Source organism: Apium graveolens, chromosome 1, assembly GCF_009905375.1.
Source record: "Apium graveolens cultivar Ventura chromosome 1, ASM990537v1, whole genome shotgun sequence".
Lineage (NCBI taxonomy): Eukaryota > Viridiplantae > Streptophyta > Magnoliopsida > Apiales > Apiaceae > Apium > Apium graveolens.
This window is the reverse complement of record NC_133647.1, coordinates 183,040,063-183,112,151: the sequence shown is the minus strand read 5'-3', so window position 1 is coordinate 183,112,151 and position 72,089 is coordinate 183,040,063. Positions and strand designations below refer to the sequence as shown.

The following is a 72,089-nucleotide window of genomic DNA, read 5'->3' as shown; positions in this document are numbered from 1 at the left end:
CACAGCTGAGAAGTTGTCATTCAACTTCATAAGAAACTGTAAAACTCGTTGTTCTTGCTACATCTTTTGGATTCGACCTGTTAGATTACAAGAGCATCTTTCACAAGTACAGGTTGGCAATGGGTATGCATCATCCGGACTATCCCATATAGTTTTGAGTTTTGTGTAGAATTCTGAAACATTAAGCTGCTCTTGATGAAGATCGGCTAATTTTTGTTCCAAAGAAGAAATTTGAGGCATTGACGCATATCCAAATCTTTCCTCCAGATCTCTCCATATAGCCCTAGCAGTTTTAAGAAATAGTACACTCCTGACTATATTTTCATCCAGATTAAACAAAAGCCAAGAAATCACTAGATCATTGCAGCGTTCTCAGGCTTTATATTCAACAGAAGTAACATCATCAGGCATACTAATTGTGTCATTCACAAAGCCTAATTTGTTTTTAGCAGACAAAGTCAACATCATACTGCGTTTCTAGTTATTAAAACCTTCACCGTTGAATTTAACAGAAACAAGTTGATTAGTACGAGAATCTGAAGGGTGAATGTAGTATATACTCGAAGGATCTTGATTAGTTTGAACATAATTTGTTTGTGTAGAATCTGAAGCCATAATTTTCAACAGATTTTGTCTCAATACAATTCAATCTTAGAAATTACTCAGAAACAGTTTTCAAGAAGTCAAGAAATAGCAACAACAAGAAGATTTCAGATCGACAAAATTATCTTCCACAAATCAACGAATTCAGAATAAAGAAATCTTCATCATAGATCGATGAATCAACAGATAAAGAAATGATTAACTGAACGTTTTGAGCAAGATTAGAAATATCAATGACCAACAAAACAAATCGATAACCAGAGATTGAATCAAGAAACACCTGTTTTAGATGCTCGTTCAGTTCAACTACTATAGAGATCAACAAATCTTCAACGATTATTGCAAAAAATTCTCCGACGATCACTCCGGCGTAGAAATCAGCGATAAACGATCAATTACGCTCTGATACCATGTAAGTTTCATCTATCTAACCAGCAGATAAGATGAACATTAAGACTTTCATCATCAACAATCAGTAATCAAGAAGAAAAAACTAAAGCTGTATTACTAAAAAGAAGAAGTAATGTTTACAGAGAATGTGTATCTATCTACAATATGTTTTCTTACTCTACAAGTTATGACTACTACTATATACAGCTAACTCTCTATGTGCAGGTTCTAATTTTGTTATGACAACGTGTCATTCTGTTAAATACACAGCTGGTGGTGCTGAGCGTGGTGCTGAGCTCATCATGTAATGCTGAGCTGAAATGATATTGTATTGTGTATTAACCAATAGGTTTTAGGCTAGTAAATCTAATATTTATTTATTTTATTTATATAAGTATATTAACTGTCAATATAGAATTTTCTTACACATTTGTTTTGTTTCTTTATTTTCTACTATAAAATAAATTAATAGATTTACTATTATTTTAGATTTATAACTTTTATTATTATCTCTTAGTAATTTTGCTGAAGGTCTCATTTAATTTTCAAATTCAATTTTCACGGTTACTATCCATTCCGAAATTTTGAACTTTATTCCACCCAACTTTTAATGCTTCTTACTATTTGCTACAGTAATTTTTACTATTTTTCAGGCTTGCTACTATTTACTATAGTTATGTTTTTGCTGTTCTAGCTCTCATATGCTAAATGTAATTTTCTTACCAGAAACTCATTATAAGGTTAAGATTATTACTGAATACGCTAAATATATTTTTCTTAACCAGAAAACTCATAATAAGATTAAGATTATTACATGTAAATGTAGTGAAATATGATGTTGGTAACCTATTTTGTGTTCAAGAAATGCTCATTTTGTCAGATCATTAAAAATAAAATGCGACAACCTATCACAGATGGAATGGAGACATGTTGGTTATTAGTTCTTGGAAAGTATCAGCACCCTTGTTAGCGAAAAAAGAATAAGCAAAGGAATCACCATCCACAGGAAGCAAGTCTTTTACTAGATTGTTGAGCAAGAACACATTTGAAAGCTACTTTTTCTGTAGCTTTCAGTTCTAACACGAGTTCATAGTACTATACATCAATTCAATATTTCATATTCCACAGGCGTTTTAATCAGAGGATATGAGAACAACACATTGTGGTAAAGGGAAAACAAGTTGCTAATCTCGAAAGTGCCTTAATGTTCATGCATAATCTATATTTACTCACACATTGTGCTACCAAGCATGAAAATCCATACCTTAGGAATTTGTTTAACCAAGACAGCAGTCAAATGTTAAAACACCAAATAGGTAATGAAGACTTGCCGAGACAGGAGAAAATGAGTGGAAAGATAACTATGCCAAATCATCATATTACAAATAAATGCAAATTATCAAAACAAACTGTAAACATGAATAAGTTATGTGTAGAACAAGTATTTTGTAACAAATACCATGACTAACAGAGGAAACAAATTATACGCAAATATGAAGGGTGATAATCTTGCTGTTTACTCCTTGCATAATATGATCAAGGAATAATCATGCTGCTCAGAGCAAAGCGGAATAATAAGAAATGAAGTGAAGCAAATAGCAGAACCAAGAACAGATGAAACATGTTGAGGCTTAAAGCCATGTGAGATCACCCTCCTCCATCGTGGCAATCTTGACACGATCGATTGCCTACTCTTTCTTATCCTCCAATATAATAAAGAGAACACCCGGTACAAAAATTTCAAGCAAACAGGTCTACTTAGAGTCAACTCTTTGCCTAAAAGTTTATTGGAACAGGAAGCTTAAATATATAGAACTTGGTTTAATTGTATGAAAGAGAGACAAAGGTTAAAAACTAAATCCAGCTAAATAGCAAGGCACTGAAGGCAGCAACTAAACTACAAAATCAAATGCTGTTGCACAAGACCAAATATCTACATCTATATCACACGAATTATTGAAAAAAATGAACTCGAAAAAAGTGAAATGGTGCAACAACCCCGACCAAAGTTAAATCTTTAGCAGGGAGTTGATTGATCATTGCCCTCCACATGAGGTCAACACAGCACCATTGCATAAACCTAAAATTTATATAGGTTTTGTATTATGTTACTCTACTTGTATAACATTTATAAATGCCAGTATTTCAAGGATCTGTTCTACAGGCTCGTACCTCTGTATCCTTGATTTCTAAACAATTAGCAAAAACAAAAAGATAATATTTCATTGTCTTGATTAATTGGTTCACCCATAGATTGCGTGTTATTACCTAATAAGAGGCTTTATGGAGGGCGCTCCATGTTTTCAAAATAAAAAAACCATTTGCATTTTACGTACGCGCCACACTTTTTCAAAAATAGCAAGCCCAAGTCGTAACATATGAACAGAAAAAGGGAGTGATAAGATAAGTACAATGGTATACAACTAAAAACTCAGCCAATATCGACTGTGATGAAGTATGAGTGGTACAAGTAACTTTGCTGTTTACCTTTTGAAGAAGCAAGATGGCAACTTACTTTTGCCTTTTAAATACAGCCATTAAACATGAGTATGCCGCTACCTCCCGATTTTCAAGATTCGCGTCACTATTTCTTATTATAGCAGTCTTGGTTACTAAAATACGTTAAAGTGGTGCATATTATACGCAAAAGGAGAGAAAAATGCGGGGCAGTTAACTTGAAAGGAAGAAAAAACCAAGTTTTAAACAAAGAGCTCCAACCTATAATTTTACATTCCCAAGTACATGAATATGCAGAAAAAACTTTACATGTTTATATTATATCCCAGTTGCAACATCTTTTTTAAGCTGCAAATAATAACGCACAATCCCCCCAAGATACGGCCTCACTAGCAATAAACAAGTAAAATAGTAAGAGAAAATAGATGATGGTTATTTCACAGTCAGTCATAACAACTATAATGATAAATTTTCTTATGTTTATGGAGATTAAAGATGCAACTAATACAAGGTAAATGACATGAAAGAATTACACAAATTACAAGTAAACAGAAACTCAAGAGAAAGCATACAAGTGAACATAATGAGAAAATACAAGCATCATAATTCAAGCAACAAGAATGAATGAAGTACAATCTTTTTTACTTTTCACATGTCCAACAATATAATGGATAAATTAACTATGAAAGTAAATCCTTTTTGTATTTATTAGTAAAAGCTTCTGCAAAACTAGGGCCAGGAAACAACAATGTATTGTCCTAACAAGTTACAATAACTTCCTATCTCAATTGTATCTCACGCCTACCATTCACAACATTTAGGTCAATGAGAATAGGTATGCTGGAAATCCAGTGAAAGATAACATGTATTAAATTTAATTAACTCAAGAACTTTTTTGGGAAAAAAACGTTCTGTCAAATCTTGAGTAAATCTGATATTCTTCTCATTCTCCACTCGAAAAGACAACAATAAGTCAAAGAAAGAAAGACTAAGATACAAGAAAAACGATATGGGTTTAATTACCGATTAGCAAGAATCTCGTGCTTATGTAGAAAGCAACCTTGCAGAGCCCACTCAGCAGAATGCAGCAGAAGGTGCAAATGTTTCCACTGATATCGATAAGATTCAACATCCCATCACCGCACAATTGTATACAAAACTACCAGACTGCTGACGCCCAAGCAAGTTCCACTGAGGGGGTCCATCCCTTGGTGCCCATGCATTGATTTCTATGAATCCCTCACCAGCTGCTCTAGGGCCCCCAATAACAATAAGGCGATCACCACATGCCTTAAATGCCAAGCCCCAGCCATTCATGGAATCTGCTCTTTCAGGCAACCTTCCAACAGTTTCCCAGATTCTTCTATCCTTATCATACTTTCTGACTTCCATCTCTGCATAATCCGCTGCATACAACTCATTGCCTACTACTGCCACAAGAGGGGGAGCCACAGCTGTAACAGGCATCCCAATGTCGCCATCCGGACCCGTCCTCACAGGAGACATATTAGGTATTTCGGTCCAAGTTCTAGTTTGTAAATTATACTCCTCTCCGCATGTAAGAAGTCTCAGGTCACTGCCTCCAATTCCCCCAATCACATAGAATTTCCCATCCATAAATACAGCTGAACACATTTTCCGTGTTTTACTCATGTTTGGAAGTGTCTCCCAGGCACCTAGCTCAGAATTATACAGCTCCGCAACACTCATGGCATTTCCAGATAAATCACAACCACCGGCTAAAATAGCAATCTCCCCGACACTAGCTGACCCAAACAAGCATCTTGGAAAATTCATATTCATTCCAGATGACCAGGTATTAGTCAAAACACTGTATCGAAATATGAAAAGGGACGAAAATATTTTGCCAAACACGAGAAGCTCGGTGCCAACGGCTAAAGATTCCTTATCTGAGAACATAAAACATTCATCCGAAGTCATTGTTGGTAATCGCATCCAACGACGACTTGTAGGATCAAAGGCTTCCCACCCAAGCAGTTGACAAGAAAAATAAACCCAGTGTTCAATCACACCATTCTGTCGTCTCAGTCTATAAAGCTCGCCACTACGAATCAGCTCGCGGAAGCTTCTATTCAACGATGCTAGAGAGCCATAATCAGATCTGGAGGACCGAATAAGTGCACTGATTGAGTTGTCTCGGCCGATGGCATGAATAAGAGAACTTGAATCTGAATGATCGCCAGCATGACGTTGATTACCCGACTGGTCAGTGGGGATCACAGCAATTTCTTCCGATGTTGGAGCTAAATCTAAGTCTTCACAAGCAGCCAGTTGCTTAGGCAATTTTCTAGCTCCAACTTCTTCATCTCCATCAGATTCTAAAAGTCGCTTCCCCTGCTGAATCTCAATCTTTTCTATCCGGTAGTTCATACAAGCCCAACTAGTTTCCCTGTCACAGTTTCTTGTAAACCTCCTCGAAACCAGACAAGACCTTTCTTCCAACATATTTCCTTGATAGAAGTCAGATACTGCCAATATTCCAATCTCAAAAACTTTCTTCTGGATCCTTTTTACTATCGCCGCCAAAATAAACCGCAAAAGATCATAAAAGGAAACCTCAAAAGCCACAAAATCCTGTCAAACTTCCAAAATCGATATCGTGATAGTCAATTAACTAGATGTATTAATGAGAACACAATGTAAGCATATCAAAAATGCCCCTTTTCTGTCACAACAAATCCTCTCAATAAATTACGCAGACCCCATTACTCCCAGATGCAAAAAAAGACCTGCAACATAAACCCAAGTTTAAGTATACCCAAAAAATTGACCTTTATGAATCTTTTTCATAACAATCCAGATCAACAGTGTATCCAATAAAAATTCAATCTTTTTTCAAATCATCCCACATCAAACTCAAAAATATAAACATACAGCAACAAGTCAATGGGCAAGATTAATAAAACAAATCAAATTCAAACTGTTATATAGCTCAAATCATTGATCCACAAAACTAATAACTACCCAAATCAGATCTCACTAATTCAGATCAAGAACTTTAATTATTAATCCAAAACACAAAAATCCATAAACTTTTTCACTTAATCCAATCACATAAATCATAAAATAATAAAATCTAAACACACCAATCACAGCGAAGTAGATAAAATTAAAAAAAACAACATAAAAGATATTAAAAACCAACAAAACACAAACTTTAGCTGAAAATAATAAAAAAGATGCAAACTTACTGATTGGATAAGAAGAAAGATTGAAACTTGATTGGAATTAATGAGAAATGCAACTTGTTGCTCTCTTTTAACATGTAAATTGTATAAGTGTGTGTATTTGTGTGTGTTTTTTTCTAGCCTAAGACTAAATATAAGTGTGTGTAATGTGGGTATTTTGTGTTATAAGCATTTGAAGTGAAAGAAAGAAGGAAAAGGCCTTCTGGTTTTTTAATGTTTGTTACAAAATTCTTGGGAAGAAGAAGCAGAGGTGCAAGAGGGCTCCTTTATTTCTTTCTCCCTTTCTTTTATTTTAAAATAACATATCTAATCATTTCAATATACATACATATTATATCAAACACTATTGTTATAATTATTGAGAGGTTTTATTTATTTTAAAAGTTTTGATGATTTATGATTTCACAAACAAATGGTCAAACTTACAAAATGAGTTAAATGGGTAACAAGCTGAACCGCGAGATCTTTATTGAATCGTAAATAATAATTATTATTTGTTAAATATATATCCAGCCAGATATGAAAATATAAAGTTCTAATTACTGATTTTAAAAATATAGAATATTATTTTCTTATTTATTTTCTTTACTGTTTTGAAATTAGAAATAAATGTGTAAGGTGAACGGACAATGTGTAGTGAGACTTTATTAAATATTTTATTTAACTTTTATTATTATTTTTAGAAATTAATAGTATATTTCCCTTTTATGGGTTGAAGACTATGGGGGTAAATTGTTCTTGGGAGTATATTGATAGAGGAGGGTGGGTGGTGGGACCTACAGGGGGCGGCGATTACGGGTGACCCGGTTACCGGAGGTAGACGGTGGTGGACACGTGTTTCCGCGTGTAAAAGGAGTACATAAATATTCTAAAGCCGTTAGGCAAAACAAACAAACTACAAGTAGTTACTTGTACAATCTTTTAACCTATACTCCTATCTATATTTCCTGTAATGACATCAGGTAATCCAAATCGAGACTGTTATATAAACTAAATCATGTAATAAGTTTCTAAAATATTGTTTCAGAAAAAAAAATGTTTCCAAAAATAAATATTATTAGAATACGAAAAATTCGAAGATTAAATTGAAACTGTTGTTGTTTTATTAAAACGGAGACTAGTCAAAAATCATTTAAAATTATTTTTCCGGTAAATGTTTTGTTAATTGATTTTTAATATTATGAGAGAGTATATATTAAAAAAATTATATATTGTTTCGTCAATGACAATAAGAAAAACTGTTTTTACATTCATATTTAAGACACAAATATTAATAGTATTTTTTGGTGATATCGGAGATGAAGTCTTTATACGGTTAATATATTCTTTAGAATAAAATATCTCCAAGTTACGATAAAGGTTGGAACTCGAACAAGTAACGAGGGCATATAACTTTACATAACAAATAATTATCACTTCAAATCTACTGAAAATTTAAATTACAAAATTTCTAAAAAATAGTAACATAATATTCGCTTTGGGCTATGCCTATGAGTTATGAAAGATGTTGGTGTTGGTAGTTGGATTGAGATTTGGTGCTAATGTGTTAATTGTCCTAGTCAATTTGAAGACTACGTCTTAAAGATAATGCGAAAAATAAACATTTGGAGCTAAGTTACAAATTCGGCCAAAGAGAATATGTTAAGTGTAAAACTAAATATGTAAAAAGAGACAACTCTCGTTGAAGACCAAAGCAAGGTAGTATAAGTACACCACACCACACATACATCTCTGCACGCCAAAAAGGAAACTCGTCGCCCTTTGATTTCATATTACCGCACTTGTATCAACTTTTGCTCCTTTACCCCTTTGCTTGTAAATCATGTACCTTTTCGGAGAAAAATGCCCCTCCATATGTGTTAAGAGTATTTTAAATAAAATTAGATAATATTATTGGTTAAAATAATATAAAATATCGATTATTTAAATTTTACTGAACCTGTAACGACAGTGACTATAACGATTGACTATATTTTAAAAAAATTATGTTAATATTAATTCAAGTTATTATAAATAAAATATTTAATTTCAGTATGGTAATAAATGATATATAGTTATGTTACTGGCCTCCAGTGGTTCAATAAATCCGGTCAATATTATGAGCTTGGCTAAAATTTTAACTAAAGGGAACGTGAATAATTTATTTTTACACAATCTCTATAATAGAAATGCTCTAAGGGAGTTACAAGGGTATATCATTTATTTTTAATAGGTATTTAGGGGGTTACATGATATAACATATATTTTTTTATAATTTTAATTTTCTTTAATCAAATTATATAATTATAGATATATATATCTCGTGTATTTAAATAATTTTTTTATATTCATATACATATTGGGTAATATCAAATTCAATGAATTAAAATATTAATATTGTTACCCGTAAGGATTGGCTCAGTTAGTTAAACAGTGGATAATTATTTTCTTAGTTACACGTTCGAATTACCTCTCGAGTCAGAGTATATTACTTAAATGCGATTTAACTTGATTCACGTGATTTATAAGTTATTACGTTAACCCGTAAATTTTACTCAATACACAGCTGATAGGGGCTACCTACGCAAAAAGAATTGAATATCGTAATAAATTTAACAAAGTCCAAGGTAGAAGAGGTTAGACTTAATGGTCAAATAATCCAACCATGAATGAGTCAATTACAAAAGCAAAACCCCTTGGATATTGGTCATCTTTCGTTGTTTTGATTGGACCATAACTTGATTTGTGATAACGTGGTTCTTGTTGTATTAGGCGCGTCTTTTTGTAATTACAACTTTATCCTAGTAGATTAAGGTTAATTACCAGCAGGGTGTCAATTGTCAATGTTCATGGGTAGGGGTAGAGTTGTCTTTGACATTGCCAATAAGAGCACAAACCGACCATGCTTATGATAATGGTTTTTAATGTTATTAAAATTATTTTTCAAATTTTTGTTTATTATTGTTGAGAAGGTGGATTTATGTTTATAACTTTAGTTGGTGTTGAAACTTTTTATTACTATTAGAGCTTAAAACATCATATATTTTGTTATATATCGTTCTCCCATAAAATTTAATATCATAGAAAATGTGTATATATATTAATGTAAATGAATATTGTAGAATTTTTTAATCCCAAATGCAAAAATTTACTGAATCTTTTAGAAAAATCCTGGCTTCGAACATGAATCTATCGTAAATACGACTTTAGTTTTCATCAATAAACTAAAATTTTATTAACTCGAATATTTTATCTGCATCCTTATTTGTTTATTTTGTTCGCTAAATATGCGCGTCATTCCTTTTATTAATAAACTTTATTGATGAATCATAAAAATTAATTTTATTTGAAAATCGATTATGATTTATTTGACTTTGACAATAGCATATGCTCTTTAATAGGTCCGCCGTTCGCCAATGGAACCCTCTTCAAATCCATTTCGAGCAAAAAAAAAGATTCTCAGATTATGTATCGGACACAAAATATGTACCATGTTCATTAATTTCCGATAATCCCTACATGTAATCATACTTATCGATGAAACATAGAAAGATAAAGATAGACTATTCTTTTTTTCCTGTGTAGCAGTTGCCCTAGAATAAAATTTTACTAGTATGATTTAAATAGTTAAAGACATGCACAAACACACGTGCCGGTGTTGGAGTTTGGAAGCTAGGACATTGCTCTAGGTTTGTGGTTCACTTGTCGGCGCACGTGCGTACGTTCTTGGGTGAAATGGTAAAAACAAAAATTTATATATCAAACGAATTCTTTTTATCCCCTTCCTATAAAATATTATCAAAATCATGATCAAATTTTTGTTTTGGTAAGAACAAATATGCTAGTTGTATTCCTATTTATTGTAGTTTGACTTAAAAATTTATTATATATTAGTTAATATAGTTATATTTTTGGTAAATATCAAATATAAAACGTTGATAGGTATTTAGGGAGTTTTTGTATTTCAACATAAATTACTATATGTGTATATTATTCTATTTTATATACTACATTTATTTATTTATTTTGATGCGCGCTCTTATCCTCTTGTGGGAGAATATTCAATTCTTGCATATTCGTGCGGGTATTTATTAGCAAAAAAAAATCATGTTAAAGATAAATACAACAACAAGAATTAGAATAATTTAACCTTTTTTGTTAGTTAAGTATTATATATATTTTAAGTTTTTTTTAAAAAAGGAAAGTATTATAGTTTAATTTTCATACAATAATAATTTGTATTCTTAGCGAATAAGTAAATACAATAAAAAAGTCTTGGCAAAAGAAAATAAAAAAAAAATCAAAGTCAACACGGAGCAGTGGCTAAATTGGACAAAAGAAATGAGAAAAGATGGATGAAACATGAATGATGAAGTGTCACTTTTAAGTTGAAAACGGCAGCTCTTTCAACTGCGATCAGCTGACAGATCGAAGTACATCAATTATCGAAGTGGCAAATTCGTACAAGTATGTAAGAGTATACTATGGACTTGACCTAACTTTCGGTGCTAAACTCCGTAATTAGCTACTCTAGATTTTAATGAACCTGCAGCAACATGCACATGCCCTTTTTATACAACTTCTTTGTACTCGTTATCGAATTAATGAGGTTCTTCTTCACAATATTCATTAACTGACGCTTTTCTCTGGTTCATGTGTTGAACCGTGTACTCTCAACTTACTCTTAATATTCTCTCCATTTCATTTTATATAATATACTTATATTTTTTTTTATTTGTCGCTTTGACTTTTGCATGTATTTTAATGTGATTTAACTGGCTAGTTAGAAATATCATTTTAAAAATTTTCTTTTTGTGAATTAAAATATAAGTTGTCTACTTTTATTTAAAAAAAAAATTATAAATGATAATTTTAACTAGTCACTCAAACGACATTAAAATATGTGCAAAAATCAAAGCGACAAATAAAAAAAACAGAGGGAGTATACTTCTATTTAAATGTATTAAAAATGAATTTTTCATTTATAATATCTATATCTAACCTATTAAAACAATATGGATTTCTGATGACTTTAGACATGAGCACTACACCAAAATCTCATTCACACAACTGTCATGAGACAACGGTTCAAAATATACCCGTTGTCCCAAAAAATCAAACCACGGGGTTTTCTTCGCTATGAAAAAACAGTTGTCTTGCTTTCCATCCAACAACGTTTATAGAGGTTTTTGCACACTATTGTCTAAGCTTTTCGATTTGACTTATTTAGACAACTGTGATTTCATGGACTGTTGTTTATGACTATTTTAAACAAGCGTGAACCAATGTTGTATGTCCAAAAACTCATTCTATCTTAAGACAACTGTTATTTTACGAGCTGTTGTTTGTAACCCTTTTACATAATGTTGCATGCATGTTGTATGTACAAAAATTCATTCCATCTTAAGACAACAGTTTTTGACAAGTCCGTTGTCTAATTTAGACAATGGTTTACTAAAACTGATATCTTAGACTCTATCAAACAATGGATTTAAAATACCATTGTAGAAAGCAAAGTTCATAGACAATGGTTATTAACATTATGGGATAATAGAGGTTCATACAACAGTTTACTGATTAGCAAAAGAAACCGTTGTCTATACAGCAAAGATGGAAAAAAAAATTGACTTGCACATATTACATATCCCAACCCTGCTGTACACAAACCAACAATAAGATGTCCAATCTGAATAAACCCAAACCAACAGATATAATACCATAAATCAGCCAAAGGTCCAACCAACAACAAACTAGAGATCCTCAATCAAAATTGTAAGCCATTCCTCAAAATTGGCAAACCATACACTTTCAATTAAACAAGACAGAGATTTCAAATTACATTGTTCCATATATACAAGACAGAGTTGTTTAGTAGTGAATATTACAATGAAAATGGAAACACAATCCTTGTTTACTGCCTTTGGTAACATGCATGCTGCTTAGCCATAATTTTGCACGCCTTGACAACCGCCGTATGCTGGTAATTCTGCATAAACACAAAAACAAGTGATCAACATTAATTTGCACAAGTTTGATGTGGAAAATTTTATAATTTATCCTCTGCAGTAGATAACATATCTCCAAGCCCTGTTTCTGCAGTAGAAGCTAGCCATACTTGTATGTCCGCCGAATGATTATTTTTGCTATGATAAAATCATCATCTATTATAAGAAGAACATCAACCAGCAGCATTCACAAATTGAAAACTCAGTCAACTAGATGATGATTTTATCACGGCAAAAGTAATCTCATCAAGGGGTTCACGAGCAGTACACATGGATAATGGGAGCTTCACCTACAAAAAGAATAAAGTGAGCGGTACATGGACTCAAGTATCTATAAATAATTATATATATTACCACTATGGAAGTTGAATCCATTCTTCTTCCTCTCGCATATAGCTAGTATTTTCATCGTCTAGTTCATCAACATTCGGGAACACGGGCAACTGCAGCTCATTCTCAAGTTCTATTTCTACAGAGACTTCATTTTCATCATCACAGTGGTCATAAAAGTTCTTTTTCGGGACTTTCAACACCACAGACCAAAATTTTTCAAGAGTATCATCAATGTAGCAAACTTGCTTAACATGTTTCCCTAGAACAAAAGGATCATTTGAAAATCCTAATTTATTTAAATTAACCAATGTATATCCCAACTCATCAACCTTAACCCCTTTGTTCATATCTACCCAATTGCAACGAAATATAGGGACTCTAAAATTATTATAGTCTAGCTCCCATATACTTGTTATAACTCCATAATAGGTATGTGAAGTATGTTCAACAGATTTAAATTTTTCGGAAAGCATTAATGTATCTGCAACAACACAAACACCACTACACTGTACTTGTCTATTATTATCACGCTCCTTGGTGCTATAAATAACCCCGCTGATTTTATAACCACTAAACGTAGGAACATTCTTGTTAGGCCCTTCTGCCATCCACCTTATATCATCACCTATGCTATTATGGTCATGGAGCAATTCCGTCTCAATCTGTACAATAAAAAAAAAATTAAACAATTTTTTTAGGTCTGTGTTTTTATTTTTTATTGGATGTCTTCGACTTCTTATATTACTTGTCTGTATTGTTTTTAATCAGGACTACGTAACAAGGTAATAAACACATAAATAAAACTTACCTTTTTCCTGAACCATTCGGGGAATTGTTCATTCTGCTTGGTTTTTAGCCACACCTCGTCATTTTCATGCTGCTGGTATCTTAGCATTAAAGATGCCATATGTTCACTACAAGTAAAATCAATTGCTTCAATATATTTACCGAATTGCAGATAATGAGAAAATAACAAAATGCACACACACACACATATGTTAGTAACTTACTCAAAATATTGCCTCATGTGATTGCTATTTTGCAGAACACATAAGTGTGCTAGATGCAATTCCTCTTTGCTTGGCTTGATCATTGTCGCACCAGATAAAGGTTTGCTTATTGCATTTTGCTCATGCCTATCATTTTTTGGCAAACCTATGGTAGCTTCTTCAAAATTGACCAAACGTTCAACGGCCTCTTCGGCAACATATGCCTCGGCAATACAACCTTCGGGATGAGCAGCATTTCGAACATATACTTTAAACGCCTTCATATATCTCTCAAAAGGATACATCCAACGTAGAAAGATTGGCCGGCAAAGCTTAACCTCTCTCACAAGATGAATTGAGAGATGGATCATGACATCGAAGAACGAAGGGGGAAAGTGTTTTTCCAGCTGGCATAATGTTTCCACCAACTGAGATTGCATATTTTCCAATTTATCTACATCGATGACTTTGCTGCAAATTGCCTTGAAGAAAAGGCAAAACCTTATTATTGTGCACCTGACTTTTTTGTGCAGTACCGACCGAATCGCAATTGGAAGCAAATGATGCAATATTGTGTGGCAATCATGAGATTTCATTCCAACAAGCCGAAGTTTTTCCATATTTACAAGATTCTTGATATTTGAACAAAATCCATCCGGTAACTTCATTTGAAGAAATGATGAGCAAACTACCTTCTTTTCAGCATTTGATAAGTTCCATGCAGCCAAAGGTACCTTCTCTTTCTTTCCGGGAGTTTTTGGCCTTAGCTCCATTCTTATTCCCATTTCTGCCATATCGAGACGGACTGACTCCCTATCTTTTGTCTTTCCGGGAATATTTAGCAAAGTTCCAAGTAAAGCCTCACATATATTTTTCTCGATGTGCATCACATCGAGAACATGCCTAACTGGCAAAAATTTCCAATACTCAAGTTGAAAGAAGATAGATAACTTCTTCCAAACTGGTCTAGCATCACCTTTCTTCCGTTTATGTTGGCGTTGTGTCTTACCAAAGACATGGTCCCTTAGATGTTGTACTCTTTCAAAAACCTGCTCACCAGTTAATGGAATAGGACCAGCACCTGTCTCAACGCTATTATCAAAAGCTGCCTTTTGCTTTCTATACGGATGATGACGAGGCAACCACCTCCTATGCCTCATAACTACCGTCTTCCGATAGTGAACCAGCCTAGTAGCCTCTGTTTTATCAACACAAACAATACAAGCATTATATCCTTTAACTACATGTCCCGACAAGTTCCCCAAGGCCGGATAGTCACTTATTGTCCATAATAATATGCCCCTAAGTACGAAAGACTCTTGTCTATATGCGTCGTACACTTGTTTCCCGCGCCACAACTCCTGCAGATCTTCAATAAGTGGTTGAAGGAACACATCTATATCATTTCCAGGCTCGGTCGGTCCTGATATTAACAAGCAAAGCATAATGTACCTTCTTTTCATACAGAGCCAAGGTGGAAGGTTGTAAACCGATAGCAAAACTGGCCAACTTGAGTGATCAGTACGGTTTCCACGAAAAGGATTGAAACCGTCGGCGGATAAAGCTAACCGGAGGTTTCTACTCTCCGATGCAAAATCAGGCCACTTTTGATCGACATCCTTCCATGTTTGCGAGTCTGCTGGATGCCTCATTTTACCATCTTGTTGTCGTTCGGTCTCATGCCAAGTCATGTCCTTCGCAATCGCTGGTGTATTGAACAAATTTCTTATTCTTGGTATCAAGGGGAAATACCATAAGACCTTAGCAGGGACTCCTTCTTGTTCTTCTCCTTTCTTATTCAGTTTCCATCTAGAGGCCTTACATATGCGACAAGTAGTCTCATCTTCATCTTGTGGCCCACGATATAGTAGACAATTATTCGGGCATGCGTGTATCTTATCATAACCCATTCCTAATGCACATAAGGTTTTCTTCGCTTCATTGAAAGAAGAAGGGACATTGTTGCCTTCTGGTAGCAAAGACCCAATCAATAATAGAACATCAGAAAAACATGAATCAGACATACCATGCTTCACTTTCAAGTTGAATAACTTAACCAAAGCTTTCATCTTAGTGTAATTCTCACAACCAGGATAAAGAGGTTCATGCTCACCTTTCACATGGTTGATGAAATCTGAAGAATCTGAAGAAAGAACATCATCATCGTCAGCTTCACCCATTCTTGTGCAGAATTGGTAATTAGAAGATACCGAGTTGTCACTTTCATCCAATACAGGACTTTCTACAATATTTGGCTCCCCGTGCCATATCCAGCGAGTATACGTTTCATCAATACCATTTTGAAACAGATGGTTTTTAACAATCCGAGCTTTCCAAGATTTGCTATGTGCGCACTTTAAGCATGGACAACTTATTTTGTCTTCGTTATATCCATTCTCAAAGGCAAACATAAGTAAATCGTCCACTCCATTCTCAAACTCTCTTGTTCTTCTATCAGCTTTTAACCATGACCTATCCATATTTTGATATAAAACAAGCTGCAAAAAGAAAGTGACATGATGGTCAAAAACAGAGCATATACTATTAAGCTTATGACTAACTACCAAAACAATTACAAACCCAAATTCCCAAATAACCAAAACTATTAAGCTTATGACTAACTACCAAACCAAAACAATCAGCAACAACTACATAATCTATTAGCAATTAGTAACTAATTAAGCTTATCACAAACCCAAATTCCCAATGTGCATCACTTCAAACAATTAATTGCAGAGGTGACTAATTAAGATTATGACTAACTAATTAAACAATTAACTAATTAAGATTATGACTAACTAATTAAACAATTAACTAATTAAGATTATGACTAACTAATTAAACAATTAACTATTAAGCTTATCACTTCAAACAATTAATTGCAGAGGTGAGCTTGTGTTAGAGCTTAAACCACTGAAACAATGGAGGAACCCTAAAACACTAAAAAGATAATTTAGGTTACGGATTTACCTAAAATGGAGGTCTCTGCGATGGAGGTCGAGGTTCGATGGGGGAGGTTGAGCTTGAGGTCGAGGTGCGATGGAGGAGGTGCGAAGCAGCTTGAGGTCGAGGTCGAGCTTGAGGTCGAGGTCGATGGAGGTTCGAGGAGGTCGAGGTGCGATGGAGCCGCCACGAATCACGATGGAGAGTACAGGAGGGGATAAGATGAGGAGTAATGAATGACCTAATTTTGACTTCAATTATTATGTTCTCATTCAGACATAACAAAGCTCAATGATTGGGTTGTTAAAATTTTAAATAATCCTTAAATTATGTCCAAGAATGTCAAAATCAATTAAATCCAAATAAAAATCGACTTATGGATAGTCATTTACAAATTTTATCGATGTTAATATCGACTTATTGTAGTCATGTACAAATTTTATCGGAAAATAATCAACTCTTCTTGTTCGTCTTTTTAACAGAAATCCGGTAAAAGCTGTAGTCCCTGACACGGGTACTACTACCCAGTTGACTTAATTAATTTCTGAAATGGATTTGTCAACGATCCAACCGTACGGATGTTAATATCGACTTATTGTAGTCATGTACAAATTTTATCGGAAAATAATCAACTCTTCTTGTTCGTCTTTTTAACAGAAATCCGGTAAAAGCTGTAGTCCCTGACACGGGTACTACTACCCAGTTGACTTAATTAATTTCTGAAATGGATTTGTCAACGATCCAACCGTACGGATGTTAATATCGACTTATTGTAGTCATGTACAAATTTTATCGGAAAATAATCAACTCTTCTTGTTCGTCTTTTTAACAGAAATCCGGTAAAAGCTGTAGTCCCTGACACGGGTACTACTACCCAGTTGACTTAATTAATTTCTGAAATGGATTTGTCAACGATCCAACCGTACGGATGTTAATATCGACTTAGTGTAGTCATGTACAGATTTTATCGGAAAATAATCAACTCTTCTTGTTCGTCTTTTTAACAGAAATCCGGTAAAAGCTGTAGTCCCTGACACGGGTACTACTACCCAGTTGACTTAATTAATTTCTGAAATGGATTTGTCAACGATCCAACCGTACGGATGTTAATATCGACTTAGTGTAGTCATGTACAGATTTTATCGGAAAATAATCAACTCTTCTTGTTCGTCTTTTTAACAGAAATCCGGTAAAAGCTGTAGTCCCTGACACGGGTACTACTACCCAGTTGACTTAATTAATTTATAAAATGGATTTGTCAACGATCCAACCGTACGGATGTTAATATCGACTTAGTGTAGTCATGTACAGATTTTATCGGAAAATAATCAACTCTTCTTGTTCGTCTTTTTAACAGAAATCCGGTAAAAGCTGTAGTCCCTGACACGGGTACTACTACCCAGTTGACTTAATTAATTTATAAAATGGATTTGTCAACGATCCAACCGTACGGATGTTAATATCGACTTAGTGTAGTCATGTACATATTTTATCGGAAAATAATCAACTCTTCTTGTTCGTCTTTTTAACAGAAATCCGGTAAAAGCTGTAGTCCCTGACACGGGTACTACTACCCAGTTGACTTAATTAATTTCTGAAATGGATTTGTCAACGATCCAACCGTACGGATGTTAATATCGACTTATTGTAGTCATGTACAAATTTTATCGGAAAATAATCAACTCTTCTTGTTCGTCTTTTTAATAGAAATCCGGTAAAAGCTGTAGTCCCTGACACGGGTACTACTACCCAGTTGACTTAATTAATTTATAAAATGGATTTGTCAACGATCCAACCGTACGGATGTTAATATCGACTTAGTGTAGTCATGTACAGATTTTATCGGAAAATATAAGATGTTTAAAATAAAGTCATCTTTTTAACGAAACACTGAACCGAATAAAAATCTTCTAATCGAAATTATTAACTAAACAATTGTAACAAAGTATGTCTAACAACAGTTTTTCAGACAAGATAATTTAATTTTTAAAAATTAAAATATATTAAAAGACATTACATACCGTTAGATTGAGGTACTATCTCAAATCAGCACCGTTCATTTGATTTTTCATTTCCCCCCAATCAAAAATTGTCTCCCACCTTGGCTTCGCGGTGTTTACTTTACCAGTTTACATTCACAATTTCATTTTTCATTTTCATTTTATCACACGCGACAACGGCGATCACAGGCGACAACGGCGATCACAGGCGACAACGGCGATTACTCAACCTAGCATCACACGCGACAAGGGCGATTACTCAACCGTTTAATCACTGGTATGGGCTTAAACCCTAGAACCCTAGCGTCCCTGATTTTATCTTTTGTATTTGGGGTTTTTTCATCTTATGTATTTAGGGGTTGTAGAGTATATGATATTTTGGGTATCTTCATTCCGATTATATGCGTCCTTTGCATGCATTTTGTCACTCACTCTTGATTTTGAGTCCCTGATTTTATGTATTTAGGGGTTTTGGGTTTCTATTTTGAATATATGATGGTTGTGGGTTTCGATTTTGAGTCCCCGATTTCATGTATTTAGGGGTTGTGGGTTTCGATTTTGAGAAATGCATTTTGTGGATTTTGAATATATGATGCTGCTTGTGGGTGTTGATTTTGTGGGTTTTCACTATGCTTGTGGGGTTTTGAATATATGATGCTGCTTGTGGGTGTTGATTTTGTTGATTTTTTGGGTTTTCACTATGCTTGTGGGGTGTTCTATGCTTGTGGGGTGTTCTATTTTGTTGATTTTGTGGTTTTCACTATGCTTGTGGGTGTTGATTTTGTATTTTCACTATGCTTGTGAGTCCCTGATTTCATGTGTTCTATGTTTCACTCTAGATTTTAGTGTTCCTCTAAATACACTCTGCATATACACTCAGCATCCCTGATTTTAGTGTTTCACTATGCTTGATTTTAATGTTTCACTTAAGATTTTGTGGATTTTGATCCACATTGCCTCTGTTTGATTCACGGAACACATAAACACATTGCCTCTGTTTGAGTATATATGTTTCGTGCATATATGCGAAGTCCTTTTAGATATATGACAGCTCATTTTACATGTTCTATATTATGTGACTCTGAAATTTGGTTTTTCTTCCATATACATTTGATACATGTGTTTTAAACTTTAGTTTTTGTTTGGTGTATAGATAATGGCCACTCCGAAAAAGAAAAGTGAGTCAAAGAAGACAGAATTGAACACAAGAAAGTCACCGAGAACAGGGCCAAAGAAGAAAGAGCTTAAAAGGTCCAGGTCTTCATCCCACCCAACTACCATGAATGTGATCAGGGCTTTACGAAAGACCAGGTCCTTAAACAACCAGACCCCTGCTATGACCCCCACCCCATCCACTTCTTCCCCAAAGTCTGTGAAGAAGAAGCCTATATCTGAAATCTTACAGAAAAAAAATTTCCAAAAATAAGAAGAAAAAAGTGAAACCTGTTACCACCCCGAACAACAATGAAGGACTAAAACTACTCAAGCGAGGTTGTGTAACGATGCATAGAATTGTGAGACGAAAGATCCAGGGGAATAAACTTAATGTGTCTTTTAATGGAAAGGGAGAGCCGTATGGTCCTGAAGCGGCAGAAATGCAATCCTATATTGGGGTTTTGGCAAGAACCAAAGCACCAATCTGGCATGATAGTTGGAAATGTGTTCCCGATGAGACAAAGAACAAGCTTTGGGAGTGTGTTCTGGTAAAACAAACTCAAATAATTATGTATCTTTCATTATATGTTCATTACTTATGTATCTGATATCTTTTTAATTTCTTATGTATGTAGCTGGGTTTCATTTTACCTCCGTCTGCGAAAAAGTTGGTTTTACGTTCCGCTGGTCAGAAATGGAGGGAGTTCAAAAGTCGACTGACCACAAATTACATTCTCCCTTATCGAGATCAACCTGAAGTGTTGGCCTATCCTCCTGCAGATTTCTCTTTCATAGAAAAATCGCATTGGGATATATTTGTTGCTGATCGCACGTCACCTGAGTTTTTGGTATGTTTCCAGTTAGCATTATGACATACTTATTTCTAGTTAGCATTAAAACATACTTGTTGTTTCTAGTTTTTGGTATTTAATTAATATTGATTTCATAACCACATTCGTGCTTCTTATGCAGAAATGTCATGATGATGCTATACAAAGAAGGATGCTGAGTGTATATCCACATCGGATGTCTCGAAAAGGTTATGCTAACCTCGAGAATGAATGGGTGCGTAATAGTGAAATGACATAGTTATTATTCTAATACAAACTAATTTGTCTAACATATTTATACTATTATACTTTCCTGATCATATACATGTGAATGCAGTATCAATCTCATCCAGATGAAGAGGAAGTTGATCGGTCGTCAACCTGGGTCCTAGCAAGGAAGGACAAAGATGGTAAATTTTTAGGAAAAATTGTTGAAGATAAAGCAACGGAAATTGTAAGTTATATATTAATTTTTGTCTTAATTAATTGAAAGTATATGGTACTTAATTATGTTAGTCTTTTACATGGAAATAGCTCAGACTGTGATAATATGGTACACTTAATATTTTAGGAAAAATTGAAAAAGGAGGTTAAGGAAGGGAAACTAATAGCTGAAGGTGTTGATGATGTTTTAACACTCGCGCTCGGTAAGCCTGAGCATGGTGGACGGGTCCGTGGACAAGGTGTTCATGTAAAGCAGTCGGTTTATTTTGATCTTCCAAGGCAAAAAAAAGCTAGAACAATGGATGAAAAGATACAGGAAAGAGTTCAGAGGTACTTGACAGAGGAGACTCCAAAAATAATTAAAGCGAGAGATGATTTTTGGGCTGCTGAAATGGAAAAGCTGAGGGCAGAGATCTTGAAAAGGCCCGTACAACAAGAATGTACTCCAACGCATCCTTCCCAACAAGCAAGCTGTCACTCTAACGGCGGGGTTGATGTTGATGCAGCTGTAAACCATCCTGCTACACCTACAACTGCAAAGAATTTATTTCCTGTTCAACAGGAGGGAGGTGGTCTGAAAATTCAAAAGATTGAAAGTTTGTTTGTTGATTTAGGGGTGGATCCTGAGGATGCTCAGAGGTTGGATGGCAAGGATGAAAGTTGTAGAATTGTTTTTGAGGAAGACAGATGTGAAGAAGTTAAAGCGAATGCTCCGGATAATTCTGTTTGTAAATTGGCTCTTGGATCGCTCAGCAACATTGTAGCTTGTGCGAAGATTGATGAAGTTGTTGTTGTTGAAGGAGAGGAGACAATCCATGGAGTCAGACTTGGGGAAGAGAATGCAAGAGTGTCAATCACTCAAGTCATTCAAGGAGATGCTAAGATTCCATATCCCATCGGTGACGAGATTTTGACCGTGGAACAAGCCATGGGAACTTTTATTGCATGGCCAAGAAACTTGATAACAATGAGGAACAATAGCACTTCCAATGTTTTGTCAGCTCCGAAGGTAAAAATATTTAGAATAGCACTATATAGCTAGAATGTTTTTATTTAGTATTTTCTTTCTTACTATTTTCATGTGTATTTTCTGCAGAAAGCCAAGAAAAAGGGAAAAAAGAAGACTTATAAATTAGTCGCTGATGTTGAACCAGAGCTTGTTGTTGAGATGGGTGCAAATTACCCATCTGCATTAAATCGTTTGTGGACATGGGCAAAGGGTGCCTTAGCTGATGAACGAACGGTTTCTTTTCAACTATCCCAAGAAGCCTTTGGCTCTACAAAAAAGATGGCCATTTACTTATCAGATATATATTCGGTGTGCTCTGGAGGTGAAATGTCGGGGTCTGTGATCGTCCTTTTTATTCAGTAAGTTTCTCCACAATTTTTTTTTTAATATCTCATAGTTAGTCTGTGGCTCCAGAAACGATTTTTTTTAATCTCTCATATTTTTATATGTAGCTCCATAAACGAATACGTCAAAAAAAATAAGATGACCAACATGATCAAGTTCGTAGATCCCACCACAATTGGTGCCATTGGCTGTGGTAATGCAGGGCAGAGGTCGCGTGCACTCGCTGCACGATTTAAGAATGCTAAGAAAGGGCAATACTTTCTTATGCCTTACAATGACGTGTAAGTTTTAATCCAAGAGCTAGCTAGTTAGACATTCTCATATAATGTTTTAGCTAAAAAGGATCACATGCCTTTTTAAATTGATTTTTTTTGGAGCTTCTAAGTTTCAATTTTTATGACAAGGCTTCAATTCATTCATGTTTGTGTAGGAACCATTGGAATTTAACTGTTGCAAATCCTGAGGCAGAGGTTGTCTACCACATGGACCCTCTAAAACGTCGAATCGCTAATGTGGAATGGCTGGATGTTGTCGACAAGTAAGATTCAGCTTCTAAAATATCTGTATGGAGTCTTGAACTTTGATAGACCACGCATTTTTCAGTTGCTTAATGGTTTTGCTGGTATTATTTTGGTTGTAGTGCCATTAAAATTTACAAAGAGGATCTCAACAAGGTTGTCAAGAAGAAAATTTTGTGGGAGAACATGGCGGTAATAATCAATTCTCATCATATTTTTTCTATGCTATTAAGGATATTGTAATTAAATAATTATTTCTTACATCTCAGTTAGTTGATATTGTAATTAAATAATTATTTGTTACATCTCAGTTAGTTGTTAAGGATAGAAGTTAGTTAGATTAATGCTTGTATATAAACACTACTGCACTCATAGTTTAGAGACTTATTTTTTACATTCACCAAATCTGTTTTGTATAGTTATCTCTCTGCAATATACATACAAGAGCTTCTTTCTCTCCAATTCACAGCTTTTGTAATGCATTTTTAATTAATCCAGGGAGTTCCAGTGCAGTCAGGAACCAAGGATTGTGGCCTGTTTGTGATGCGCTATATGAAGGAGATTGTTCAGGACAAAGAACTTGAGTTTGCTGCTAAGGTGAGATTTTCACTTTGGGTTTTCCCATTGACTTATACTCTTACTCGTACAGTACTTAATTGTATGACTTATGTAAAATTTTGGGTTATTTTTCAGTGGATGCGCAGATCAAACTTGGTTTACACTGATGATGACATTAACGAGATCCGCTGTGATTTTGCAAAATATTTCATGAAACGCCATGCAATCTAGGTTCCAAATTTGTGGTCTTTTGTTTGAACTAGTAGTCGGATTTGAACTTTAAATTATGCAGTTGGTCATGGTGATGCACTTTTTGGTCCAATCCAAACAGAATTGTCGGTAGATTGATAGATTTGTCTCAATCTATTAGTAGATTGCATGGTCAATCTATATATATTGTGCTCAATCTATATATATTGCCCGGTTCTTGTTCTAGTGTTGTAGGATTGTTGGATTGGTTGTGTTTGGTGGATTTATATTAGATGTTTGGTGGATATATATATATATTGGCTTGTTCTAGGATTGTTGGATTGATATGTGTTTGGTGGATTTATATATATTGGCTTGTTCTTGTTCTAGCTAGTTCTAAGTTTGTTGGTTTGGTGAATTTATATATATTGGCTTGTTCTTGTTCTAGCTAGTTCTAGGTTTGTTGGTTTGGTGGATTTTGATTTTTTTGTGATTGGTAGTTAGTTCTCGGTTTGTTCGTTTGGTGGATTCATTTTTGGTGGATTCATTTTTGGGATTTAGTTTTTAGAAAACAGGTGGTTTGGATGAAATCAGGATTTTATATGCAAAATTTTATATACAACAGATGATTGTGTTCTCAATCAAAAACAGCCATTGTACCAAACTAATTGGAACAACACTGTAACATTGTTTTAACAGTTGACTAAAGCTCTATTCACAACACTTTATAACATGGTAATATTGTGTCTATCATGTTCACATAACGACAAAATATACGATGGTGTTATCTCAAGGATAACACTACAATATGCTTTAAACAAAAAATGTGGTCTAAAGAGCATTAAGATGGCAGTTAACATAACTTAGTATTAAAATACTATCACAAACCATTGTTTGAAATAGCTCCTTACAATATTTACCTAAAACTGTTGTATAAGACAGTATAAAATAACAGTATTGACCTAAAACTGTTGTGGTTAGCCTTTCAAACAACATTATATACGACGCTGTTGTCTCAAGGGGTGCACTACAATAGGAGTTAAACAAAAAATGTGGTCTAAAGAGCTTTAAAATGGCCGTTAACCACAACTCATTATTGGAAATACATTTCACAAACCGATGTTTGAAAGACTTCCTTACAATACTCTGGCTCAAGGTGTTGTCTAAGACATCATAACATAACTGTATTGTCCTAAACCTATTGTGGTTAGCCTTTCAAACAACAATCAACAAACTACCCGTTGTTTGACAAATAATATATAGAAATTTTGCACTCTTAGTTGACAGTAATACACCGTTGTCTTCTTGAGGAAAACCGTTGCAGGTAAACTGTTCCAACAATACAGTCTTTTATACAACCTGTTGTTGAATGACAGTTTCGGTAACAGTTATGAACCTGTTGTGTCTGTAGCTTCTAGTAATGGTTCGATGCACTGTTGTCTGATCGAAATCACACGGCTCCTCAATAGACGACCAAAAATTTTGACATCAAACAACGGTGAAAAACGGTTGTAGGATCATGTTTTTCTTGTAGTGGAGACAGTTGTTTCTATCATCAAAAATGGCGAAACAAGGGGCGAAAATTCGTGATTTTCACGATCATACATTTACATAGAACACTTGGGTCGGAATAAAATTTGAAAAGGAAAAGGAATGAAAAGAAAAATAATGACCTTGTATTACCTATTTGATCTGTATTCGAAAATGTAATGATAGTTACATTATTATTTTGAACTCTTTTTTTTAATTATCAAATCTTGAGTTATATATACTCTTATTTTGAAAATATATTTTATTTGCATTTTAATAAATTTAGTAAACTTATTATTTAGTAATATCATATATTCTTTTAGATAAATCAAAAAAAATATTTTTTTTCAAAATTGTATTTATTGAATCAGATTAATTTTTAATTATTTTTTATTTTTGAAAATATAATTGAATTAATTTTTTTAATACGTAAATTTAAATTATAGTTGAAGATGAAAAATGTATAATGAAAGAGAAACAAAATATCAGAGTAGGGGCGGTGAATGGTGAACCTTAAATTACATAAGGGAAAAAGGATAGGTATTTCTCATAAAATAAACAACAACAAAGGAAATGAGTCATGTCAATTACTTTTCCTTTGTTGAATACCCCAAATTAAGGTCCCTTAACTTTTCATTAACTATTTTATTTTTTTGATTTAGATCAAAATTAAGTATTAATTTCTTAAAAACGTACTAGTTAAATCAAGTTTGTCCGTAACAGTTGACTCAGTTGTTAAAGAGTGGATAGTTATACTCTTTGTCACATGCTCGAATTACATAAGAGGAAAATTTATGATCATGCCTACTGAAGCAGAGTATGTCGCTTAAATACGATTTATCTTGGTTACCCAGTGTGCATCCAAAGTAGCCGTTGCGAGCTCTTTACGATAAAAGAAATAAAAAAATAAAAAGATCAAGTTCTATTAAATAGGATGATAGTATTTTAATTAGTACGTACTCCCTCCGGCTCTTAATAATAATTTCAACTTTTTTGTTGATACCTATATTTTGATTTAAAATTATATAATTATATTTAATAAAGTTTATCCACATTTATATCGAATGGAAAGTTAGAATTTAAGTTTTATTTATTTAAATTTTAACATTGAAAACATTTTGTACTTTTACTCCTAAACACATGTGTCAAACAAAAAAAGGAGATTTTATTTATAATGTAATAAAATATTAAATTTTATGATCATGATTATTAATATCGTTAAAAAACGCGAAATTAAAAATTAACTCAAATATAAAAATGATGGTATGACAACAAGCAAAAGAAACACATGAAATCACGTATGATCTCATATTCTAGAAGGAAAAAGTAAAATAGCTGGCCAGTTTGGCCGTGTTTTCACCTTTCAAACTCATAACACATCAGGAACAGGAAGTAACAAATAAGGTTAATTATCGAGTACAAACATGTAATTATTTCCACACGCTATCATAACATATACGCACTTACAAAAAGTTAAAGCTAGTAACCCTAGATTAATTCCTAATAAAAAGTCTAATACTACTGCGCCTCTAATCTTCTGACATGTGACTGCAATTTACAATAGAATCTGGTAAATATAAAAATTAAAGGCTAAATGGGAACAATTCTTGTCAGGTACGGCAAAGCAATTAAGAGAAAAAGTTAAGATGAGCTTCCAAAAATTAATAAAAAAATATAATTTATTTGTATAAATAAATTATACTCTCCCACTAGCTCCAATCCTACTCAGAAAAAGATTCTGGCGTGCACTAACTAATTAAAATAATGAGAGCTTATTGGATCGAGGTCTCAAATCTCCACCATTTATACAAAGACGTGTGGTCATGTGAAGCATTATTGGATGGTGAGAAAGTTGTTAATCACAAAACTTTGCAATTTAATTACAACTTTTAATACAACCTGATGAACAACCCAAAATATAGATTTAATCCTCTAAAGAAAAAGGGATAGCAACTTGATACATCATGAAATTAAAAAAATTTGCAACCACATTTAGTTCACTAATATTAACCTATTATCTTTGAAAATATATTCTCCTACAATTTTACAAGGATATCGTGAGAATATGCTAGAAGAAAAGGCTAAAAATGTGAATGTGAATGTTATTTTTTGTGGCATATTTGATGTATGCTGTAGGCATATACTCAAGAGTCCATATATATTAAACTTCAAACTAACTTAAACCAAAGGATATATGTATATTGATCCGTGAACTAATTAAGGTGTGTTTGGTATTGCTGTTGTTGCTGACAGCAATACCAAACAATTTAAGAGAAAACAAGTCCCCACGCTTTTTAAAAAAACTACTTTTTAGATTTTGTGGAGAGTGGATGCTGGTTTCACTATCAAAACTTACCAAAAATATTATTATTTTTAATTTTTTGCATCAAAACATATACATATTAAAAAAATTACCAAACAGTCATTTGATTTTTACAACAGCACTTTTTCTAACAGTACAACAATTTTTAATAACAATTCCAAAGAGAGCCTAAGTTAATGCACCTTTTTTTCCTCCTGGGAAATGAAAAGTTTTGAACAATTTAAGCTGATACTGTAATGTATTACTTCCTAAAATACATGTTCATTAATATTTGACGAGTTAAATACTGAAATTTATATGTATCATATAATTGAAAAAGTCAACACAATTTATATTATTTAAAATTATATTTAATATATTTTAAAATATAACTTTTAAGTTTTCTAAAACAATAAATAGATGACTTTTAATCCATACTCAAATTAAAATTGGGTAATATGACTCAAAGAAAAATAAAATAAATATGTAACTAGAAAAAGTATATATGTAAAAGAATAATATATGTAATAGTGTTAATTAAATTGGAAAAGATGATTGTATGGATCTGGGAATTGGCGTTTGCAGGTGGTTGCGAAAGTACTTTGGGGGGATAAGCATGTGAGTTGTATGGTTATAAATATGGACAATGCTAATTTGTTTGTTTTTTTTATCTGGCAAAGGGCCCGTTCCAGCATCATCACTCTGTAACCTCTTCCAATCATTCCACAGTTTACATCTTTTATATGTGCTTAACAATTTGCTGATTTTATTGTATTTTATTTTTTGGATATATTTATATTGTTGTTATATGTTGGCATTCGTATAACACAATTATATCATTGCTTGGCTTGCAGCTTCTGCCTTCCTGTATCTACATATACATTGTCAACATAATTTTTTGGAAAAATTAATATATCCTTCAAAAAAGGGTTAATTATCCAAAATTTTGATTGACGGAAATGATATATTTTTTCGTGTTATTATAAATAGTGAATACGCAGGCTATAAACACCGTATTATTTACAAAATTTTAAAAATTAAAATACGCGTATTAGGTATTTTGGCGACCTGTCTCGTCGATGGGCATTGTGAACAATTGAAATTGAAATTTAATATATTGCAACATTTTTTCAGAAACATGTGCCATTTTCGAAAAATCGATGAAAAAACCAAAAATATAAATTAACATATAAATATATGCACAACAAATAGTCTACAAGTATCAATACAAGTTAAACAGAAAGGAATAAATAGAAAAAAAACATGAATTTATACATATAGAATTTTTTGATTTATTTATGACCCTGTCAAAATCAATCAATAAACAGAAGATAGAAAACGACAAGCATAGATGTTTACATTTTATTTTTACAAACTTGGAAAATATCAATGATTAAACATACATGTACCTACAAATGCACAAGTAAAACTAGAATCAGGTTCTGTAATAATGAAGTAGAGCATATTAAAATGCAAAATATACCCTCTCTATTGTTGTAACTTGTAAGCTGTAAATCAATTACTTATATTCTGATTCATTTTTAACAGAAAAAAGAATAAAATGTTGTGGCTATTTGTGAGACGTAGAAATTAAATAATTAGCATGCATGCACTAAATCAAAAACATGAAAAGTTATATATTAATTATACCCACAGACCTACAGTATTTTATGATGTTTAAGTTGTTTTTACATGTAAAAAATATAGCATTTGTTTAAATGTCAACCAAAACGCAAGAACAGTGCGGTTACATAATTGAACAGAGTTCGTATCAATAATTATTTGCGACTTTTGCTTTCACTTACATTTATTAATTTATAATTTTGTGGTGCATAAGGTTTTCAAATGCACAAATTATCTTGCCGTGTCAACTAATCATACTATACAGCTCATACCTCATTGCTTATTTAAGTTGAACAAGACCTGTCACTTTCAATATCACAAAATTTTATTTAAACCAAAGTACCATAATTTAGAAATTTAATTGCTTAATTAAGTACTGCATATATCTAATTTTCACAATGATAATTAACTTTCTTAAACGCATGGTAAAAAGATAATGATTATAATTTAACATAAAACTTTTATTTTTTTTATGAAATGTAAATTTAAATTCTATTTTTTATGTGATAATTGATATAGATATAGAAATGATAATTTTGTGAAAATAGTTCTTTTAGTAGCTAGACATATTAAAAATGGTTCTAAAATATGCATTAATTTAAATTAGAAAATTAGAAATCCTTGTCCCGACACAACAAAAATGTATATATTCATGGCATCACCATCAAATTATTTGTTTATAAAATATTTCAAATCATGATTCTGAAATCATGATTCTGAGTTCGATGAGATTGTGTTAAGAATTTATTTCTTGTTTGTCCATACCATATAAGTCGAATTAATCAAAAAATAATCATGATTTTGTTTAAATTGATATGTCTGATCTAAGATAAACTTTTGTATCAAAATGAGAAAAGGACGAAAATAGTTTTCCCAAAGTTAAAAATGGGCATTTCTTTAAAAAAAAGAAGTTACAAATGGGCATTCATATTGGGCCATAAAAGCCCAATCCACAAATTTATGGGCCGCCTATTAATTTACCCAATTCTTTTAACTTTGTAATATCAAGCCCAGTTCAGCAAAAGTCTTCATTTCTCAACTAAACATAGTACACAGTACACACAATAACAGTCTAAAGAGCTCGAATCAAGAAGATGCAGGGTGAAAATTGTAATGGGGTTTTATCAATTTTGATGATTTTAACTTTTTCAAACTTTTTATGTACTGCACTGGGTCAAAGCCCACAACTTGGATCTGCTCGTGTTGTGTTTCAGGTCCATTTCTTGATTTACCCTTTTTCATTTTTCATTTTCTTGTTTTTTCTTGCTTTAAGCTTGATTATGTATGTATATATGTTTTATGGAATGCTAGTGTTAGTTGTGTAGACTGTGTTATTGTTTTTATGGTTTTGTTAGATGTAATGTAGTTGATCATGATGTTACTTTGCTGCTACTTTTGGTTGATTTTTCGATTTTACGGGATGGTTTTAGATTAGAATTTAGCAAGATTAATGAATTTTAATACTCGGGAAAGGGGGATAGGTGAAAGTTGTTAATTTTAGTTGTTTTAAGGAATGTTTTGAAATGAAATCAAATTTAATAGTGTGAAAAAGGTTGAAGGAGGATTAAGAGGGGATTTGTAGGAGACAATGTGATGTTTTTAGGTTTGAGATATAGCAAGAATAATGAATTTCGATACTTTTGATAGGGGGTTGATAAAAGTTGTTAACTTTCTTCATTTTAAAGAAAGTCTTGAAATCAAATTTTATAGTGGGAAAACCCGAAAAGGCTGGAGGAGGATTAAAAGAGGATTTGAATGAGACAATTTTGATATTAAGAAAAAGAAAGAAGAAGATGAGAAGAGGATTTTACGGTGTTTTATAGTATTAGCATTATGACTAGTGAATTGCGTATGTGTAGTTATCTTATACGTATAGCACTCACTTTGTCACTCACATAATCACTTCATACATGACACTATATAACTAGCAGTCAAACCAACTAACAAAAAAAAATAAACTACATATTTTAGTCTTTGAGTAATTGGGTGTGATTGCCATGTTGTTCAGAACTTGCTGACGTGTATTAGTATAAGTAGTATCAGTAATATTACTGTCCCTCGTGGAGGTAATATTGTTGACTCCTAATTTGGATAGGAAATGAGAAAACGTGCAAGTTGAGATAGTATACTAGCACTCAATAAAATCAAATAGCAGATTTAATTTTATAAAAAAACACAGCAAGGTGTGCACTCCAATGTGCCAAACTCTCGGTCTTACAAGGATTTATAACAAACTACAATGAACAAGGATAGTAAACAGATAACATGAGTGTTCGAGAGGCTCAGACTCTCCCAATAACTAAATAAAGCCAAACATTCGATAACCCTAAATTGCCAGCCTCCTGTCCCTTTTGTTCCTCTTCTTCTGTTCTGTTTTTACTCTTTTACCCTTGCTCACTGCTTTGACCCATTTGTCCTTCTCTGTTAGTTGTTCTTCCACTTTTGCCCCTGCTATTACGTCTTGTATACACGTGGACAATTGGGTGTGTTACATTACCCCTCTCCCAGAGACTCACCTTGTCCTCAAGGTGAAATTCTGGGAACCTCTGAGTGATTAACTCGCTATCCTCCCATGAATGCAGGAAGTCCGTGCCACTGAATCAGCACTTCTTTCTTCACATCAGTCCCTTGTCCTTGACCCTCTCTAATCCCCAAGAGCAATTCTGGTTCCATTATAAACTCCAAATCAGGAGATAATTGTGGGGGAATTATTGTCGTCACAGCAGCAGCGCCAACATGCCTTTTGAGCTGTGACACGTGAAAAACAGGATGGAGTCTGCTAGTAGAGGGCAACTGTAGTTCATAAGCCACCTTGCCAATTTTCTTAATAATCGAATACGGCCCAAAGAATCTGGGAGATAATTTCTCATTTGGGCGTGTGGCCAAAGTTGACGGTATGGCTGGAGCTTTAGATAGACATTATCCCCCACCTCAAAGGTCTCCTCTCTTCGATGAATATCAGCCATTTGTTTCATCCGCTGTTTGGAGTTCATCGAGGGTTGCATCCCTTTCCTGGAGCCATTCATCCAAGCTATCCACCTGTGTTTGTCCACGACTGCCTCTAGTTATATGCGGAGGTTCCCTCCCATACAAGACTTGGAATGGACTCATTTTTGTGGATGTATGGGGTGCAGTATTATAAGAAATTATGCCCAATGAAGCCAGTGTGCCCATGTCTTGGGTTTCCCAGCTACAAAACAACGCAAGAAGGTCTCGACCCACTTATTAACAATTTCTGATTGCCCATCCGTTTGCGGGTGATACGCCGTACTTCGTTTTAGCTCCGTTCCTTGTAACCTAAATAACTCACACCAAAAATGGCTCAAGAAAATTTTGTCCCTATCTGACACAATCGACTTTGGGAACCCATGGAGTTTAACTACCTGTTGTATATATATTTCAGCTACTGACGTGGCAGTGAACGGATGACGAAGCCCAATAAAGTGCCCATACTTAGATAGTCTATCTACTACAACAAGGATTACGTTAAATCCCTTCGAAACTAGCAAGCCCTCTATAAAGTCCATTGTTACATCCTGCCACACCTAATCTGGAGAGGTAAGGGTTGCAATAACCCGGAAGGTGAACGCTGGGACTGTTTGTTTTGTTGGCAGACTTGATAACATTGCACGTGTTGCTGCACATTTTTCCGCATTCCTCCCCAAAACCAATCCTTGGCGATGCGTAAATATGTTTTTAACTCTCCGCCATGCCCCCCAACCACCGAATCATGGTATTGTCTCAGTAGTATGTCCAAGTTTCGTGTACAGGAAGACAGACTAATGTACAATGACAGGTTAGTAATTCCTCGTCGATCTAAGTCTGTCTTCCTGTACACGAAACTTGGACTTTTCCTGAGTAACATTTTCCACATGGCTCCGGATTTTTTGTAACTCTTCACTAGCAGCAATTTCCTTATACAATTCACCCCAATCAATAAGATTTGTGGAGATCAAAGCCCGTAACTTTCCTTCGCCATCTTGTTTTCTGGAAAGAGCGTCTGCTACCCGATTTGCCACCCCAGGCTTAAATTGGACCTCAAAGTTAAAACCCAGTAATTTTCGCACCCACTTCTGATAATCTGGGTTAATCTCTCTCTGCTGCAACAAGTATTTTAGGCTCTGTTGGTCCGTTCTAACCACAAATTTCCTGCCCAACAAGTAATGCTTCCACTTCACTATTGCGAGGCATATTGCCATCAATTCTTTCTCGTATATGGATTTTTGCTTTGCCAAGATGCCCAACAATTTACTAAAGAATGCTATAGGCCTATTTGATTGCATCAAGACGGCCCCCAACCCATAGCCTGAAGCATCCGCCTCCACAATAAAATCTTGCGTAAAATCTGGAAGAATGAGCACGGGTGGGTTTATCATAGCATTTTTGAGACGCTGGAACGCCTCTGTAGCTTGCTGTGTCCATCCAAAATTATCTTTTTTCAACTGGTCTATCAAGGGTTATGCGATTTGTGCATAATTCGCAATAAATTTCCGGTAATAGCCGGTCAACCCCAGAAATCCACGGAGTTCTTTCAGGTTTATTGGTTGCTGCCAATCTACCATGGCCTGTACTTTTGACATGTCCACTACTACTCCCTCCCGGGATATCATATGCCCTAAATAAGATATGGTAGACTTACCAAATTCACATTTCTTTAAGTTTGCATACAACCGCTGCTCCTGTAGTTTGCTCAAAACCAATTCCAGATGCTCCCTATGCTCTCCTTCAGATTTACTATAAATTAAGATGTCATCGAAGAAGACCAATACAAACTTTCGCAAAAAAGGTCTAAACACATCGTTCATAAGAGATTGGAAGGTGGCGGGGGCGTTCGTGAGACCGAACGACATCACCAAAAACTCGTAGTGTCCATCATGCGTTCTAAATGCGGTTTTATGCACATCCTCCTTCTTTACCAAAATTTGATGGTATCCCGCCTTCAAATCCAGCTTGGTAAACACCCTAGACCCGTGCAATTCGTCCAATAACTCATCTATAACCGGAATAGGATACTTGTCCGGAATAGTCTCCTTGTTTAAAACCCGATAATCCACACAAAATCTCCACGAGCCGTCCTTCTTCTTTACTAATAAAACCGGGCTTGAAAATGCACTTTTGGATGGTTGAATAATCCCTGCCTCAAGCATCTCCTTGATTAACCTTTCAATCTCATCTTTCTGAATTTGGGGATATCTATACGGCCTGACCCCGACTGGGTTGCTGTCCATTTTTAATGTAATATGGTGCTCGTGTCCTCTTGATGGTGGCAAGCCTTTGGGTTCTGCAAAAACGCCCTGATAGTGCTTGATTACTGGCTGCAAACCCACTGGAATTTGTTCCATTCTCTCATTGACAGCTCCTAGTTGCCTTTCCACTACCTCCACCTTGTTACTTTCTATCAAAAAACCATGTCCTTCCTTCCGTAAACATTTGATCATCGCCTTTAATGTTATTTTTGATCGAACCAGCGAAGGGTCACCCACTAGAGTGACCTTACTGCCCCCCATTTCAAACTTCATGACTTGAGTTTGCCAATTTGTAACCACCGGGCCTAATGTCTCCAACCACTGAATACCGAGTATAACATCCGTAGACCCCAACTCTAGAGGCAAGAAATCATCACATACTACTATACAATCAGCCAAATGCACACTCAATTTTCTACAAACTCCGGTACCCTTAACCATCTCGCCGTTTCCCAGGGCTACCCCAAAACAATCGGTTGAATCAGTGGGAATATCAAGCAATTTAACCAACGAAAGGGATATAAAATTATGTGTCGCTCCCGGGTCAATTAAGACTACCACCTCCTTATTATCAATTCTGCCCCGGAGCTTCATTATTTTAGGATTAGATAAACCTATGACCGAGTTTAGAGATACCTCTGTGGTGGTTTCCTCGGTTGGTGACATTGGTGGGTCTGAGCTGCCTCCATCAGTAGCATCCCCGTCCTCTTCATCCACCAAAATCACACTTAACTCCTTTCTCCTGCACCTATGCCCCAGTGACCATTTTTCATCACATCGGAAACAAATGCCTTTAGCACGCTTCTCTTGTAATTCTTTATCTGTTAGCCTTCGAAATTCAGACCCCGTTTTAGCATGGCTGGTAGGATTAATGGATTTAGAAAAAAACTCACAAACGCTTGAGACTCCGAGACATTCGAGCTCCAACTCCTGGTCGTGGTTGGGCTGATCACAGACCCCTGAGTCGACCCCGCACCTCCACGACTATATCCATTTGAATACCCTGTTTTGATCGATCCCAAGGAATGTCTCCTGCCAATGGACACCTTATTTCTTTCCTCGATTTTGAGAGCCATTTCCATTGCCTGTTCGAGATTAATCGGATTCAAGACCCTCACCTCCCCTTATATCTTCTTTCAGTCCATTATGAAATTGCCCCAACAGTATTTGTTCCGATAAGTGGTCCAAGGGAGCTACAGTTACAATAAAACGACGCCTATATTCATTCACCGTACCCAACTGAGTCGTTGCAAGCCATTGCTCGTAGAGTGAACCTCCTTCGGTAGGCCTAAACTGCCTTAGAATAAATGTTTTCAGATCTGACCACAAGCGGATAGGGCGGCGTTTTTGCTCCCATTGATACCATCGTAATGCATCACCTTCTAGTGCCACCGCTACTGACTCCAACATTTCATCTTCAGTTAGGTGGTAAAAGGAAAAATAGCACTCTACCCTTAGGATCCATCCATCTGGATCATTACCGTCGAAAATAGGCATGTCTAATTTCCGGTATCTCCAGTTGCCCGGACCTCCTCCTGACCCCCCACCTCCATAACCAGTGAAGCTACCAAACCCTCCCGAGCCACCTGGTTGTACATCCTTATTAACTCCTTGGTCCACTCTCCCACCTCCTAATCCACTTCCTCCCCCAATTAGTGTCGCCGATGAAGAACCCCCATTCACCACACTCCCCTCTCCTTTATCCCTCGTTAGGCTGTTTTGATTGGCTATCCCTATCATAGCAGATCTGATTTCAAAGTGAAATTTGAGCTGGTCAGTACGGATCATGTTAATCAATTGCTCATTATGTTCACGAGATCGATTAATTCTCCCCTCGAGTTTCTCCGATAACGCCTCTATCTCCTCCCCTTGCCTTCGACTCGCCGCTTCCTCCCCTTTCAACAACTCCGTTAGTGATTGCTTCATCGCTGTCATCGCTGCTTCAACTGCTTTTGCTACCATCTCAACCATTTTCTCCTAAACCGCGGCTGCCTTCTCTTCAATTAGATCTAGTCGATGTGTTGTAGTCGGTGGTCCCATCGGAGCGAAGGGCTCTGATACCACTTGAGATAGAATACTAGCACTCAATAAAATCAAATAGCAGATTTAATTTTATAAAAAAACACAGCAAGGTGTGCACTCCAATGTGCCAAACTCTCGGTCTTACAAGGATTTATAACAAACTACAATGAACAAGGATAGTAAACAGATAACATTAGCGTTCGAGAGGCTCAGACTCTCCCAATAACTAAATAAAGCCAAACATTCGATAACCCTAAATTGCCAGCCTCCTGTCCCTTTTGTTCCTCTTCTTCTGTTCTGTTTTTACTCTTTTACCCTTGCTCACTGCTTTGACCCATTTGTCCTTCTCTGTTAGTTGTTCTTCCTCTTTTGCCCCTGCTGTTACGTCTTGTATACACGTGGACAATTGGGTGTGTTACACAAGTCAGATAGGGGCATAGGGTTTTAATAAACTAGAGTAGTTAGCAGGATGATGAGTAAACACAAGCACAGGAATAATGAGCCCTATCTGTACTTTTTCCATAGTGAAGTGACTGTAAATTTCAATATGCTTGATTCTCTCGCGAAAAAGCAGGGTGGATGCAACGTAAAGTGCTGATATTTTGTCACAAGTGTTGAACTGGAGTAAATTTAGACATCCTGATTCTAGATAAGAGATTAACAAGCCAAGTTACTTCATATGACACATTAGCCAAGGCCCTGTATTCTTCATCGGCAGAAAACCTGGAGACAGTGACGTGTTTCTTGGATTTCCAAGAAATGGCTGAATCTCCCAGACTTACACAGTAACTAGTTAATGATTGTCTGATAATATGGCATCCTTCCCAATCAGCATCAACATGAACAGTAAAAGTAAAAGGAGCATCAGAGGAGAAGAAGTCTCCTTGACAGAGAGTATGCTTCAAGTACTTGACACTTGAAAGCCTTACGGACTGCTGCATCAACATGACACTGGCAAAAAGCAGCCAAAAATTGTGACCGTGCATGAACTTGATAGGCCGAATTAGGTCGTGTTATTGTAAGTTAATCAACCTTCCCACAAGTCTTTTATAGGCAAAAATGTTGTGAATGAAGGTAGAGGAATTAGTGGCAACTGTAAGGTAAGAAAGCCAGGGTTGTGTGGGAAAACCCATGTTAAGCAATGAGGTCGAGGGTATACTTTGTTTTAAGTTACCTTCTACGCCCTCCACCCCAAGAAGTACCTAAGTGGGTCTTTAAATTTTAATATGTATGGCTAAGTGTGCTTTCACATTGATCGAGCGCTCTTGCGCCGAAGATGATCATTGAAGCCACCAGAATGTCAGCTACATGCACTAGGATAAAGTATAATAGTTGTGTCCAGATGCTGATAGGCAAAGAAACTATGTTTGAAGTCATAAGCAAGCAGAATTATAGAAAAGTTAATAAACCAAGCTCCTGGGCCTGTGTTGAGGCCATAAAGTAATTGATCAACTTGCACACAAAGTTTAAAAGGAAGCCAGAAGAGGATGTGAAGAACCACGAGGGATGGTCATATAAACATTTTGAGAAATGTCACCATGTGAAGAATAGCATTATTGGCATCCATTTGAGTTGGGGACCAATTCAAAGCAGCAGACAAGATTATTAAAATTCTGACAATTGATGTTTTTGCAACTGATGCAAAGTTCTCCAAGTAATCAAGACCTGCAGTTTGAGTATAACCCCAGGCTACAAGCCTTGTTTTATGTTTCTCAATTGTTCCACCAGAGTAATACTTCACTTTGTGAACCCATTTACACTTAACAAGCTTATTCCCCGGTGGAAATGGAACTAAGTTTCAAGTGTAATTAGCTTCTAAGGTATCTATTCAGTAGCCATTGCCTCGTACCAGATTGGATACTTTGAAGCTTGATAATATGAGGTAGGTTTTGCTGAAGTAAAAGTATTGGCAAGAAATTGTTGATAAGATGGTTAGAATGACTGATACGATACAGTTAATAAACTAGTAGTTGCTAAATGTGGATTAAGCCAGTATAATACTGGAAATTTGCAGGAAACATTTTGTTTCTTGATGGTCTTGATTCTGGTAGAATGGACATGTTGAGAGGGTTTGATAGAGTGCACAGTCTGTTGTAGAGAATGCTTTGATATTGAGCAAAAACAAAAGGAAGATAAGAAAAAAAATAAAATCTTTATGTTATACTCCTCACTTTTAAGTTAGGTAGAAAATGAGAGATGGGGCCGGCAGATATGGCTGTTAGTCAAGGTCTGTGGTTTGAGTAAAACCCCTTGCTACAACCCTCGCCTTAGTGCCAGACTGCCAGCAAAGAAACAATTAGCGTCAGCAACAAATTTCCTCCTCTTAAGTCAAAAGTCAAAAGGGGGGAAGGGGAGGGGCTAATAATATTACTGATACTAAAACAGCTAAGCAAGTCCTCCAGAAAAAGGAAATCACAGCCAAAAACTTAAAGTATCTAGAAGATTCTATTTGTTAGTTGGTTAGATCACAGTCACAAGGAACGCAGTACGTGCAGAGAATCTTGAACCAGATTGTTCGTTCCGGAACGCGGTTCGGTTTTGACCCAAATCGTTATAGATCTGATGTATGAGCTATAAATGTGAGGGAGCTGGGTGTTATATAAGATAACTACACTTATAAAACTATGAAGATTGTATAATTCTCTTCTTTCTTTTGCTCAAATATTAAAGTTGTCATAAACAAATCCTTTTCTAATCTGAAGCCCACTTTTTAAAAATTAGCAAACCACCCTCTTCAGACCTTTTTCCACAATTAAATTTGAGTTTTGGGTCCAAAAAACATAAGCTAGTTGTTATTAATAGTCCTTGCTACTTTTTGGTTTGGTATTCCAACTTTATAAATAGCAAAATTATTGAGTATGATGCTCTTAGTGCGGGATGAATAAAATTTGATTTTCTCTATTATAAGAAGTCTCTACACGAAGTGACAAGTGATGACAGCCAAGCTATTAGTAATTACATTTATAATTTTGTGTAAGAGTAAGAAAATGCCGTGCTCAATTATTTCTTCTGCAAATATTCCATTGTCGTTCAGTCTTTATTTTTCATGGCCACAAAATCTATAGACAGTAGTAATGTAGCTCACAATGGAATTGTATGTGAGATCATGTATCCATACTTCTATAATATACTAATAAAGATGAAATAGAGATCTTTGGTCATTGGTCATAACTCTGGGCTTTTGGCCGATTAAAGTAATTGTTTTAGATTATATTATTAGGTAAAATAAATATTGGGATTTTTAAATTATGATCCTATATATGATCCTAATTGTTTTATTGTTGGGATCTCTAATAGTATGTAAATAGTATATAATATAATAGGATCCCCTTGTGTTATAATAGTATGTAAATATTTGATTTTCTCTATTATAAGGAGTCTCTACACGAAGTGACTAGTGATGACAGCCAACCTATTAGTAATTACATTTATAAATTTTGTGTAAGAGTAAGAAAATGCCGTGCTCAATTATTTCTTCTGCAAATATTCCATTGTCGTTCAGTCTTTATTTTTCATGGCCACAAAATCTATAGACAGTAGTAATGTAGCTCACAATGGAATTGTATGTGAGATCATGTATCCATACTTCTATAATATACTAATAAAGATGAAATAGAGATCTTTGGTCATTGGTCATAACTCTGGGCTATTGGCCGATTAAAGTAATTGTTTTAGATTATATTTTTAGGTAAAATAAATATTGGGATTTTTAAATTATGATCCTATATATGATCCTAATTGTTTTATTTTTGGGATCTCTAATAGTATGTAAGTAGTATATAATATAATAGGATCCCCTTGTGTTATAATAGTATCTACCTACGAGATCTCACAACAATGTTTTCATTGTAATCTTATTATCAGGGTGACAAATTTGTTAAAGTGATATCATGAGGTTGAACGGTGTAAAGGAAGTAGTTCATGTGTTGTACGAAAGTTCAAAGTGAGACTATTCTTATAGAATCGGTGAAATATTAAATATGGGGAGTTCGAGAATCATTTTAGTTGGTAAATTCAAGTTGGTTGCTCAAGTTTTCGCAATGTCTACTATTGTTCGCTTAGTGCTCCTAATTTTGTCATTGAATGTTGAATGCGGAGTTTTAGATATGACATTGTAAATGACGAAATCTGTCTACACAGAATGCCGAATATTAGTAGTTCTTTAGACTGTTCCCATTTAAATGATTAAAGTGCTTTAATTTAATATTTTACTTGTGTTTTTTTCCATGGTAACATCCAATGCAGACCAACTATGGAGATATAGAATTTGGTTTCTATCCCAGTGTTGCACCAAAGACTGTTGAACATATTTACAAACTTGTTCGTTTGGGATGCTATAATACCAACCATTTCTTCCGGGTATATCACTCGGACATAAATAATATATTTTCTTGTAGGTTTTTAGATATTTGTTCTGTTTTGAAAATTGAATTGAATTGGTATAGGTAGATCATGGCTTTGTTGCTCAAGTTGCTGATGTAGGCAATGGACGATCAGCTCCTATGAATGAAGTGCAAAAGGAGGAAGCTTACAAAACTGTTGTTGGTGAATTTAGTAGTGTGAAACATGTAAGAGGAATTCTTTCAATGGGGAGGTAAGGCTTTTTAGAAACTACATTTTGGCATATTGTCATGGTGCAACCTTATGTATAACACTTGCAGATACATATTTACAAACTAAAGCTGCCATATCAGTTCATTAAAAGCGGAGAGGTACATGTCTGTGATTTGAATTGTAGACACATTTCAGAACACCGACCACAAAGAAAAAAATCTAAGTTTTAACGCTTTAAAAGGTGGTTAAGTTTATCATTGGATGTAGGGACCTGCATAATATATGCTCAGTACCTTTTTTTTAAATGAGTATGCTCAGTACTTAAACACATTAAAAAAAAGCTTTGCAGGGGTGTAACTGGGGGTTCCTCATGACTTACCGCAAAAAGTTAAATAATATTAGTTGAGCGTAATATACATACGAATTAGTCTCCACAGGCTTTGGTTTAAAACCAAAGATCTACATTCTTCTGAGAACCTTATAAATATGATGAATGATCTATAGGCAGGACAGATTCACAAGAAAGATTTAGTAGATCTGATTAGATCTTCCGAATTATATTCTTAACACATTAGGGTCTATTAAAATCATACATTAAAAAATAGAGTACCTTTTCCCTTATAATATCTGATGTATAGGCAGTTCAGGTTTACAATTGAGCCGATTTAATCTTTCAAGTGAATCTTTTAACAGATTAGACCTTGAGTTCTAATCATACCTTTAACATATTAATTTTAAAGTTCCACGGAACCAAATCTGAACCTATGCATGAAAATCAGGATTAGATCAAGGTCATTTACTTTAGGTTGATTTTCTTCAGCATGTTGCTTTTCCAGGATCTCATTCCTTCACTTGGTATAAGCTTAATTTATTTATGGATTGAGGTCATGATTGCTTCGGTTAATGTCCATATAATATGGCATAATATGATATATTACAGTACTATCTGCAACTACTCATGGATAATGTAGAGCTTAAACTCTATTGAAGTTTCCTAGTGGTTTAGCTGTACATGCAAAATCTGATTATGGAGGAAGCTTATGATCTTGAGAATTCTTGACATTTCTACTTCATGTTTTTTATGTCTTTCTTATTTTCACATTGCAATTTGGCTTCAAAGATGTAGTACATTGTGTAGGCATTCTGATCCAAACAGTGGTGGATCCTCATTTTCGATACTTCTTGGAGATGCACCACACCTTGATGGTCAGGTGCGCTATTTTTGCTACATGATGGTTTTTGACAATGATCATTAAGAGCATGCCTAACTTTATATTTGCATTTTCTTTAAAACCTATAACCAGTATGCTATATTTGGAATGGTCACTAAAGGCGATGAAACACTTAAAAAGTTTGAGCAACTCCCTACTCGACGCGAAGGGATCTTTGTCATGGTACACTTTCCTTTATCTATCTGTTGCTACTGTCATTAGATTCGGAGATATATACTGCTTATAGCCCTTCGGGCATCTGAATTTTACCCACAAAAAAATGAAGGATAGAATGTGGATAAATTTCTTGAAAATTACAGTTAACTGAGAGTTAAGTTGTTTACTTTGGCTTCCTTCCTGGATAATTTTGGGAGGCAAACAGTCATCACTGGTAGAACACACTTTTCATCTATATATGTTATGACTCCACATTGCATACCTGAATGTGTTGCATCTTAAACCAGCTGTGTGGTGACATTCTCATTTACTGGCATAATTTGCATTATTGTTTTCCCTAGACTGACTGACTGTTTTGTTTATTTCCGCAGCCAACCGAACGCATTAGTATTCTGTCGTCCTATTATTATGGTAATTATTTGAAACTCACGCTCTTTTTCCTACTAATTGTAGCCAGACTCGAAACACTGGAACCCTGAAACTAGAGTCTAAGAAGACTAAAAATGGACAAATGTACAACAAGAGTGCAAGACCAATGCTACCACAATCTTTAAACTTTCCCCGTTATAAGACTTGATTCAACATGCCATCGGCCATGACTATAATATTGATAAAAGTGTGTGTATTCTGTTGCACTTCATCTTACCACAATGCCAACTTAATAAATTATTGTATTATAGAAGTTGTTAATTGAGTAAGAGTCATGAGATTTTTGATGTTCAATAAACATTGAATTTTGTGTTGGTCAGAATGAATTGTACCACTGACCCCTTTTCTCAAAACATCAAACATAAATGTTCCAGTAATAGTTTACATGTAAAATATCATGCACTATTAAGAGCATGACTAATATTGAACAAAAATTAAATAAACTGTCACTCTCTTTTTGAAGATGGTAGTCAGATTTCTAGTATGCCATTAGGTGAGTAATGCTTGCGGACTTCTTATAATTTAAAATCTGCTACCCTGAGTTTCATGCTAGATTCGGAGATGGAAACCTGTGAACAGGACAAGTCATTGTTGAGAAGAAGGCTTGAGGCATCCGCTTTTGAAATTGAAAGACAGGTATGATTTTCTGAAAATACAGAATCTTGGGGCAATATATTCGATTAGACTTAAGCTTGTAATAAAGTTATGAACTTTTGCAGAGAATGAAATGCTTCCCGTGACAAACCGTAGCTGGAAGAATGTCTGTTCTAATTCTGTCAGGTATATAGCTCTTACCTATTTCATAGCGACTAAAAAAAATCAATCAGGAGAATATTTAGTATAAGTTGATCAACCTCAAAAAACTTGGCTTTCTTCTTTTTTGTTAAACTCAGTATTTATTGCACAGATCAAAGTCTCTATATGAAAAGGAAAAAATAGCATCACAGGCTCATGAAGTTGCAAGCATACTGGATCCAGTCATGAAGTTCGGCAAAGGAACAGTTATTGGTATTCCACGCTAATGAGAATCCACTTACTACCTGTGAGGTCTTGTCTTCTTAATAACCTAGCTGACATTACCCATGTGATGCACATGCTTTTAGATATTTACTAAAGATTGATCATAAATGCTTAAATATATGTTACGTTGATTGGATCCTATTAACATGAATATTGCTTACCGAAATGTTGTGGTCTTTGACACATTTATTGATGGATAGGATGTTCTAGGTTTTCCATGATACTAGTAGTAAGACAGAGACTAGTAATTTTGTCCTGATATCTTCCTAAAACGGGTATTTATTAATTTTGTAATTTTTGTTGATGTATGTAGTTGTATTCTTTTGTGATGTTTTTAGTTGGCAACTTGCTACTGTTAGACGATTAATATTTATGCTCCCCGGGAATACTGTTGTTTTCTTAAACAATTATGGGGAAGAGGTGTTTTTAACCCAAGGCTGGGTTTGTAAATCATGTAGTTACGGTTGTATTTCCAAGAGAGATTTTTGAAATGCATTGCCAGGAGCATAGACCGGGCTGTTACAAGGCACCATAATTCCAACTCTTCCAAGTTCCAACCCCAAAATAATAAATTACAGGGCATTGTAGAAAAAGAACCTAAAAGAGAAATTGTACCTGAAGAAACTTAGTCACACAGATAATCAATAGGGGCAATCTTCCACCAGGCTTTTTTTTAGAATGGAGAGTTGGAGACTAAGACAAATAGACAATTGCCATGGCCTAGGAATTGTTGGGCTGTCCGTTCACACTCTGGGCTATTTACAGTTTGGATCTATTAGTATAAGCATTTGTTTAGGATATGCTTATATGTATTATTGTTTCATGTCTGATCACATATAAATTTTAACAATGCATAGAGAGTGTAAAACCGCAACCTTGTTAGTTGCATTTGGACATGGTGGTATTACCCTTCAGATTTTATACTTATTCAACCATTTAACATTTTAGTTCTAAAGTGCTTCAACCGATTGTACTGGGACATTTGACAATTGTCGTTTACTTTGAACAAGTAAATGTGACAACCGAACAGGAAAAAGAAAATACTTAACATACTAGTAGTCGTGACAGGACAAATGAAAATGGTGGTCTAGGTTTTTACTCCTTAATGTGTTGTCCATGTCCAAAGCAAATAGACTTTAATTTGTTTCTAACCTTTGACTTGGAAATATGTCCTCTCTTGTTAAATAAGTGACTACCAATCACATGCCCGGTTCAGTGTTTCTACACTGCTTTGTTGTGGAAAACCAGGCCAAACACCTGAATTGTTTGCTGAACCTTATGTCTCGAAATCCTTTAATAGTATTGCACATGTGCTTCTGAATTCTTTATATGCATGATACATGGCTTGTGGTGCTTGATGTTGGAGACACAGAGCTTTCTTTTGACTTCTTGTAGGAAATACATTATTATTCTTGGATAAGCTCGATTTACCCCCAATATTTACACCTTTCATTGTTGAAGTGCTGCATGATTTCACATGACATGTTATGGAAAAAGCCAAAGCTTGGTAAATAGGTCGTTTGTATCGACAATGACCTAAAGAAAAAGAATGACTCAAAGGAGTCTTTTGAAAGCGATTCTGTTAAGTATATTGGGTTGCAATTTGAGCTGAATTCATTTTTTCCTATGAAAATTGCTGTTATAAAATTAACAAAAATCATCCAGTGGCACATCACTCGTAGCGGTTGTGGGATTAAGTGATTAGGGGTCTGTCGGGTGATGGCCGGGGTCATATCAAGAAGGTTTCTTTGTTGTTTCTTGGTTTTTTTTTACAGAAAACCAAACCAAACCAAACGTACTCGCGGAAGAGCAGAGGATAATCACTATGGAGTCGGAATTTACATAGTGCACAGGCTCTCACACATCATGAATAATAGGGGTCATTTCCAGATTCGAACGACATGTAGTTAATTTGTATAGGATAACTGCCGTTTCTGTGATGAAACGGCTGATAGTTCCAAGAGATAGACGGGGCAAAACATGCCCACATGATTGGGAATGCAATGCCTTGTAGTTAAGTTTTGCAACTTATCTATCTGCTACATGTGTTGTTGTGTCTGTTTCACATTAATCATTGCATTTTTGTTAGACAAGTAAAGGGTCTATCACGTGACATTTCTTTACAGCCCTCCCTACCAAACATGATGCCAAAAACATTATTTCGAAATCCTTCTAATGTAATGCATGGAGCTAGTGCCTAGTAGTAAGGTTTTTGTATGGGGGCCGGGGCCTCCCATCAATCATAAACACAACCAGAAGGTCCACAACATACTGCATGGCATCAAGGCAATTTAAGCTCATTCTTTCGATCCATGTACATTAACGAGAGCCGCGGAAAGATCTGATATACATAGCTTTACCTCGTAAGATAAATGTTTGTGGAGTTAAAATATGTGACCTAACCGATAGGAAGAAGACACTTCTAAACGTTCGATGTCATGATTAAGTAGTTAATAGAAAGAATTAGAAGTAATTAGTTATTTGGTGAATATTAAAAGGAAGCAAAAGTTGTGTCCCTTTCATAGCTGCCTAATTAATCGACCTCTGCCCCCGCTATCCCTACACAAGTCACGTTTATGCAATTAGAGTAATTTTAGGACAATGCTCCATGGGACATCATCCCTGAATTTTATATTGGATATCTGCAGCAGTTGCTGGGACATATTTCTGGTACAGCGATAGGCCTCTTAATGATTCATGGATGATATTTATGGGGTGTTCAGGTCCACATACTTTTACTTGCTTATACAAAATTTCATTATTAACGCTCGCACTTGAATCCTGTACATTTAACATGTATACGAATGATCAGTCATGCAAGTTTTGTCTTCTTTTCAAACCCTGATATTTTGTAAACAACGGATAATTTACTTATATGGGCGATAGTCTATATTCATCGATGGTTTGACAAATCATCTGTTCAAATTGATACCTCCTTGAATTCACATTAATTGTCCGAATTAGAATTAATTTACGAACAAAAATTACAAAGAGGTGATTACAACCGTTGCTTCTCCGGATCAACTCCATATGTGTGTGTATATATATGTGCATTTCAATATCAATGAGAGAGGTGATGGCTGATGCTCAGTTAACCAATGGAAATGAACAAACAGAGGCCATTTCACCCACATATATGAGCTATACATGTGCATATATTTGGTTAACCATGGGCCCGTCCCTACACGCTACAGATTAATAGTAAAATGTAGATGATGATCACGTGACAGCATGGTGGCATTTTTTGAATTCTTGATAAATCAATGAATTGAAAGCACAAGAATAGTTTAAGATCACTGGATTCAAATCTTTTATATCTAATCTGTAAGGTTACCCCAAGATCACCGGAGTAATCATTACATAATTTGCTATTGTCAATCAACTTTAGTATCAAGTTTGAGGGTTTCTTAAATAATTTTGTTAACCATGGTGTTTGTATAAATAATTTTGGTGACAATTTGTTGTAATGATATCAACCTAGACTTATACTAATATTCGTAGTAAAATCAACGTTCATTATTCAAACCATTTTGTCTTAAGTATTCTCTTACAAAAGTCTAATTTATTGTAGTAATATCTTTACTAGTGATATTTTTACTTTGAATTTTGTTTGATAAATCATATCGTAAATCAGCGTTCAAGTCATTATTATATAGTACGTGTCCAGACACAAAATCCCAAAGTTATGGTAGGATCATATATCGTCTAAGAATTTTGTTTGATAAATAATTTGAAGGAAAAAGGTAAAAATTTTCACTTATTCATAATTAGTAAAAAGTAGATAGAATTAATAATCGTACCCAACGACCATAGCCTAAAAAATGGGGGGTAGGGGTGGCAGAGATGCTCCTGGGTTGCAACATCAAATCAAATGGAGTGTATAGCCTTTATGTAACCACTGCGGATTGATCATATTCACAGACATCAAATCCAAATAAATATTCAACCACAAGATTGCCATGCATCAGGGATTTAATTGATCCTGTTTATGTACGCTTAGTCAATCAAGTAAATTACTCTACACTCACTACACCATCTAATTAAACTTATGCGTCTCAAACAATTTTCTTGTTTTAAGTGTTTTAAGATTCAAGTTTGCGCCATTAATAACCGGCCTGCCTATTAAAAAATCATTATTATAGTGGATTCGACGCTAGATACCTCGTTAGTTAATAAAGATTTTGAGTATAAAGCTAGAAGGTGTCGGTAAGTAAGTACTATTAATTCGAATAATAACCAGTTAAATAGTTTCTTAAATATGAAAGCATGCCATTTTTTTTTTATATTCTTTCACACCATTCGTCTAGGACAGAAAAGCATGTCTACTTTAATATTTTAGGTGATCCTTTTGGGAGTTATGTCAAACCAAGGAGAAGAGTTTCCCAATAATGCTGCTGCTTGGATTTGGCCCTGATTTTCTTCTTTTCTCCATCTGGTGTTTTACACGACAATAAAGAGTTGTGTTTTTAAGAGCTTAAACTACGGGGGTCAATACTCAAGTCCGGCCGTCTGACTGACACTTGTCACTCCTAGTTTTCTCTTTCTGTATTTTCACGTGTATATTCCTGTATTTTTTAAATTTCATTTTTTATGTATTATTGGATACATAAAATGAAAGTACAATACAATTGTTGAACGAGCTTCATGCAGGCAGAGCTATACTGCAGTAAACTCCAACAACAAATACGACCAAGTCCGCAATCCTAGTAAATATCTTTAAAATATAATAAAGTAATAATTAAGAATTTTTTTTGATATATTAATACCGATCAAAAATATATGTACCTTATTATTAACATAATCATATATTTAAATACCTTTTTATTAACATCTTTATATATTTAAATTAAAATTGAAGAAAAATAAAAAATGAGAGGAGAGATATGTGTTAAAAATAATAAAATATATTTTTATTGATATAAATAAAATATGGCATATATAGTGGTGTTTTAAAAATATGGCAGGTTAGGTATACGTTTTAAGACAATATTGTTGGAGGTTTAAAATACTAGTTATAGCTAAAAAGATCGTTTTAAAATATTGTCGGACTTACTCTAATCGTAACCACTTAGTGCCTGTTTAGCTCGAATTAAAGTAATTAATCAGCTTAAACATTTTAAATTCAGCAAAACAGTTTAAAGTTATAAGTAGGCTTGAGATATATTTTTTAAGCTACATTTGTTTTTATCATTTCATTTAAAAATCATAAATTATTCAGAATAATACATTATTTAAACATATATCAACCTAAAATATTTATTTTTAGAATAATTACTATATTGCATTCCTTGTTATAGGCGTTTTTTCAAGTCGGCCCTTAGTTCATCTTTTAGGACAATTTGCATATTTATGTTTTGAAAGGGCATCATTTTGCACCACCTGTACCGTTTCTGGTACATGTTAACCATTACAATTATTTGATCAAGGATGAAACTGGGATTTTTTTTATTCAAATTTAAATTATAACTTAATAAATCTCATAATTTCAAATTTGGAAGATAAGAAAACACTTTTAAAGATGTTATTGAGCTACGACTCTCAATATCTAGTAACCAAATCGAAACCAGGACGAGCTCTATCCATTTCTAAAATCTAACTTGATGGTTGGTAACTTTCAAAATTCAGTTAGATTTGAGGTTTTGATTATGGGTAGGGTTCATAGGTAACTTTGAAACATAAGTCAGTAGCCATATATTGTTAAATAACTAGTCGTTCAAGATGTGAGGAGTAAAACGTCAACGTTATCTTAAATCGCAAAACCCCGTTATTAACTTATGTCGCCAATTCTTTAACACTGTCCTCATTTCTACTATATCTTTTTACCCTTTCAAAAATTAAACTATTTTAATGATATTATGTTAAGTAATTCGGTCCAACAAAATCTTACATTTTTTTATTGTTATAATTAACAAAAAAAACCAACAATCTACGGTTCCACAAATTAAAGATGATCAAAATTAATATTTAAAAAACTAATTTTAAATAAAAAACCTAACCAACATAACCAGCAATGATCAACTTGAATGCTTTCCCTCAATTAGGAAATTGCCACTTGTGTTATTTTCAGTAAATACACATTGTGATGTACACAATTTTGGAGGGATTTATGGTTCAAAATGAAACTGACTACATTCAGGTTTTGAAGGCCGCAACAAACCTCAAGTACCAGTGTGGTGTCTGTAGTGTCCACTAATTCCTACCTCAAATCTCGCCGGAAAATAGTGCAACATATCCCAATGCACCATGCATATACATGCGTGTACAAATTTTATTTTATAATTCAAATATCTGAGGAGAGGATCGTATCCGTCTGATCTCAACAACTTATATGGAGTAATAAATTACTACTAGCATACAAAAAGGCCAACCCTAGCTAGTTTCAGTCAAGTGAAACTGTTTGGTGATGTGAGATTCGATGGTATTTGACTGAGATGACCAGCAAAGGCCGTTGTTCTACAATTGAACACAAACCGATGCCACTAAAATCAGTAACAAAATCTTAGTTCAGTACTGGTCTTAATATTATAACCTGTCAGTTTTATTCACAAGTTTCGACGTGCATGTATATATTTTATACAATGATGACAGGGAACCTTGGTGTATATCGTCTATTGGTTATTTTGTTGAATATTTTTACTGAAATTATCATCATTATATAATAGCTAGGTCTAGGGATCCTTCTTACCAGTATTAGTTTTGTTGTGCTAATTTTTATGTAATTAATTTTTGTAGTTAATGCATTTCAACAATAGTTAACACTTGTAGTGTAGTTACTCCTTTTTTTAAAAGTTCTTTTTTATTTTTGAAATAATCGTACTTGCATTCAACTAGCTTGCTTCAGCAGCAATATTACGTATAATAATTTTTATTTTAAAGTTATTATATCCGAGAAATCAGAAACGGATGGCGTGCATGTATACAGTAACGGTCAACTATGCTACACTTATTCACTAAATTCCATGTTTAACGGCGGATTTCATATTAGTGCTAGTCTTGCAAAATTTGTAAATTTAGTTTTTGAAAAATGCTACTAATTTATAATAATTTTTTCAAATTAATAAAAATAATTACAAGTAGGCCAGATAAAAAAAATTATAAAATTATAATTCAACTTCATAATATATATTTATTATTCTCACAACTCCTAAAATTTAGGTTATGCCACTAAATCCTCTCCCCCATCAACGGGCATCTAAAATTTTATTAAATCTAAGACCATGTGGTTAGCTATAATCATTAGTTATATTTAAAAATATTATTTTATTTCTATTTTTCAGATTTATATGTATATATAAAAATTTAAATAATAAAATAAATTTAATTAATCCTTAATTCAATACATGTAAAATTTAGTTAATCCTTAATAAAATCTGACTTAATATATATTTGAATGTCACATAAAATTTTTATCTAATCAGATCGTAGATGCTCTTTCAACTTGCAAGAAACGGGGGTATAATTTATGCTATGACAATTAATTATCTGGCAACAAGTATGTCAACATCTTGAATAAATTGACATACACTGTTAAAATATACTATATAATCAAGTTGGAGTTTGCTCTCGGCCTATAACATAATATTATAGATGATCGGTTATTAACATGGTATCAGAGTTTTTTAGCATTTATAATTTATTATGAATTTTCAAGTAAGGAGCTGGTTCTGAGCAGACCCTACCTCGAAATTCACTTTATAAGAATTCCTAAAGTATTTTTGTGGGAAATCATAGTAATATTTAACATGAACCCATTTGGAATGCAAAATGGTGGTAAATAAATAAATAATCTATACTATACTATAATAACCGCAATAGAGATAATTTGGTTCAACGGTTTGGTTCAACGATAATTCCCTAATTTTGATTATTACAAAAATAGATAAATAGTATTATATATCTAATAAACTACTAAATTATTAAATTACTACTAAATATAGTATACTTATCCTACTAAACTACGAATACAACTTATCTTACTAAACTACGAATACAACTTATCCTATTATTAAAAGATATAAATAATAGTGTTATATATCTGCTATACTACTAAATTGTTAAACTACTAGAAATAGTCTATTTATTCTACTAAATTACGATCACATGTTATTCTATTATTTTTATTATAAATTTATAATCATTATATATTTATATAAATATTTTAAAAATATAATATAATTGAATAAATAAAAAATTTAAAATATTAATGGAAACAGGTGCATCGCACAGTTATACTAGTATAATATAAAATGAAAAAACTTACTTGAGGGCATTTAATAATAAAGTAGGGGGGTGAAAAGTAAGATAACATGGGCTTGCGTGCTGAGACTGACACAAAGAGGCCCGCAAAGCTGGGTGGTAAACAAGCACATCTTTCGTAACCCATTTGAACTCTAACCCCAATTTGGGGACACATCCATACACGCCAGTATGGCGCTCCTTAGATGCCTTCCATTTACAGATTGTAATTTTATAAATGTACATAAATATCCGACTCTTCATCAAAAAAAAAACAAATGTAATTGTCATGAAGCGAGACCCTCTAAAAAACCCGTCACTTATGCACTTTTAAGATTTTATATTAATATTATAATAGCAAAATGTTGCACTAGATGAAAATAAGAATGGTAGAAAAATTTGATGACCCGCCAAACATTATTCAAACAACTGCATATCATGTTTATAATAATTTTATGTAAAATTTGAGTAGATTGAAAGATATTAAGGTGGCATAGGTCAGAATTTTTTTAAAATAAAATAAAATTGGCTAATAATATACATTGTAATTATAAAGTTTAAAAATCAATCAAGTATATATTAAGTATTTAAACAGTACACCTCCATGTTATTTGAGATTTGATAGTACAAATTCATTAAGCATATAAATATAAAACAAAAGTATAAAGTAGAGTCGAATCTGGGTAAAAATTAGAGCCGGCAATTTCGTACACGATAACATGATACGAAAATGACAAGAAAATAACGAATGTGGATTGAAATTTTTGGTACACGAATACGAAAATATACGAACATGAAAGTACACGGACAAATTTAGTGTCGGTTTTGGGTTTACCGTCAAGTACACGACACAAAATGAAGGTACACGAAATAAATAAATAAATAAATAAATATATTTATCATAATTATATGAATACATATATCTTACAATAATATTTTATATATAAGTTTTACAAAAAATAGAAACAAAATAGATTCAAATTTAAATTTCACAAAAGTTGACTGTATTTTAGTTTGTACGACTTATTAACTTAATAATCGACTAATAAAAACAAAATAATTAAATATAAATTAAATTTATCTTTATTTATACTATTAAATTTAAATTACACAAAATACGATATAAAACGTATACAATATAAAGGTAAACGAACACAAAATAACAAAATAAAATGAATCCTAATTTTAACAATTAGGATTTGAATTAGGCCTTCATTACATGAAAAGGAAAGTACACCACATCCGGTGATACTGTAAAAACAATGTCAACATGCTTTCGATATTTTTTCAAAAAAATAATACTGTAATTACCTCGATGGAAACTCTATTTAAAAAGAACAAGTAGCCCACTGCTTTCTCCCATGCACTTGTCTTCTTTACCTCCAACACTCGAGTCTTTCCTCTCGGCTTCTCTCTCACTTCAACTCTCACAAATCCAGTATATCTAAAAACAATACACTTGTAAGAATTATATCTATCTACTGTCTACCTCCTCCTTTCTTTATATCTAAAAACAAGAATTCAATTTTAAAATTGAAGTATCTGCCAAGTGAGTTTTGCATTATAAAAAATGTCTAGCCGAAGGTCTCGTTCCGGACAATCATCAGGAGCTCCTAGGATCAGTGATGATCAGATTGCTGACCTTGTTTCCAAGTTGCAACAACTTATCCCCGAGATTCGCAATCGCCGTCGCAATTCCGACAGGGTATGTTTGCTAATTTAATTACTTCACTGGTAACAGTTTTTATAGTATGGCCTCACTTGAAGTTGATGTGAAAAATTGCCACTTCAATATCATTTCAGCAGTTTTGTCCTGTAATGAATTCAATTTCCTTTTCTCTACTGTAAGAAGTTTCTGGGAAATCCTCACAGCTTTTTTGTGTGGCTTTGGTTCATTTGGCTACCCAGCTTCAATATTCTACGTATAGAAAGTTAGAAACATGGATAGGGTCATGATCCCCACAAGCTTTCATGCATTTAATTCCATTTTTTGTGGTGCATTTCCATTTTTTAGTTGTGGGTCAAAACTGTTTCCTCCTATATTACTCTTTCTATCCAATATATAAATTCATATCCATTTTAGTAAAATTTAAAAAAAAATATTTATAAAAATATTAAATACAAAGATTTTTGCATTTCTAATAAGTAACGCCTGCTTTAATCATAAGGTTCGCATACATCTTACCTTGAGCAGGATATTTGTCTCTGTGTTTGATTTGATTTGTTACCATGTACTGTATAGAAATAATGTACTTAAGTGTGTACACATATGTGTTGGGTGTGCAGGTTTCAGCTTCAAAAGTGCTACAAGAGACATGTAACTACATAAGAAACTTACATAGAGAAGTGGACGACTTGAGCGACAGACTATCAGAACTTTTGGAGTCCACAGACAGCAACAGTGCTCAAGCAGCTGTTATAAGGAGCTTACTTATGTAATGCCCCATCGAGAAACAATCTAATTAATCATTTCGAGTTTCTGTTAGTTGCTTTCTTAAGTCTAAACCTAATTAGGGTTTTCAATTTATCATTATCCCATCATGATCCTAGCTATATATATAATTAAGCATATATAGGGTCTATGGTGATATTCTCTTTGATTAGTAATATATGCTTTTTTAGGAGGATGGATGATCAGCTAGCAATATGTTCATTTCTTTATATTTTTAATCAAATTATATTATATGATAAATTTGTATATCTAAAAATATATCCATGCTTAATAATTTAACCTGAATGTTACTCGTCCAGAAAGATATCGAGATCGAGAGAGAGCACTCTTGTCCTCTGCTACAAATCTATATAAAATTTAAACGATTGCAAATTGCTCAGCAAAAATATTTAAGATGGTGATCCTTTTGTGTACTTAGCTATACTGGACCCCATGGGTCTTGATCTAGCTGATTGCTAGCTAGCTCAATATAAAAAAAGCCAACTAATAAAGTACTTCCCAAGATGACGTAACATGTAGTAAAGACAAGAGTTACTTTTCGTAAGTATTTTCAAATGAAAAATATTGAAATATTTTGAATTTACAAGGTAAATCTCGAACGAGAAATTAAATCAACAAGAAAGAATTTTTGAATATACAAAAAAAAATAAGAAAAAACTCTTAAGATTTTTCTTAAATCAAAGATAATAATTTGTTACATCATATCATTTTTCACTATAAGAAAAACAGTATCAGACACCACTTGTCAGACAATAGATGAAAAAACCGTTGTCCTGAAATAACAGATTATAGTTTTATTTTACCCTCCAATAACCATTGTGTAAACCAGATTCATACAACGGTTTTATGAACCGTTGTGAAAAAAATCACCAAAAAAAGGAGTTTGCACAACAATTTTTAAGAACTATTGTCTTCATATGTTTCATACAACCGAAAAAGTAACCGTTGTAAAACATGAGACAATGGTTTTAGAAAATTGTTGTTGGTAGACATTTCACACAATAGTTCAGAAAACTGTTGTTAAACAATGCACAACAGTTTGTAAAACCTATTGTCTTAATATGGTTCATATAACGGAAATATAAAATCATTGTAAAATATGAGACAATGGTTTTATATTTCCGTTGTATTCCTTTTCACACAATTGGTTGTGTTTGCATTGTGTGTTTAACATATCACACAACAGTGCCGGAAGTGTTGTCTTTAATCACACAACCGTTTCTGCCTTGTTGTCTATGAAATATTCAGACAAGATTTTGTATATAAAACGCTTGTCTATACCACTGTATTTTTTAAAAAAAAAATGACAGAAAGAGTGCATCCCTTTCATTGCCAAACAACTAATGGACAGGAAAACAAACATATTATCCATTTGGAGCAAACATAACAACCACCATGAACAACAAACATCACCAAACCAAAATTTTAAAGTTATACATAGCAATAATGAAATATAAAAAAAAATCAATCTAGTTGAATTTGTTCATCTACATCCCTGATGTAACTACCATCATTGTCAAAATCATCATCTGGTAAGTTGGGCATAAAAAACTCAGACTCAAGCTCTACTTGCACGGATCCCTCATTTTCATCTTCGCTATCATCATAGTGTTTTCTTTCGGGAAATGTCAACACCACGGACCATAATTTTTCAAGAGGATCGTCGATATAACAGACCTGTTTAACATGTGTTTCCAACACAAATGGATCATTAAAAAAACCATGCCTATTCAAATTAACTAATGTATATCCTAATTCATCGACCTTGATTCCTCTGTTCATATCCACCCACTTACAGAGAAAAAGAGGGATCCTAAAGCCGTTATAGTCCAACTCCCATATAAAATTTATAACATCGTAGTATGTATGTGATGTATGCTGAATATTTTTGTCCGTACCCTGCACAACCATTGTATCAGCATCTACACACACTCCACCACACTGAACTTGACACGCATCATCACGAGACTTGGTGCTAAATGTAACCCCATGCACCTTGTAGCCATTGAATGTAGGCACATCGTTATTAGGCCCGTCTGTGACCCACCTTATATGTTGCAGTACCTGTTGTGAATATGTTGTGTACTTGATGATTACCTAAACAAAACATCTAAGTAGATTTTACTTAGTGAAATAATGTAGCACTCGACGGACAAGAATTATAGTCCCGACGGATAACTCATTATAGTCCCGACGGATGATTAACTTATTATCCATCGAGTGAGTAGCTTATGTAATAATAAGTTTGTAGCACAGTGATGTATGTACCTTTGTATAGAATCTGTAGTAGCATATAAGTCATGTTGACTTTAACTAGATATGCAGAATAGGTTGATTAATTGTACATAAGTAATGTCTTGTAATTCTGTATAAGTGAAATGAAGTCAAGTGCCAAAATAGGTACCGACGGATGATTAACAAAGCCTTCGACGGATGATCAAATGACTATCAACGGATGCTTAACATAGCAGTCGACGGATGATCAATTAAGTTATCGACGGATGATCTGAAAGTCGACGGATGATCATATCAAGAATTCAAACATCAGTTGAATAGTGAAAGCTGACACACAGCCGTCGAGTTGTATACAAACACATTGTGGAAGCCCATTAACTGGGTAATAGAGGACAAAAAGCAGCAAGGATTAAGACTGTTAGATTTTATATTTGTTCAGTCTTTTTGACTTTGTAATCTTGGTATTATATAAACCAAGAGAGTAGCAAATAGAAAAATGACTGAGATAGCTGAGAAACACAAAAACAGAGAAATCTTTGTAAGCATAATCTTTAGCATTTCCTGTATTCTCAGCAGTTCCATTTATAAGCAGCTGTGGGCATTTCTGTACACAGAGTCCTCTCGATATATTATATATATCTCTGGTGGAATTGTTTAAGTCCACTAGAAAGTTTTTAAAGACTTTTGTTTTTTAATTACTTATGTTTTGATTCATACAAGTTTACATTCCACATTGTGCTAATCAAAACAAATATATCTATAATCGAGTTGAACATTTTTATTTCAAGCAAAAGGTTCAAGAATTCCATTCAACCCCCCTTCTGTAATTCTTGCTACATTGTTAAGGGACTAACAATTGGTATCAGAGCAAGCTCTTAATCTACAAAGAGTTTAAAGATCAAAACAATTCAGCAAGATGAACAAGAAAGATGTTGGAGTCAAGATTCCTTTTCTTGATAAAGATAATTACCATCATTGGAAGGTAAAGATGCATCTTCATATGCTTTCTCAAGATGAGGCCTATGTGGACTGCATAGAAAGAGGCCCTCATGTTCCAATGAGAGCTGCAACGGGAAATGAGCCATCTGTTCCAAAGCCAAGGCATGAATGGTCTGATCCTGACATTGAACAAGTCAGGAAAGATAAAAAGGCCATGAACATTCTGTTCAATGGTGTTGATGCAGACATGTTTGATAACATCATCAACTGCAAGACTGCCAAGGAAGTTTGGGACACAATACAGATAATCTGTGATGGTACTGAGCAAGTAAGAGAAAATAAAATACAGCTCCTAATTCAGCAATATGAGCATTTTCACAATGAAGAAAGTGAGTCACTCACTGACATTTTTAGTAGATTCCAAAAACTACTAAATGCTCTTAAGTTGCATGGAAGAGTCTATCAGACTAAAGACTCCAATATGAAATTTCTCAGATCTCTTCCAAAGGAATGGAAACCAATGACAGTCTCATTGAGAAACTCACAAGATTATAAGGAGTTTACTTTAGAGAGACTGTATGGCATTCTGAAAACCTATGAGCTTGAGATAGAGCAGGATGAAAGAATGGAGAGAGGAAAGAAGAAAGGAGGATCCATTGCACTAGTTGCTGATCTGGAAAAGGAGAAAGAAGTGAAGATGGAAGCTGTGGAATCAACTTCAAAGGTCTGTGAAAGCAAGGGTAAGGGGCTAGCTGCAGAAAGTGAAGAATCATTGAGCCAAAATGACATGGAGGACATTGATGAGCACCTATCATTCCTTTCAAGAAGATTTGCCAAGCTCAAGTTCAAAAAGAACTTTGGAACAGCCAAGCCAAATAGAAACATGGTGGATAAGTCAAAATTCAAATGTTTCAAATGTGGCTTGGCAGGGCATTTTGCAAACGAGTGTAGAAAGTCAGATTCCAGTAAGAAAAGGTTTGAGTCTGCAGATTACAAGCAAAAATACTTTGATCTACTCAAACAAAAGGAAATGACTTTTATTACACAAGAGAATGACTGGGCAGCTGATGGTTTGGATGAAGATGAAGATGTCAGCTATGTCAATCTAGCCTTAATGGCCAAGTCCGATGAAACAGAGACAAGTTCCTCAAGCAATCAGGTAATCACTACAAACCTTGCACATTTATCTAAAGCTGAGTGTAATGATTCCATAAATTACATGTCTAAAGAATTGTATCATTTGCGTGTTACACTTAAGTCTCTCACTAAAGAAAATGCTAAAATCAACGAAAACAACTTGTTTTTAAGTGAGAGGAATAATGTGCTTGAGTCTCAGTTTGTTGAGTTTGAGAAACTAAAAATTGAGTGTAAGATTGCCAAGGAGGAATTAACTGAGTCCTTGAAAAAGGAAGAAATTTTGAAGAAGCAGCTCGATCGTGAACAAGAGGTGATTAAAGCATGGAAAACATCCAGAGATGTTCATGCTCAAATCACCAAGGTTCAAGGAATTGAGTCCTTTTGTGATGAAGCCTGGAAAAAGAATAAGGAGAAACTAGAACCTATTTTGGTAGATGGGTTGCTGACAGATGTAGACTCGACGGATGATGAGGACTATCCGTCGGATAACAAAAAGTGTTATCCGTCGAATGATGAAAATCCTCATCCGTCGGCTGTAAGCAAACCCATTAGCAAAGCCAAATTAATCAAGCTAAATGAAAAGTATGGGTCTGTTTCCAAGAACTTTGTTTCAGGAGAGTCAAGTCAAGCTAAGAAAGGGAAAAAGGATAATGTTGGTCACATGACTGTCAAACAGTTGAGTGACAGACTTGAGAAGATAGAGGTAAAAATAGAGACTAAAAAGAAAAACAATAGGAATGGAAAAGTAGGGATTAACAAACACAATAACTACACACCTGATAAATATGCTCCTAGAAAAATCTGTCAAGTGTGGTAGTGTAAATCATTTGTCTGTTAATTGCAAATCTGCCATGCCTACTCCCATGTCTGTTCAGCCTCAATTTCCTAACATGAATGCCATGCCTCCCATGCCTGTTAATGCTATGCCTACACAGAACATGAATGCACAGTTTGCTAATATGCCATTTGCACCTAATCCATATTATGCTGCATACAATATGCCTCAAATGCCATTTAGCATGCCTTACTGGAATAACATGTTTGCACCAAGCATGCCATTTCCTGTTAGCCATAACATACATGATAATTCTGTTGCATTTAGTGGTTTCAAAGGTACAACCCAATTGACTAAGGAAGAATCTGAAATTCCTAAGTCAAATGAGATAAGGCCTAAGAAACAGAAGAAGAAAGCTAACAAGGCAGGACCCAAGGAAACTTGTGTACCAAAATCAACTTGATTTGATTTTGATGTGTGCAGGAAAATAGAAAGAATCTTTGGTACTTGGATAGTGGCTGTTCAAGACACATGACTGGTAATTCTACCCTGCTCACAGAGTTTAAGGAGAGAGCTGGCCCAAGTATCACTTTTGGAGATGACAGCAAAGGTTATACTGTGGGATATGGCTTGATTTCAAAGGACAATGTCATCATTGAAGAGGTTGCCTTAGTGGATGGTCTCAAACACAATCTGTTGAGTATCAGCCAGCTTTGTGACAAAGGCAACTCAGTAACCTTCAACAAAGAAGCCTGTGTTATGACTAACAATCAAAACAACAAAGTGGTTCTCACTGGTGTGAGAAGAGGAAATGTGTATCTAGCTGACTTCAACTCAACTAAAGCATAATCTGTAACTTGTCTTCTCAGTAAAGCAAGTCAAGATGAAAGTTGGCTATGGGACAAGAAGTTATCCCATTTAAACTTCAAAACCATGAATGAGCTGGTAAAGAAAGAGCGAGTAAGAGGCATTCCTCTAGTGGAGTTTACAAAGGATGGACTGTGTGATGCCTGCCAAAAAGGGAAGCAGATCAAAGCATCATTCAGGAAAAAACTTGATTCAGCAATTGAAGAGCCTCTGCAACTGCTTCACATGGATTTGTTTGGACCGGTCAATGTATTGTCAATTTCAAAGAAAAGATTTTTCCTAGTAATTGTAGATGATTTCTCAAAGTTCTCTTGGACATATTTCCTAAAGTCTAAAGATGAGGCTAGTGAAATCATCATCAATCACATAAGGCAAGTTAACAATCATCCTGATTTCAAAGTTAGGAGAATCAGGAGTGACAATGGAACTGAGTTCAAGAACTATGTCATGAGAGCATTTTGTGAGGAAAATGGGATCTTGCATGAGTTTTCAGCAGCAAGGACTCCACAACAGAATGGAGTAGTGGAAAGAAAGAATAGATCTCTTATTGAAGCTGCAAGGACAATGCTTGAAGAATCAAAATTACCAACATATTTCTGGGCTGAAGCTGTAAACACTGCATGCTACACTCAGAACATCTCTCTGATTAATCAAGCAAGATGCATGACACTTTATCAATTGTTCAAGAACAAGAAGCCAACTCTAAACTTTCTTCATGTCTTTGGCTGTAAATGCTATATTCTGAGAAATCAACCTGATCAAAATGGGAAGTTTGATGCTAAAGCAGATGAAGGAATTTTTGTTGGATATGCTGTTGGTAAAACATATAGAGTCTACAATCTAAGAACCAACATTGTTGTTGAATCTATACATGTTGTGTTTGATGATAAAAAGATTGAAGGACTAAAAGATGGAGATTACCATGAAAGCCTCAAATTCGATAATGTTGAGATGGTCAGTGATGAAAGTGATGATGAGAGTGATCAAGAAAAAGTGTCTAAGAATAATGCAGACAAATCTACCACCAATAAAGTACATAACTCAACATCCGTCGAGTTACATAATGCTTCATCCGTCGGAAGGCAATCTGTGTTATCCGTCGGAAGACAACCTGTCTCATCCGTCGGTACTCAAAATTCACCATCCGTCGGGTTATCTAAAGGAGCAGGAAATCAAGGAAGGTCACCCATAGAAAGTACCCCTTTCTCAAATTAAAGATCCACAAACTCAGGGGGAGTTTCTAGCAATCAAAACTCAATCACACATCAAGACAACATTGAGGTCTCTTCATCTAGAGCTAATCTACCTCAACCAAGGAAATGGACAAAAGATCACCCCTTTGAACTGATTATTGGTGATGTTTCTTCTAGAGTTCAAACCAGGAGAGCAACTCAAGAAGAATGTCTATACAGCAGCTTTCTGTCAAAGGAAGAACAAAGAAGGTAGAAGAAGCCTTGTTAGATCCTGATTGGATTTTAGCTACGCAGGAGGAGCTAAACCAATTTGAAAGGAATAAAGTATGGAAGCTGGTACCCAAGCCTAAAGGAAAGAATCCAATAGACACCAAATGGGTATTCAGAAACAAGATGGATGAAAATGGCATAGTAGTAAGGAACAAATCCAGATTGGTTGCTAAGGGCTATTGCCAGCAAGAAGGAATAGATTTTGATGAAACATTTGCTCCTGTTGCAAGACTTGAAGCCATCAGAATCTTCTTAGCCTATGCAGCCCATGCCAATTTCAAGGTCTATCTAATGGATGTCAAAAGTGCCTTTCTGAATGGAGATTTGGAGGAAGAAGTGTATGTTAGTCAACCTCCTGGCTTTGAAGATCCAAATTTTCCAGAGTATGTCTATTATCTACTGAAAGCACTTTATGGACTGAAGCAAGCACCTAGAGCCTGGTATGACACTTTATCAAAGTTCCTTTTGGAAAATCACTTCACAAGAGGTACTGTAGATAAAACTTTATTTTTCAGAAATGTTAATGGCTCTAGCATACTTGTTCAAATTTATGTAGATGATATTATCTTTGGCTCTACAGATGAGAAAATTTGTAAAAAGTTTGCCAAACTAATGCAAAGTAAGTATGAAATGAGTATGATGGGAGAACTAACTTACTTTCTTGGTTTACAAGTTAAGCAAGTTAGTGATGGAATATTCATTAGTCAAACTAAATATATTTTTGATCTTTTAAAAAAGTTTGATCTAATGGATTGCACATCTGCAAAAACTCCCATGGCCACTGCAACTAAGCTTGAACTAAACACTACTGAAAAGTCTGTGGATATTTCAAGCTATAGAGGCATGGTTGGCTCACTTCTGTACTTAACAGCTAGTAGGCCAAATATAATGTTTGCTACATGTTTATGTGCTAGATTTCAGGCTGATCCTAGAGTGTCTCACTTGATAGCTATTAAGAGAATTTTCAGATATCTCAAAGGAACCCCAAAACTTGGCATTTGGTATCCTAGAGATTCTGGTTTTGATCTAAATGGTTATTCAGATGCAGACTATGCAGGTTGCAGAATTGACAGAAAAAGCACAACAGGAACTTGTCAATTTCTAGGAAACAAGCTTGTGTCCTGGTTCAGTAAAAAGTAAAATTCAGTTTCTACTTCTACAGTTGAAGTTGAATATATTGCTGCTGGCAGTTGCTGTGCACAAATTTTATGGATGAAAAATCAATTGCTAGACTATGGTTTGCAAGTTGAGAGGATTCCTATTTTCTGTGATAACACAAGTGCAATTGCCATCACTGAAAATCCAGTGCAACATTCAAGGACAAAGCACATAGATATCAAGTACCATTTCATAAGGGAACATGTAATGAATGGTACTGTAGAACTACATTTTGTTCCAAGTGAGAAGCAACTTGCAGATATATTTACCAAGCCACTGGATGAATCCACCTTTTCTAGGTTGGTAAGTGAGTTAGGTATGCTTATTTACTCTTAAATCTATCTGAGTTATTTTGCAAGTTGATAAGTAGCCAGAAATTTAACTGTTTTTTAGTCATGGATGAAATTTTGGCTAAGTCAAAATTTGCATCTCGACGGATGACCATTATCCATCAAGTTAAGTCATCCGTCGATATACAATGTGCAAATAAAAATTAATTATTTTTCTGGAATCTTTTAAAACTCGACGGATAACAGTTTATCCTCATCCGTCGAAGTGTCTATATCTTAACCGTTAATTCCCTGAACATTATCCATCGAGTATACTTACAGTTTGTAAGCATTACACGACAGATAATGAGTGGAATTTTTACAGTTTATTTTTAAAAACGGCTAATTTAGGCAATTTCTATTGGGTAATTTACTTCTCTTTATTATTTTTATCCATTGATTTTGAGTAAAGTATAAAAGCTTATTTCATTCTAATCATTTTCTTTTATCATTCTCAAATTCAACTGCGTTTATTTCATTCTCTCTCAAGCAAAAATCCTCTTTCTCTTCAAGCTTTTCTTCTCTAACAATGGCACCTGTAGTAAAGATTATGTCTCAGACTGGGTTCATTTACGAGAAGAACAACTTCACGGCTTTGGTCAACAAGGGCATTCAGCAATCAGAAGACTATCACAAGATGATGGACTTCGTGAAGAACTGCAAGTTAAGTTTTGCCATGCTTGAATCACCCACAATCTTTTGTAAAGTTGTAGAAGAGATGTGGACTTCTGCAATTTACAACTCTACTGACAAAACCATCACTCTGACCATCAAAGGTAATGAATTTTGTATCAATAGTGATGTGATAAAAGCATGTTTCAAGATTCCTGATGATAATGTAACTTCACCACACACTGACACTGATATTATCAATATGCTTAATTCCATGCATTATGCACTTCCTACTAATAAGCTAAGTGAGATTAGAAGACTAGGTCTTATGAAGGAATGGAGTTTCATGTGTGATGTTGTGACTAAAGTTTTCTCTGGAAAAGTCAGTAATTTTGATTCTGTGCACATTTCCATGCTTAACATGCTATACATGCTAGTTACAGATAAATTTTACAATTTCAGTGACCTTGTCTTGTATGAGTTAGGTTTTAAACTAGGTGAGTTAGCCAAAAGGGGAAAGAATGTATATTATGCTAGATTTTTCATGATATTGGCTAACCATCTGTGTCAAGAGATTGTACTTGAGAACCCAAACAACAAATTAGCTTGTTGGGTTCAAGAGAGAAGAATCATTGCAGATTTGAACAGAGCCAACCACCATAGGGATGTGCCAATGTTCTATTTCCCTGTAATGCTGACACCTCAGGTAAGTGAGGTAAGTTCATCCATACCCTCAACTATTCCAATCTCCTTTATTTCTTTGACTTCAGGCATAGTTATGGCAACTGTGACAATGACCAAACAGTTACCTACCAAAGCTGCCAAAACAACTATAATTTCCAAATCCAAATCAAAGAAAACCCCCTCTGGTATCTCTCAAAAGGTACCAGTTGAAAAATCTACCAAAGCCAAAGAGGGGAGTGTGAAGGAGGGTCAGATAGGTGAGGGAAGGGGTGAACATCAAATAAACCCCAAGGATAAGGTTGGAGAGTTGAGTGAATCCCAGCCTAGCCACACTGTAGTTTCCCAACAAACTGCAGTGCTTAAAAAGGACAAAAGCTCACTTCTAGCTGCATCCTCCCAAAAGGATGTGGCTATTGAACAAAGCTCTCATCCAAGAGCACATGCCAAAAGGGTTAGGGACACAAGCTCACCCCAAAATTACACTAGAAAGAAGAAATCCAAAACAACTGGGGATGCACAGGGCACACACACAGTGCAAACTGGTGCTAAAGACACAGTCCCTGCACCTTCTCAAATTCAGATTGATGTGGCTCCAATAAATATGTAGTCACAGCCAAAATCTCTTATAATAGAAGTCACTGAAACACCATACTCACCAACTAACTCACTGGAAGTGGATATGATAAACACTTTGTAACACCCCCAAATCCGGGGTCGGGGATCCGGGTTGTCATGAGTTCCATTTCCCTTAATAACACCCAATCTTAATAAATAATCAACTACTCTGTACTGTGACCCCACAATAAACACACACACCACAAGTTATAGTCTCAGAGATGAATATCCAAAAATAATCACAAGTCGTTTTATTCCACAATTATATGCCAATACACCTTAAAAGGGTTTCTGAATAAATTTACATTTCTTTGCCATTATTACAATTCATAAATATACATAAATCTGGTACATCAAAAGTTGAAGCCTAGCCTATTGGTAGTTCCTACCTCAGCTACAGCGACATCAATGCCTATAGGAAACTGCGGAACGTTTCCTATCCGCTCGCGAATTGGGAGCTTGGTCCTGTTCATCTTTTCTATCTGTTGTTGTGTGATGAAAGAAGAAAGCAAGGGTGAACAGCAAGTCCACCAAAATAATATGTATAATGATTTACAGTATATGAGCCTTCTCATAGTACTCATGGAAGTCTTGGTCAAAAGAAATGAACCAAGTTTGATACCTTAATGCGATGAAGTCGCAAAATATTCAGTATATATACATATATACTTTTCAAAATCTTGGAAGTACTCTTCCATGCATAATATACACAGAGTTCCAGTTTATAACTGTATAAAACTATCATTGCAAGGTGATCTCATATATCTAACCTTGTCTTAACGTTTTTCTGAAAATCTTTGACATGCATAAGATAATTATTTACTAGATATAAGTTTAAAAGATGAAGTTACAAGATACTCCAATATACTTATATCTTTTCCAAATACTACTTGAACTACCACCGTTCAAGTTATAATTAGTTCAAAAGTTCATCACATAGATGAGACTACAAGATAATACTTGAATAGATTCAATCTTTAAAATATCATCAAAATAAAATGAAGTTATGAGATACTTCATTTGATGCAAACATCATTTTGAAAACTTGACCCTGCCAACACTCAACAATCGCCCAACCGTAGCCTTTCTATCGAAGTGCTCTGGGTAGTGTTGCAGAAATATCCAATTGGATGATGAACTCATTATGGGAGTTTGCCGCGCCAGGAAGACCACTTACGATGATCAGTCGTAGTAGTGCAACCCCACCATTTTCTATATGTAGAGGAGAACCTGTCGGATTTACTTGTCAACCGAACACTGGACTCCTAAGGAATGGACCGTCTTAACGGAACTTCCGGGCCATTTGGGCCAATATAATAAGGCTGGGCCGGCGCTACTCGACCACTTACGCCACTCCTAGTTCAGATGAAATCCATGACTCTGAAACGTAAAGCTCGTCCCCCCTATCCCCAAGTAGAAACTTGTTGATACGGCTCCATCAAGAAGTCGTATCTAGTTGGAAAGGAAAACTCACCAATATTTCCCAGGCGATGCCTGTTAATGGATTAACTTGTTCCAAGAATTTTACTTCCCGAGTGTTGGGTAAGTAATCAAAAACTCTTTTATCAAGACAGCAACCTTGTTGCGAATATAAAACACACCACAGAGCCGGATCCCTCAGGTTTTGAGCGAGTATTTAAATCCCCTTCGAAAGGAGGATCTTAAATATAAAAATGAGTTTTGGGATCCGCTCTAACTTTTAAAAATCATTTTGAAGACTCGCAAAATATTTTTAAGAATGTTCGGAGTGATGCTGATTTAATAAAATAAATCAATCCCAATATATAAAAAAAAATCTGAATATTATTATTTAAATAATATTCCCATAAAGAATAATCTTTATAAAAATAATTGAAGTAGATGTTGTAAAACTTATACTTGAAATGACTATTAAATAACCAAAGATATACTTATACGAAAGTAATATCTTTATTTGAATAATCAAAAGTAAGTTTGATTACCGACACATTATTCTTTAATAAAATATAGAATATTAATTAGTAAATAACTCGGAGTCATAAGCCCTCGAATCAATATTCAAAATAATATTCATTATTAAAATAAACGGAGTCATAAGCCCTCGAATGAATATTCGAAATAATATTCAATAAATAAAATAAGCGGAGTCATATGTCCTCGAATGAATATTCAAAATAATATTCAATAAATAAAATAAGCGGAGTCATGTGTCCTCGAATGAATATTCAAAATAATATTCATTAATAAAATAAAGTTATCGAATAAACCTTATTTGATTCATAGTTTTAAAAACTATTCATATATATATATATATATTATACTCGGGAGCCTCGACTCCCGGTTTTAGAAAAAGTTCACCTTTTATTCCCCTATATTAAGGGTATACGCAAAAACCGCTTATCTCTAGCATAGGTATTATGCAACTAATAAGTATTTGAACCAACAGATATATAATTCAAGAATATGAAACAGGCATGCATATATACCATATCACATGCTACAATATATCGCAAGAATTTGCTAATAACAAATATGCATTTATCGCAAGATCATGCATAAACACATGTACATCACAACAACAGTTATACGGGTAGAAAACTTGCCTGAGCGACTGGGGGTTACAGATGGCTCGGGACGAGTCTGGTAACCTATAAACAACATGTGAGTTGGAATTAAACCAAAGTCACTTGTAAATCTATACTTTAACCAAATTAGACTCTAACGCTCGCTTTGCGCTTACTGATTCTCTTAAGTCACTCGAGTACCCTCGGCTCCACCATTTTTAATAATTTAACCATTACGAGTTTTAAGGAGATTCTTTCGCGAGTGTCTTACCAACTGCCTAACACACTCTACATAAATGTTTCATACTCCAATTAGCCATTTTTGGTCTTTAACATATGTTTCAAAGTAAGGCGAGGGGTAAGGGTTCGTTCGTGAAACGTCGTTACTTAAAACGGCTGTTTCTCCTAAACCGTACATCGGAATCAAACGAACCACATATCAAAACGAAGCTAGTAACATGAACTATCTAAAAATGGCAATTGTCAAAACCTAGCAGTGAGTTCAAGGGTTCTGATGTTAAGAACAAAAACAGTCTACGGTAAATCGGGCATTACGACGGCTATGTTTACGCGATTTCCCAAAATTTTACCTAACCAATTCAACCACCAATCAATCCCAATTCATTCATACAACCAACATCCATCCATATCATACTACAACAGCCCCCAAAACCTCAAGTTCTCCAATTTATGTTATTCTCAATCATGAATTTAAAACTATACTTAAGTCCTTTACTAATCAATAAGTTTCAACATTCAATTCACTACAACTCTAACCCAAACTCTAAACCTACAAGCATTAAGCTACCCTTTTACCATAACAACCAAAATCATCCTAATATTCAAAGTAAAGCTAGGGTTTGGAGATGATATACCTTCCTTGAAGCTTTTAATCAATGAAAGATCCTTGGAATGCCCATGGAAGCCTTGATCTATGCTTAAGCTACCTTGAACTTTCATAAAAAAATCAAGAAAACCAAAGTTATTTCTTGAAGGTTACTATTCACCATCTTCTTCCTTGATTTATTGGAAGAGATTGTGAAGGAATTAGAAGCTTAAACTTATAGGATATCCATATCTATGTACAAGGAACCTTAGATAATTACCTTGTGATTTAACAATGCTTGGAACTAAGATTTTGATTTTTCTTCCTTTGGAAAAGAAGAAAAGCCGAGAGCAAGATGAAGAGAATGAAATGATCTTGTGTTTTTTGATTTGTTTAGCTTAGCTTGGTTGTTTTTGTTTTGTTTTTGGTTAATTACCTTTCTAACCTTGAACTTTGTGTGGTTTTAAATCAACCACATCTCCTTCCCCTTATGTCATGCTTATGTCATGCTTATGATGTCATCATCCCTTACTTGCCCTCTTCTTATTGGTTGGATGACCTCATCATCCCTAAACTCCTTGATTAACTTCCTAATTGTTTGCCTAATGACCGCTGATCTGTTATACGGTTCGCTTAACTTTCGTTCTCGTTTCTCGTTTGAGGGATCATACCCGGGATCTTATTACTTGGGTTTCCTTAACCTTTCTCAATACATTATATTTCTTTTATGATCCTCTCTTATAATCCTTTAATTTAAATCTTTTTTATCCTGTTACCTTATACTCAATTCTTTCCGTATCTAGTGGATTTCCGGGAAAAATTAAAGTGTTCGGAATTAGATTCTGACGATCTTTACATACACTTATATACCACATAGAGTACTAATAATATCTCAGAAGATCAATAACAGAACCCCTACATAGTGTGACATGAAAAGTTTTCTCATTCAGCATAATCTGCAAAATCACTATTCATAAGGGTTTCAAAAATTTCCAAAAATTGGGGTTATTACTGTCTCCCCTCCTTAAAAGGATTCCGTTCCAGAATCAAATAGAAAATGAATAGGGATACTCTCTTAACATTGCACTTTCTAACTCTCGAGTAAATTTTCCTACATTGTGGTTCTTCCATCAAACTCTGAATAGTTCGAGCACCCTTCTCCTAAGCACTTGTTCCTTTTCACTCTATAACCCATCCTGGTTGCTCCATATAGGTTACGCCGGGTTGCATGTCTATGCGCTCGTATGCCCCTATTTATCTGGCATCCGAATTACACTTTCTTAACATTGATACGTGGAACACGTTATGAACTTGCTACAGGTTCGGGGGTAGGGCTAGCTCATATACTAACTCCCCAATACGTCTTAATATATCCAAGGGTCCAACAATTTGTGGACTTAAACTTTCCTTTCTTTCCAACCCTCATCAATTCTTTTCAAGGGAATACTTTTAACAATACAAGGTTCCCTCCTTCCTATTCTTTGTCCTTTTGTGTCAAATCAACATACTTCTTATGTCCTTCCTGGCTACTACCAGTCGTCCTCTAATTAGATCTATTATATCCCTGGTCCTTTGGACTACTGCGGGTCCGAGCATCTTGCGCTCTATAACTTCATCCTAACATAAGGGAGATCGACATTATCTTCCCTCAAGGATCTCATATGGCGACATCTCGATAATGACATAGGATCTATTGTCGTAAGAAAACGCAATCCGTGTTAAGTGATCATTCCAAATTCTTTCAAGTCTATTGCATCAGCTCTCATCATAGCTTCTAGCATTATAGCTTTTAGCATTAGAGCTTTTGCTTCTCAATACCCATTCTTTTCTAATTCGTAAGTGTTACTATCTTCCGTACATAATACTATACTGGTTACACTTTTGCTCGTTAGCGTTCTATAACCTTTTAATAACCACGTCAACCTTAGTATCACGAACGCGTTAGAATCGGAATACCACCGTACTGATACTACTTCCTTTAGCTGCTTCCATCTTCGAAAGCTTGATCCATCATATAGAAGTAAAGGAATTTGTTGAGAGATCACTATGATCATGAACACTTGTTCTATTGCATAGTTAGTACAGAAGGTGGCCAACCTTTAGTACTTGACAAGCAATTAAACAACATGTGGTATCCTACTAGGCTTCTATCACACAGATAGATAGTCATTCGGCAATACCTCCCCTTCTGGAAGGGTTGTTCTTCTCAGCTTATATGAAATGAAAAGAAGAGAAAAGAAAGAATTGAAGAGAATTGTATATATGAAAAAAAAATATACTGCCACAAAATATCTGGCTTGGAACCTACCTCTGAATTATAGAGGTTTGTCATAGGAGAACAAAACATATGTGTATCTATATCAACATCAAGTATTATCGCATCGCATTTCGCATGCTTAAATATTTTTGCTATTCCGTCCATCATTCTATGGACCCATGCTCTTCCTCGAGCTTATACACAATCACCTTTGAAACTCCCTCGATATCAAAAATCGAATCTGGGATCTCATTCTAGACATCATCGTTACTAGAATCCTATGCTTGCACCGCAACCTTCCTCATATAGTAATACGACTCTCTTTTCATAAGAGGGAATAAATATTCAATAGGTAGATACTCTACTTAATTAGTCTATCAATGATAATTATACACTATCACGACCCGATTAGTGGTACTCAATCTCAACATCCATTACAATACAACTCTCACGGTTGTAATCAGCTCATTACTCGCAGAATCATTGCTGCATTACTATGGTCCACTACTGACCTACTGTCGTCATTCACGTTCCATGAAATCTTAATATCTAACCATACGGAGTCCATACATGTCGTATCAAATCCTTCTAGGGAGGTAACATAATCACCATTCCTGATTCATGAAGAACACTCCTGATCCTGACATACATACATGACATGAAGCAGATAAAATTACAGAAGAGTTTCAGTCAAAGCAACGATAGCAGGTGAATACCATTCTTAATCGTATGCCTTAAATAGAAGACTTAACTCAAGGTTCGTTTAGTCCTTTTTGAAATATGGTCCTGGATTATTCTCAAGATAGTACCTTCTGAGATAGATAGCCCGCTCATGGCGATTACACGAATTAAACCTTTACCAACTACTATTACGGTTGGGTATTGCACAGTC

General features: G+C 34.7%; 4 protein-coding genes and 1 long non-coding RNA gene across 7 annotated transcripts; 3 read left to right on the top strand and 2 right to left on the bottom strand.

Annotated features, from left to right (window-relative positions):
• Positions 1–3,668: 3,668 nt before the first annotated feature.
• Positions 3,669–6,953, bottom strand: LOC141672915 (F-box/kelch-repeat protein SKIP11-like). 2 transcript variants are annotated; one of them, XR_012555739.1, is made up of 3 exons: positions 6,663–6,953; positions 4,474–6,200; positions 3,669–3,839 (listed from the first exon to the last, which is right to left on the bottom strand). XR_012555739.1 is itself a non-coding variant. In XM_074479617.1 (2 exons), the coding sequence occupies exon 2, from the start codon at positions 5,914–5,916 to the stop codon at positions 4,576–4,578; it is 1,341 nt and encodes a 446-aa protein (XP_074335718.1). In that variant the 5' UTR covers positions 5,917–6,200; positions 6,663–6,953; the 3' UTR covers positions 4,127–4,575. The 2 variants fall into 2 exon arrangements, 1 of the variants encoding a protein (XP_074335718.1); XM_074479617.1 differs by lacking the exon at positions 3,669–3,839 and having other exon boundaries at positions 4,127–6,200.
• Positions 6,954–13,982: 7,029 nt separating this feature from the next.
• Positions 13,983–16,445, bottom strand: LOC141713013 (uncharacterized). Its single transcript, XM_074516200.1, has one exon. It carries the CDS (start codon positions 16,443–16,445, stop codon positions 13,983–13,985), a length of 2,463 nt encoding a protein of 820 aa, XP_074372301.1.
• Positions 16,446–23,101: 6,656 nt separating this feature from the next.
• LOC141659122 (uncharacterized) lies at positions 23,102–23,771 on the top strand. The gene is made up of 3 exons (XR_012549624.1): positions 23,102–23,229; positions 23,332–23,401; positions 23,708–23,771. It is a non-coding gene; the product is annotated as an uncharacterized LOC141659122 (long non-coding RNA).
• Positions 23,772–30,438: 6,667 nt separating this feature from the next.
• LOC141672901 (peptidyl-prolyl cis-trans isomerase CYP23-like) lies at positions 30,439–44,399 on the top strand. 2 transcript variants are annotated; one of them, XM_074479600.1, is made up of 9 exons: positions 30,440–30,625; positions 40,925–41,038; positions 41,125–41,273; positions 42,372–42,444; positions 42,538–42,627; positions 42,993–43,032; positions 43,604–43,686; positions 43,770–43,830; positions 43,958–44,399. In XM_074479600.1, the coding sequence occupies exons 1-8, from the start codon at positions 30,506–30,508 to the stop codon at positions 43,788–43,790; spliced, it is 690 nt and encodes a 229-aa protein (XP_074335701.1). In that variant the 5' UTR covers positions 30,440–30,505; the 3' UTR covers positions 43,791–43,830; positions 43,958–44,399. The 2 variants fall into 2 exon arrangements, with proteins under 2 accessions (XP_074335709.1, XP_074335701.1); XM_074479608.1 differs by lacking the exons at positions 43,770–43,830; positions 43,958–44,399 and having other exon boundaries at positions 30,439–30,625; positions 43,593–43,686.
• A 9,261-nt stretch (positions 44,400–53,660) lies between these two features.
• LOC141672892 (transcription factor PRE6-like) lies at positions 53,661–54,932 on the top strand. Its single transcript, XM_074479589.1, has 2 exons — positions 53,661–54,010; positions 54,592–54,932. The coding sequence occupies exons 1-2, from the start codon at positions 53,876–53,878 to the stop codon at positions 54,742–54,744; spliced, it is 288 nt and encodes a 95-aa protein (XP_074335690.1). The 5' UTR covers positions 53,661–53,875; the 3' UTR covers positions 54,745–54,932.
• Positions 54,933–72,089: the final 17,157 nt, after the last annotated feature.

Bases quoted from the DNA above. Each gene is read 5' to 3' on its own strand.
- LOC141672901 (XM_074479600.1), top strand. From the start codon at position 30,506: ATGCAGGGTGAAAATTGTAATGGGGTTTTATCAATTTTGATGATTTTA. The intron at 41,039-41,124 runs GTATATCACTCG...GAATTGGTATAG, and splicing joins ATACCAACCATTTCTTCCGG to GTAGATCATGGCTTTGTTGC. The intron at 43,687-43,769 runs GTATGATTTTCT...GAACTTTTGCAG, and splicing joins CTTTTGAAATTGAAAGACAG to AGAATGAAATGCTTCCCGTG.
- LOC141672915 (XM_074479617.1), bottom strand. From the start codon at position 5,916: ATGTTGGAAGAAAGGTCTTGTCTGGTTTCGAGGAGGTTTACAAGAAAC.
- LOC141672892 (XM_074479589.1), top strand. From the start codon at position 53,876: ATGTCTAGCCGAAGGTCTCGTTCCGGACAATCATCAGGAGCTCCTAGG. The intron at 54,011-54,591 runs GTATGTTTGCTA...TTGGGTGTGCAG, and splicing joins GCCGTCGCAATTCCGACAGG to GTTTCAGCTTCAAAAGTGCT.
- LOC141713013 (XM_074516200.1), bottom strand. From the start codon at position 16,445: ATGGATAGGTCATGGTTAAAAGCTGATAGAAGAACAAGAGAGTTTGAG.